General features: G+C 39.5%; 2 protein-coding genes across 5 annotated transcripts; one reads left to right on the top strand and one right to left on the bottom strand.

The window, feature by feature from the left end:
* Positions 1-29,793: 29,793 nt before the first annotated feature.
* On the top strand, positions 29,794-53,531 carry LOC132631621 (acyl-coenzyme A thioesterase 2, chloroplastic). Of its 4 annotated transcripts, none has more exons than XR_009578920.1 (6): positions 29,794-30,349; positions 43,970-44,147; positions 45,043-45,512; positions 52,355-52,412; positions 52,550-52,678; positions 53,125-53,531. XR_009578920.1 is itself a non-coding variant. In XM_060347265.1 (5 exons), the coding sequence occupies exons 1-5, from the start codon at positions 29,972-29,974 to the stop codon at positions 53,164-53,166; spliced, it is 1,197 nt and encodes a 398-aa protein (XP_060203248.1). In that variant the 5' UTR covers positions 29,796-29,971; the 3' UTR covers positions 53,167-53,531. The 4 variants fall into 4 exon arrangements, 2 of the variants coding, with proteins under 2 accessions (XP_060203248.1, XP_060203247.1); XR_009578919.1 differs by having other exon boundaries at positions 29,795-30,349; positions 53,057-53,197; XM_060347265.1 differs by lacking the exon at positions 52,355-52,412 and having other exon boundaries at positions 29,796-30,349.
* A 1,017-nt stretch (positions 53,532-54,548) lies between these two features.
* Positions 54,549-59,295, bottom strand: LOC132631620 (formin-like protein 1). Its single transcript, XM_060347263.1, is given in 5 exon segments — positions 54,549-54,810; positions 54,812-55,603; positions 56,300-56,544; positions 57,154-57,353; positions 57,445-59,295. Coding segments are annotated over 5 exon segments (2,868 nt in total). The 5' UTR covers positions 59,040-59,295; the 3' UTR covers positions 54,549-54,774.
* Positions 59,296-72,089: the final 12,794 nt, after the last annotated feature.

Here is a 72,089-nt window from a genome sequence, read left to right as displayed (position 1 = left end):
TTGAAATGGCATTTTGCTTCCCACCAACTTCTTATGGCTTGTTTGACCTGAACACAAGTCATACTCAATCCAGCCCCCATATTAAAGTACCTCCATACCTTTGTAGCCAAATCTCCACACAGAAACAGATGGTTTATAGTCTCCATCTGAGCATTAAGACAGCAGCAACACTTTGAGACTATTAGAATGCCAATAATTGCCACCACTTTATCAATTGGGACTTTAAACTTCCACAATCTCATCATGAAGAATGAATTTTTAAAAGGCACGCCTTTGATCCACATATTCTGAAATGGCACTGTTACATTAGCTTTTTGTCTCAACAATTGCCATGCACTACTTACTGTAAACCTCCCTATACTTGTCATCATCCACCAAGGTCTATCCCATTCATTTGATGCATATTTAATGTCAATTTCCTGTACTATATGCTGCACAATATCTTCAGGAAACAGCTGCATGAGTTTGCTGATATTCCATCCTCCATTTGACATAAGTTCAGAAACATCTTCAGCATGATCATTTATTTGCCAGGACTGGGGAACCACATAGCTAAGAGCACCTAGCTTAGTCCAATTGTCAAACCAAATGTTTGAACTTCCAATCTTTGGCTCCCACCAGATTTCCTGTTCTATACTTTCCCTTGCTTCCAACATCATCTTCCAGACTTGTGACCCTCCCTTCCATTGAACCACCTCAGGAATTTTCTTTTTACAGTATTTATTCCACATGAAATTAGCCCAAAGAGAACTAGTGGTTCTAAACTTCCACCAGAGTTTAGCACATAAAGCTCTGTACATGTCATAAATAGACCTGAAACCCAAACCTCCTTCATGTTTGGGAATGCACATGTTAAGCCAAGCTACCCAATGTATGCATCTTCCTTCCTCCTTATTATTCCAAAAAAATCTAGCAAAGATCCTTTGTAGTTCCTTTATAACACATTCAGGAGGCCTTATAGCAGATAAAACATGAATTGGGATACTTTGAAGGACACTTGTAATCAACATTGCTTTTCCTTCATAAGACAGTAACTTGCCTTTCCAAGTTTGTAACCTGTCTTTGACTTTCTTCAGTAATTCAGTATAATCCACTTTCCTTTTCCTGGCATGAGTAATTGGTACTCCAACATATGTAAAAGGAAATTGTCCTCTCACAAATCCTGTTACTGTTGCAACCTGCTGACTTAACTCATCTGATACTTTGATGAACATATAAAAGGAACTTTTCCTCTTGTTTATCAGCTGTCCAGATATTTTCTCATATTCCTGAAGAGTATCCATGATCATCTGTAAAGATTAAATATCTGCAGCAGAAAAAATGATTGTATCATCTGCATATGCCAGATGATTCAGCTCAGCACTCCACTTTGGCATCCCATATCCAACAAAACCAGGCTGATCAAACAAAGAATTTAGTGCCCTTGAAAGAACTTCTGCAGCTATAATGAAAAGGGAAGGAGAGAGTGGATCCCCTTGCTTGGCACCCCTTGTAGAATGAAAGAAACCATGTGCCTGGCCATTTAATAGTACAGAATACCAATTATTTGCCAACAACCTCCATATAAAGTCAATGAAAAATGAAGAGAATCCCATCTTTCCCATCACTTTACAGATGTACAACCATGAGACCCTATCATATGTTTTTTCCATATCCAACTTAATCACAACATTTGCTGGTTTTCCTCTCTTCCTTATATCAGTTACAATTTCTTATGTCAACAACACATTCTCAATTATATTCCTGCCCTTAACAAAATCAGATTGATTTGGAGAGATCACCCTTGTGAGTAACTTGTCTAGTTTGTCATGCACTACTCTTGAAATGACCTTATTGATAAAGTTGCTGAGGCTTATAGGTCTCATATCAGAAAATGCCTTAATAACATTCTTCTTTGGCAGCAAAACTAGATTAGTGTGAGTAATTGACTTGGGAAGAGACTGTTCTTCAAAGAATGCTTTAACAACACTAAATACATCAGCCTTGATCACCTCCCAACACTTTTAATAAAATATACCAGAAAATCCATCAGGGCCACAGGCACTGTCCATAGTAGGTTGTTCAGCAAGTAGTATATTATCCTCCTCTCTGATCAGCTCTGGAATATGATTAAAAATTGGAGAATCTTCACTAACCTCCTCATGAGTAAATTGCTTATGGAAAAAGTTAACAACTTCAGCAGCAACACTATCAGCATCCTCTAGCCAATTACTAGTATCATCTTTAATCCTCCTAATCTAGATTCTTTTTCTTCTTCCTTTTACCAGACTATGGAAATATCTTGTATTCTTATCACCTTCAGAAAAACAGTCCATCCTAGCTTTTTGCCTCCAGAATTCCTCCTCATAGTGAAGATACAGCTTAAGTTCTGCTTGTGCCCTTTGCATGACCATTCTATTTTCTTCAGATGGATTCTCCTCAAACAGCTGCTCTTTAATCTTAACTATATCCTCTCTGATTACAAGTTGTTTAAAAATGTCCCCAAAAGTAGTCTTACTCCATGTACTTAAGGCAATTTCAGTTTCTTCATCTTGAGCTTAAATGACATAAATACATCATCAGTTAAGACTGTTTCCCATTGCTGCTTAACAAAATCAAGAAAAGTATCATGTTCCACCCAGAATTTGAGAAATCTGAATGGTTTAATAAACTTTTCCACTTGATCTCCACATGATACAAGTAATGGTGCATGATCAGAACCAGTCCTTGACAAATGTTCCACTTCTAGGTGTCCAAATCAATTCTGAAAAGTATCATTATGTACAATACTGTCCAATCTCTTAAAAATGCAGTCATTAGCAGCCCTACCATTCCACCAGGTGAAAGGACTCCCTTTGAAAGGCATCTCATGCAACTCACAGGAATTCAGATAAAACGCAAAATCTTCATATTCTTGTGGCAAAACTGGTAAACCTCCTATTTTTTCTTCTTCATTCAGTATAACATTGAAATCTCCACCAACCAGCCAAGGAGATGTCATATTACTAGCTAAGAAGTATAAACTATCCCACAACTGCCTTCTCTCCACATCTGAACATTTAGCATACACCATTGTAACCACCATATCTTTATTGAAATCATGAAACTGCAGCTTTACAGTAATAGATTGCTCAGTATCCAAAAGAATCTCAACATTAACATGTTGTTGCACAAAAAATCAGATTTTTCCATTACAGTTGGAATTAGCATAAGGCATTCCAAGTCTCCTTCTATATTTCTGAATTTGTCTGTGATGCTGAAAAGGTTCCATCAGAGCTACCAAAAAGAACTTGTGATGCTTATTTAACATTTGAACTCTATGAAATGCTTGTTGGGACTTCACTGATCTTATGTTCCAGAATAAGGATTTAACAATCATTTAACAGATTTCTTAAAGTTACTCCTTGTTGAATACCTCACTGCTTATGGAACATCAGAATTTTGCTTTCTTCCCTTTCTTGGCCCTTTACTTTGTGATTTTGAAGATACTCCTGCCTCTACACACATCTGCTGAAGTTTCATATCAATAGCACCACCATCAGCATCTTCCTTCTTATTGTTGACCAAAGTGAACTTATCATTTTCCTCCTGTAACTTGTGAGAGACCACATCATGTAAAGCTTTGTTAGGTGATACCCTTACAGCAACACTCAGAGGCTGCATATCTCTAATATCAGGAATAATAGCCAAAGCTAAATTCCTTTGTTCTGCATCAGCAACTTTCTCATGATAACAGCCAACCAACTGCAAGTTACAATTAGAGCTATGTACCTCCTCACTAGCAATATCCTTCAGGGTTAATGCCTGAACAGATTTCTCCTGATCCATGGAACCAGTCATACCTTGCATCTTCTCACAGGAACTATCATGTAAATACAGATCACCTGCTTGAGTACATTCAGACATCTGATTTTCAAAGGGAATTTCAAAGGCCTCATTTCCATCATGAATCCTATTAACATCAAGCCTGTGATGAACATCTTCATCTGCATCCCTACCACCCCTATTTTCAACTCCTAGTTGCTGAGCATCTGTATCTTTATTTTGGACAACTTCATCTTTTCCCCCATATTGATTGAAGTGACCTGATACTACTTCTCCAACATTAAAATCTTCATCAACTCTTCCCTGCACCATTACAAACTCTTGGACATGTTCAGCTAGATTCGCATGTTCTTGACAGTCAGGAGACTTCTTTGAACCATAATCTTCCTTAACCACCAGAGATTCTGCATTGCCCTCCAGCTGTGGATTATCGAACTCTTTTTGAACAGAATCATCATTAGGCTATTGTGTTTTGGCAATTGCTACCACACTTTGAGTATCAGCTTCACTATTGTGCACCTTAGCAATTTCATTCTCATAAACTTCACCCTCTTCTAGAGACTTGGTTCCATTTGTAGCCTGATGTGTGTCCAGAAACAAATTTGCAGCATCCACTCCATCATGCACCTTTTTATGCACCTTGTTACCATCTATACAGTCAGATGCAACCCTTTGTTCTATAGAAACATCCTCTTTAATAACATGTTCCTCATGAATATTACACAACCTACTAACATCAGCATCCTCTACTCCTTGGTTGAATACATCAAATTTGTTTGACACCTTAACTTCTTTGTTTCCATCATCCCTCCCAGTTGGAATCACTTTGTTCTTGTACTGCCCTTTGTTTCCAGGGTAAGTTACCACAGTACCACTGGATAATACTTTTGGTAAATATTGTTGCACTGGTTTTTTCCACCCCCTATTTCCTCTATATCTTCCTTGTTGGATCTGCCCTTGTTTACTAGTTCCATGCTCATCTACTACAGCTACAGCCTTTCCCTTGTTCTGAGACCCTTCTCCATTATCTACCACCTCATTTTCTAACAGTTCTAAATGAAGCACCAAACATTCATCATTGGAATGACTTTGTAAAAAACACTTTGTGCAATAATTTGGTAGGTAGTCATATTGAATATTAACTTTAATCGACCTGGTTTCCTTTGTAACATCATCTTCAATCTCCATCCATACATACTTAGGCAAATCTGCAAGCAAATCTACTTGCACTTTCACTCTTGCACAGTTTGGCCTAGTTTTATTGATAGTAGCAGCATCTAACTGGATTAGCTTGCCCACAGCAGAAGCTAATGTAAACAAAGATTCCTTGACAAAAAAGGTAGGAAGAAGGTTTGGAAACGAAATCCAAGCTGTAGCAATTGAGGTTTCCTTTTCCACATTGAACTTAGAATCATATATTAATGGTATCATTTGATAAGAATGACCATGTTTTACTTCAACCAAAAGAAACTTTTTGATGAGATAGTAATAAAATCTTCCCTTAGATCACATCTTATCAAAACATGCCTATCTCTTAAAAAGCCTACACGACAGTTACCCTTTATTCCATACTGATGAGGTATAATAGTTCGCAACTCTTCTAGCTCTGGCCATCCATATGAAAACTTACCAACAATGGCATTTTGTAGTTTTTCAATCCTTTCCATTCGTAATACTTCAGAAGACGACCATCTTACAACGTGTTTACCATCTATAATCTCAACCTTCTTCATAGGAATGGATTCACACGTTTGCATGGAATTTTTACCAGTTTCATGCATTAGGGTATGACGATAATTCTGTGTTGTGGTCGTAGGGTTTACTGTTTGTGGCTGCTAAACATTGCTGGATGAAGCGAGAGGAGGGAGGAGGGAGATGGGAAGGAAATCTTAAGGAGAGAACGACTTACCAACAACCAGATGCGGCGGCTGGCCAGTGGCCGGAGTGGCCATAGCACTGTTAGGGTTTCAAACTAGGGTTTGCATGGGAGGAGAGAGAAGAAAGCGTTATCAATCTTCCTTTCAAGAGGAGAGAAGTACATTTCTTGTGATGACAGCTTTTTCCCAATTTAGATTAGGTTTTTTGAGTGATACACAATATGTTGAACCATGTTGTATATATAGTGGGAAACATGTGGGATAGATAGCGACCACTCATTCAATATTTGACCTAAAGCATGGGCCAGCTTAATTGTTGTACTTGTGTGCAGTGAGTAACTTCGGCTTTTTAGCTATCTCTGCTTACCGTGCAAGATGCACAGAGAGCATATCACAGACCAGGTCTCTATCTGGTTCTGAGTCAGTTTGACAAACACCAAAACACGAATGCACTTATCATTAATGAACCACGAACTCTGTGATATTTCCTTTTTATCGATCCACTAAGGTCATGATACACCTTTGTTTCCTCTAAATAGATCATCTACCCTTACTATATTTAACATAAAGTCGGTTCTGATATCTTAGGAATCCATCTTGCTGAGATACTCCTTCCTAAATCCTCTTTCGAGCTTTAATTTTACAGATATACCATATCTTGCTATTGCTATCCTCGGCTACACTACACTTCACTAGTTGAAGCTCTATAGTGATCATATACTCATATCATCTCTACGGTATATAATTTCATACCCTTCTGTTACCTTCCAGAATAAACGTATCCATTTCGGTGCTAGATCTATCTTTATTCATCTTAATGCCATAAAGTTGTCTTACACGAACTTACTCCTCATTATCCTCTTCACTACCGCCACTAGCCTTTAGTTCCTCATTAAGGTTCATCCATCTTATTCCATTTACTTACAACGCGACTTTAACTCTTTTAGGTCCTGAATGTTTAACTCTTTTATGTCCTGAATATTCTATGCCTGGAATTCTCGTATCGTCTATAAGCTTTCTCTTCCGGATAATCATACACATATATTCCTTATCATCGTATGTCGTTACCATCAAGTACTCACGCTCCTTCGAATAGTTCATTTTCATTTTAGCCCTCTTCTATTGTTAACTCCGCATCTTTCCCTCAAGAAAGACGTTACTAGATTCTGACTCGAATGCTTTTTCCTTTAAGGCTTTCTTTGTACAATGTTTTCCCAACCATTCTGCGATACTGGAACTTCGTATCCACACGACTAGCTCACGGTGGCTATTTCACTTAACTTCTTATCTTAGTCCATTATTTACTTCGAGTGTCATCATACTCAATCCATCTCTATTTCTTCATTATTGAACTACCTATTACACCCTTATCATGAATCTTCGAGTAATTCCTTCCTTGAAGTGTTACCTCTCAATCTATATTTAGTCATGCATATGACTGACTGGTTATGTTTATCATCAAATCGTCCTTAAACCTTATCGGCCTGCTAGCGTAATATCCCTTTGAGGTAGTTTCCAATTCCTTTGTTATTATCTTTCCATCTTCTAACAAGGCATACTTCTAATCCCATACTTGTCATCTCATCTTCCCCTTAAGGTGTTAACTCCTACTCTATATTTAACATCCCATTTAGCTCTCTTTTTCCTGCAAGTTCATACTTCCAGTAATTTCTGCGACAAATCTTACTCATAACTATTCGTCGTCTGAGTCTATCTGGTCAGTTGCACATACATGTAACGGGTCACATATTCTCATAGATGTACTGATCCTGGATGGGCCTATTCTTTCATCTAAGGGATCTTCAAAATTTTCCATATCGTCCTTCCAGAAATCATCTTTCTCGTATTACTTGCTCGCCCATTTCATCATTGTAATGGTATCTAGCACAAAATTTATTTTCAAATCTGCCCTGATTGTTAGTATTCCTCCTTTTCTTCGTTACATAAACGCTCATTCTTTAGGTAGGTCTCTTTTAAACTACAAGTTCGTCTCATCAATAAAAGGAGTATTTTGTATCAATTTGCGACTTCAAACTCATCCAATGCCCATTAAACAAATAATTTTCCAAAACATCACTCACTTCCTTCATTATCTATTCATCCTTGTATTACTTGCTCAATAATCATGTGGTGATAAAACTTCTGGAGGAAAATTTTTCGCACCTTGGTCCTACCTTTGTCTTATACATTCCTACGGATCAACTCATGTTTCATATATTCTTATACTCGTACCTCTGAATAACATTTTTGCCAATCTACTATATACGATAAGAAGGCCCTCATCAATAGAGCTCATTAAGTAACATACATCATTCTCTTACCTATAGAACCCATCATATCCCTTTTTAACGTTCGAAACAAAACTATCCTCGGATGAATCATGCATTCCATCTGATATCACCTTTAGACATTAACATCGTCATCCTTATAACCTATACTTTTCCTCTTCTCCGTAATTCTTGTTTACCTCTTTCTACTAGTAAATCATTGGCATATTTACTCCCGAGGGTCATATTTAAACATATACGTATCCTTTCCACGTCTTACCTCGAAGGAAGTTACAACTTCCATCTAATCATATCGATGTCTCATTAATAAAACACTTCTAAGGTTGCTAACCACTCACAGTATAACTACAGTCGTTTGCTATCGCCCAACTGAAAATCCCATCAAACTTCTCTCTTTTTTAAGTCCCATCAATAATACTCCAAAATTTATCTTAATAGAATTGCATATAATATATCGATACCACCCTCAAGGGTGTATAAACATTAATACAACATTAATTATACCTGGCGTTGCCACTCATCCCTTTATACTGTACTATCTCTTCTTACTTACAAGTCATTCATGTCTTACGGATTCCTCTTGACACCCATTATTCAAAATTATGTGCACATAACTTCTCCGTCGAACCATGTCTTATATATACATTTTCTGTCTAATCATACCATTGCCATATTACCAGTCACACTCTTAACCTATCGTCTGACCACAGATTCCACTCAAGGTTTCTCTTTAATATTACTCTTTTTCCTTTCCTTAATATAATCATTGCGGTTTTACGACTTACCGTCGTTGCATAATCATAAAGCATTTCAAAATCATACTTTCTTAATTTTAACACTTTATCAAAACGACATATACCTTCTATCATTAGTTGCTCTGGTCCTAAAACTCCGATGAATGTGGGACTTTCCATGGCCCTACTCTAGAACCCTGATCTAGCACGAATCGCTCTAACATGGGCTGGGAAAATTCTTCTTCCTGTTGTCTCTCTATCGGTTGTTCACTGCCACCCAGAACTTCTACAAATGTACCAACTATACTAACCTATCCGGTCTGGCCACCACCTTCATTTGAACCTTGCTCCGAAGATGTCGTCAAGTCTTAGTTAATAGGGTCCTCAGGCTGCAAACTCCTCAGTTTCTCGGAAGGCCCTGTACTCTCCGCTAGTCTACCATAATATGAAGCTTGGGGATCAACTCCCAGCATTGGCCTTCCCCTTCCTTGCCCAACTATGGCCAAAAGTGAAATTGGCAACATCGAAGCTTTTCCTGGCTCCTATACACTTATCAAAGTCGATGATACCTGTAGTGTTGATTCATCCTGAATCTCCGACTGGTCTGTTTCCATAGAAGATATGATCTCAAATGGGTCTGTCTCAATGGAGGGTACATCCTTAATTGGGTCCTCCTCTAAAGAGTAACTTAATACTCCCCATGTCATCATTGCAATCCTCAAATCGCCTGTAGTCCTTTCTGAAGAAGTCGTAGTCAAACTGTAAAACAGCAGAGGTCAGGGTTGAAGATTTTATACCCTATGACTCAGCTTTATAGCACGATCTAGAATACAAAGAAAGGTAACCATCCTAAATGCCCCGTAGCCTTCTGTTTATAAGTGTGGCGTGCAACACACTCATAAATAACACTCTACTAGACACGGCTTGTAGACAACCCTAAGACAGAACTGCTCTAATACCACTTTTGTCACGACTCAAACTGGAAAGCCGTGACGGGCACCTGGCCTTATTTGCCAAGTACCACTAGACATACGTCTGTAACATAATCATAAGCATAGGTGGGACATTAGAGCCCCCATGAGATAACCTGCTGACTCACAAAAATAATAGACTGAAATATGACAAGTCTGAAAGGTCAGAACTACATAAAGAAGTTGGACATACTGGATGAGCCGACAAGCCTATCATACACATGTATGCAATAGTACATAAGCTAACAAGGCCATACGATATTTGATTGTACATAACTGTCTACAAGCCTCTACTGGAATACATGACATAACATGGTCGGGACAGGGCCCCACCATACCCATGCATATGCATATATAAGCATGTTGACTCAGAAGACAACTCCGGAACAAGTGAAATGCAACAACATTGTCTGCTAAGTTAATATCCTACTGGGTGATCTGTCAAAATGTATCTCAAAACCTGTAGGCATGAAACGCAGCATCCCTATGTAAAAAGGGCATCAGTAAGGACAAAGTACTGAGTACGTAAGGCGTGAAAGAAACATATACTGAGTATGTAAGGCATGAAAGAAACATAGTAATGACATAAAAGTAACATCAGATAAGAGAGAGTTAACATGTACATCTGAATGCCTCTTAAGGCAGATGACATGCATGCTTTCCTTTTAAAAAAAAACAATTTCATACACATATATAAGCCACACTATAGGGCTACATCATCATCATAATACCGTACCCGGCCTTAATAGGACTCGATGTCATCGTACCCAACTGCAGTGGTGTGCATAATAGGTGTCGTACTCGGCAGACTATAGCGCGGCTGGGTGTCATAAAATACAGATATATATAAAGCATGCATGAGAGCACAAAAAAGCATTACGACTCTATCGGGGTGACGTAAGGTTGTTATACCTCCGATTATCATTATGGAACTAACATCGTCAACATATCTCACCTTGAGGAATCAATGAACATAAGATGAGATCAACAACCATAAAACAAGATCAATAACCATGAGACAAGATCAATAGTATCATAAGAGGATCAAGAACATAAGCTTCTAAGATTTCTAAGAGTGGAGTCATTAGGGATATCCTTCGTATATGTTCATATCAATATGTTCATGCCAAAGTAAAGAAAGGGACAACCTTATCATACCTCAAGTCATCCAAGCAATCCAAAAATCGAGCTACTTATAACTAGCACGCCAATCCTATAACAAGGAATACATATTCAAGCTTATACGGCACTAGTATATCAACGATAACTTGATTCTAAAATGAAATGAGTAGCATTTCCCCTTACTCTCCAATCACATCAACATATAAAACAACCCACAATAATAATATCAAGCTTACAAAAGTCCTTAAATACTCCTTTCACTATCCGTACAAAGATAATACACCAAATAACCCAAAGTATACCAATATTCAATAACATTATACACTTTCTTTCTTCCCAATCAGGGAGCATAATCTCATCAACACACCAATAATATTAGATACTACTCATATACATGGAAATCAGCTCAACAACACAGCCACAACATGCTCAAAATAGTTCATGAACTCAACATAGTTCCTAACTCATGTTTGGACTTCTCTTCACATTTTCTTCCTCCAATCAAGTTGCATAATCACCAAATAATATCAAGAACGTATAATAGAGGTTAAAGCTTACCTTAATCATGCAAGAACAAGCTCTGGAATAGATTACTTCACTTGGGAAAACCTCCAACTTCAACAACAAGTACTTCTTGCACTCAACAAACACAAATGAGCTTCCTAGCACTTGATCACTTGATTCTCTTGGGCTTTGCTTTAATTTAGTATAAGAACTCAGGGAGAGGGTTTGGGAGTGTATTTGGGTATGTTTTGGAATAAAATGGAACCCCAAGAGTAGAAAAACGAAATATAAAGCAACACTAAAAAATCCACCGACATAAAGTTCTCCCTTAATGTACGGGCCATACATTTTTGTACGTCCCGTACTTTTATCCCGTACCTCTCAGATTTGCGATTTGTAAGTTGCATTGGAAAGAAGACTCGCTGATTTTGAATTTACGTAGGTTATCAATTCCATAAATTCTCATATGCTAGGAGATATACCTCCCTCAATTTGAACCAAAAATCCTGTCCAGAATTCTGCCAAGTTTTTCCAAAGTTTCGACAAACTTAATTCCTTCGATTCGCTTGATCCCAAAACCTTTAGACACTTTCTTAGCACTTGTTAAAAGTCTTCCTTAAACTTATAAGGGTTCCATGACCTCTCCGGGCTTACATTAGTTTACTTACGATAGAAACGACGCGAGAATTTTTGAGGTGTAACATCTTGGCTCTATCATCATGTCCTTAATTACCCTAATGTAAGCTACAGGTATACCTACCCTTGGATATGCCATATTAGTTCATCCATCACCGACGCAAATAATAATTAGCTAAGAGTTAATCCGTGGTGCAATCCCGTTACGACTGGAAAGTGCTCTGAGTCTTCTCCCGTTGTCCTCACTAGGTCTTGGCTCTATCATACATGTTCTTAATCGCCCTAATATAAGCTACAGGTACACCTCCAACCTAGAAACATCTTCATAGAACCCGTTCTTAGTATTTTGTTGTATACTTTTTCTAGGTCAATGAACGTCATATGTCAGTCCCTCTTCCTACTCTTATATCGCTCCACCAATCCTTACGAGATGAATAGATTTTGTAGCTAAACTCCTTGACATGAATCCAAATTGGTTCTTGAAAATAGACACACCCCTCCTCACCCTCAAATCCACTACCCTCTCTCAAACTTTCATAGTGTGGCTTAGCAGCATGATACCGCCATAGTTGTCACAATTCTGAATATCACCCTTGTTCTTGTACAACGGGATCATCGTACCCCATCTCCATTATTTGGGCATTTTTCAAGTCCTAAACATGACGTTAAACAACCCAGTTAGCCACTCCATACTTGCTTTTCCTACTCTCTTCTAAAATTCCACCGGGATCTCGTCTGGCCTTGTTGCCCTCCTCCTTCTCGTCTTACGATAACCTCCATAACCTCCTCAAACTTTTTATACCCCTATAATAACTAAAATCTCTACCCCTTTTAGAGTGCTCTAAATTACCCAGCGTTATATTCCTGTCCTCTATTCATTCAAGAGTTTATAGATGTATGTCTGCCATTTCGTCTAATGTGTGCCTATTTTACCAATACTTTGACTTCCTCTTCTTTGATGCACTGCACTTGGTTAAGGTCTTGGGCCCTCATCTCTCTCACTTTGGAGAGCCCATACATCTTCATATCTCTCCCTTTGTCCTGTGGTTCTTCATACAGTCGCTCAAATGTTGCCGTTTTAGTTGTTGTAACCTCTAACTCGCTACTTTCTTCGTGACCTAATACCCCTCATTAGTTGTCCTTGTTATAGGTTGTGCGTCCACCAAACACAGTATATAAAGGGACCTAGTTGTGTAATAGTTTCCTTATGCAGTGCACTACGACAATCAACACAAGATTTTTACGTGGAAACTCCTTGTTTAAGGGATTAAAAACCACGACCTACCCCAGTACGATTTGAACTCCACTAATCGAGAAACTTCAGACTACAACCTATTGTAAGCTAGGAATTAACTCCCATAACCCCTCACCCTTACAAAAGCCCAATCGTAACCTTCACACTTGACTACCCCTAGACAATAAAACTAATACACCTAGACTAACTCTAGCCTAGTGTACCACTCAAAGGCACCTTTTAAGAATTCAACACCGTGACTAACTCTAGCTACCCACTTACTAATACACACAGACTAACTCTAGCCTATTGTACCACTCAAGAGCTTATGGAAGCAACCTTGAGAATTTAGAACACCTACAACTAGCTTCCATTTAGAGAAGAGTAGGTTTACAGTTTAGCACAATAGAATAAAGACTCAACAACCTAAGGACCTAAAGCATCTTCAGTTCTGGATCTGGTCCTTTGACTTGTTGAGGCTTTGTTCTTGGGGAACACCTTGAGAGGTGGAGACTTGCACTTAGGATGGAGCAATTTGATTTGTACAAGAATACTTCTTCATTTGAGCATGGTGTTATATATGTAGAGGGAAGGAGGTGAGAAGGTGACAGCCCATACTGGTCCTCTGCTGCTGTATTACTGCTACACTGTTGTACTGCTATAGTGTCGGTAGCTTTACAGTTGTAGAGTTGACTTTTCAACGCTCCAAGGACCTGGTCTCTCATCTGGAGGAACCTGGTCCCTCATCTGCTTTTGAACGGGCTACAACAACTCTGCTGCTCTGCTACTGCAATGTCAGTCTCTTTATAGTTGACCAAGCAATAGCTGGGGACCTGATCTCATCTGGTCCCTCTGAATCTATATCTGGTCCTTCACATATAAACATATCCCATTGGGAACCTGATCTCATCTGGTCCCTCTGAAAACATATTTGGTCCTTCATAGATGAACATATCCTACAACTTGTGTAGTGAGACTGATTGCATCTGTTTCTTCAAGGAGCATGTCAAGATAGCTGCACATGAGATATCTGGTTCCTTAGGGTTTGTTAAATCATCAAAACATAAGGTATCATAACTCATCAAGTTCCCCCTTTTTGATGATGATAAAGAAACATACTTTATATACCCCTGAGGACCAGATTTCTCATTTGTTCCTCTTGAAGCTCAGACCGCCTTCTCACTATTTCCCCCTGAAGCTCAGACCGTAAGACGCATAGTTGTTTTCTGGTTTCTTGAGTAAGGTTTGTCCAATCATCAAGACATAATATAGCATAACGCATCAATTTCCCCCTTTTTGATGATGACAAACATATAATTGATATTCTCCTTGAGAACCAGATCCCACTTGTTCCCCCTACGGATCAGACCTTCATTTGCCTAGTTTACAGACCTCTTCCCCCTTCCACCTTTCCCCCTTTCTACATGTCTCTTCCACATATATCAATTTGTTCCTTGAGACTGTGAGATGTACGGAGAGAACACATTGAAGACCGGGCCCCTCTCTGGTTCTGCACAGTTTGACAATTATCAAAATATGGAGTATGTCACAATCATTTTCCCTCTTTTTGATGATAACAAACTCATAGATGATGTTCCCCTGAGAGCCAGACCCCGTTTGTTGGTAGCGACAACCAACTATCAATCTCCCTCTAAATACAGATCTATCTCATAACAACATGTTGGTAGCAGCAACCAACTATCAATCCTATTCGGATCTGTCTCATAATAGCATGTTGGTAGCAGCAACCAACTATCAATCCCCTACCCCGAATGCTTCCCCCTTTTGGCATCATCAAAGACCGGGTCTCTCTCTCGCTGGTTCTTCCAAGTTTGACAATCATCAAAACATATCAATCATTTCCCCCTTTTTTTATGATGACAAACTTAGAGACGTTGTTTGCACATTCTTCCACTCTCTTCCCTTTTTCCCCTTTTGGAATCATCGAAAAGAGAAAAGCATAGCCAATCCTTGAGGGAACTTGTGAAAGGTCAACTAGCTGACACCTCCAAATCCAAGAGATTTCTTTCAAGGCGCCCCCTGCTTAGTGCCTTGGTGAAGATATCTGCTACCTGGTTCTCTGTCTTGCAAAATCAGCTTTCAGCAAATAGAGTGATAGAGGGACCAAGATCTTTCATGTTCGGTCCATCAATGAAATCTTCAGAGGCCTGACGTCCATTTCTTTGTTGCAGCAAAGAAGTGTTTCACTTCTTTGTCCAGCCTCATGGGTGCTTGATACAGCATCAGTTGTTCAGCTTCGAGTGGGCTAATGGAGGGACCAGGTCCCTCTGTGCCTTCTGGTGATTCTGCTGCATAGGGACCGGGTTCCTCTACGCCTTTGGAGATTCTGCTGCATCTTGTTCATTTCTCTGTTTGACCTGAATCTTGGAAGGCCTTGAGTGAGAGGAAATCATCCACTCGTTCAGTTTTATGCTTTGAGCAGTCACTATTAAAAAAATAAAAAATTGACTGCCTCCTCTCACTCCAGCCTTCTTACCTTTCTAGGGACCAGGTCGCTCAATTCTGGGTTTCTTATTAATCTTTAGACCTGCCACTAAGCCAGACTCACAACTCTTCATAAGAACATACGGGACATCACAAATGATGTCCCACGGCTTTAGATCCTCAACCATGATAGAGTTATGCCTCCTTTCCTTCCACCATCCATAATATTCTTCTATTGGATCTTGGCGGTCTTGTGATAGATTTTTTTTTCTCTCGGTTTGATGAACTAACCATAATGAAGATCTTTTCTAGGTGTTAACCTTTTAGAAAGAACCCACTCTGATACCCATTGTTACAGGTTGTGCGTCCACCAAACATAGTATATGAAGGGACCTGGTTGTGTATCAGTTCCTTTATGCAGTGCAGTATGAGAATCAACACAAGATGGAAAACTCTTTGCTTAAGGGATTAAAAACCACGACCTACCCCAGTATGATTTCAACTCCACTAACCGAGCAACTTCATATTACAACCTATTGTAAGTTAGGAATTAACTCCCATAACCCTTCACCCTTACAAAAGCCCAATCGTAACCTTCACACTTGACTACCCCTAGACAATAAAACTAATACACCTAGACTAACTCTAGCCTAGTGTACCACTCAAAGGCACCTTTTAAGATTTCAACACCGTGACTAACTCTAGCTACCCACTTACTAATACACATAGACTAACTCTAGCCTATTGTACCACTCAAGAGCTTATGGAAGCAACCTTGAGAATTTAGAACACCTACAACTAGCTTCCATTTAGAGAAGAGTAGGTTTACAGTTTAGCACAATAGAATAAAGACTCAACAACCTAAGGACCTAAAGCATCTTCAGTTCTGGTTCTGGTCCTTCGACTTGTTGAGGCTTTGTTCTTGGGGAACACTTTGAGAGGTGGAGACTTGCACTTAAGATGGAGCAATTTGATTTGTGCAAGAATACTTCTTCATTTGAGCATGGTGTTGTATGTGTAGAGGGAAGGGGGCGAGAAGGTGACAGCCCATACTGGTCCTCTGCTGCTGTATTGCTGCTGCACTGCTGTACTGCTACAGTGTCGGCAGCTTTACAGTTATAGAGCTGACTTTTCAACGCTTCAGGGACCTGACATCTCATCTGGAGGAACCTGGTCCCTCATTTGCTCTTGAATGGGCTACAACAACTCTGCTGCTCTGCTACTGCAATGTCAGTCTCTTTATAGTTGACCAAGCAATAGCTGGGGACCTGATCTCATCTGGTCCCTCTGAATCTATATCTGGTCCTTCATATATAAACATATCCTGTTGGGAACCTGATCTCATCTGGTCCCTCTGAAAACATATTTGGTCCTTCATAGATGAACATATCCTACAACTTGTGTAGTGAGACTGATTGCATCTGTTTCTTCAAGGAGCATGTCAAGATAGCTGCACATGAGATATCTGGTTCCTTAGGGTTTGTTAAATCATCAAAACATAAGGTATCATAACTCATCAGGTTCCCCCTTTTTGATGATGATAAAGAAACATACTTTATATACCCCTGAGGACCAGATTTCTCATTTGTTCCTCTTGAAGCTCAGACCGCCTTCTCACTATTTCCCCCTGAAGCTTAGACCGTAAGACGCATAGTTGTTTTCTAGTTTCTTGAGTAAGGTTTGTCCAATCATCAAGACATAATATAGCATAACGCATCAATTTCCCCCTTTTTGATGATGACAAACATATAATTGATATTCTCCTTGAGAACCAGATCCCACTTGTTCCCCCTACGGATCAGACCTTCATTTGCCTAGTTTACAGACCTCTTCCCCCTTCCACCTTTCCCCCTTTCTACATGTCTCTTCCACATATATCAATTTGTTCCTTGAGACTGTGAGATGTACGGAGAGAACACATTGAAGACCGGGCCCCTCTCTGGTTCTGCACAGTTTGACAATTATCAAAATATGGAGTATGTCACAATCATTTTCCCTCTTTTTTGATGATAACAAACTCATAGATGATGTTCCCCTGAGAGCCAGACCCCGTTTGTTGGTAGCAACAACCAACTATCAATCTCCCTCTAAATACAGATCTATCTCATAACAACATGTTGGTAGCAGCAACCAACTATCAATCCTATTCGGATCTGTCTCATAATAGCATGTTGGTAGCAGCAACCAACTATCAATCCCCTACCCCGAATGCTTCCCTCTTTTGGCATAATCAAAGACCGGGTCTCTCTCTCGCTGGTTCTTCCAAGTTTGACAATCATCAAAACATATCAATCATTTCCCCCTTTTTTTATGATGACAAACTTAGAGACGTTGTTTGCACATTCTTCCACTCTCTTCCCTTTTTCCCCTTTTGGAATCATCGAAAAGAGAAAAGCATAGCCAATCCTTGAGGGAACTTATGAAAGGTCAACTAGCTGACACCTCCAAATCCAAGAGATTTCTTTCAAGGCGCCCCCTGCTTAGTGCCTTGGTGAAGATATCTGCTACCTGGTTCTCTGTCTTGCAAAATCAGCTTTCAGCAAATAGAGTGATAGAGGGACCAAGATCTTTCATGTTCGGTCCATCAATGAAATCTTCAGAGGCCTGACGTCCATTTCTTTGTTGCAGCAAAGAAGTGTTTCACTTCTTTGTCCAGCCTCATGGGTGCTTGATACAGCATCAGTTGTTCAGCTTCGAGTGGGCTAATGGAGGGACCAGGTCCCTCTGTGCCTTCTGGTGATTCTGCAGCATAGGGACCGGGTTCCTCTGCGCCTTTGGAGATTCTGCTGCATCTTGTTCATTTCTCTGTTTGACCTGAATCTTGGAAGGCCTTGAGTGAGAAGAAATCATCCACTCGTTCAGTTTTATGCTTTGAGCAGTCACTATTAAAAAAATAAAAAATTGACTGCCTCCTCTCACTCCAACCTTCTTACCTTTCTAGGGACCAGGTCGCTCAATTCTGGGTTTCTTATTAATCTTTAGACCTGCCACTAAGCCAGACTCACAACTCTTCATAAGAACATATGGGACATCACAAATGATGTCCCACGGCTTTAGATCCTCAACCATGATAGAGTTATGCCTCCTTTCCTTCCACCATCCATAATATTCTTCTATTGGATCTTGGCGGTCTTGTGATAGATTTCTTTTTCTCTAGGTTTGATGAACTAACCATAATGAAGATCTTTTCTAGGTGTTAAACTTTTAGAAAGAACCCACTCTGATACCCATTGTTTCAGGTTGTGCGTCCACCAAACATAGTATATGAAGGGACCTGGTTGTGTATCAGTTCCTTTATGCAGTGCAGTATGAGAATCAACACAAGATGGAAAACTCTTTGCTTAAGGGATTAAAAACCACGACCTACCCCAGTATGATTTCAACTCCACTAACCGAGCAACTTCATATTACAACCTATTGTAAGTTAGGAATTAACTCCCATAACCCTTCACCCTTACAAAAGCCCAATCGTAACCTTCACACTTGACTACCCCTAGACAATAAAACTAATACACCTAGACTAACTCTAGCCTAGTGTACCACTCAAAGGCACCTTTTAAGAATTCAACACCGTGACTAACTCTAGCTACCCACTTACTAATACACATAGACTAACTCTAGCCTATTGTACCACTCAAGAGCTTATGGAAGCAACCTTGAGAATTTAGAACACCTACAACTAGCTTCCATTTAGAGAAGAGTAGGTTTACAGTTTAGCACAATAGAATAAAGACTCAACAACCTAAGGACCTAAAGCATCTTCAGTTCTGGTTCTGGTCCTTCGACTTGTTGAGGCTTTGTTCTTGGGGAACACTTTGAGAGGTGGAGACTTGCACTTAAGATGGAGCAATTTGATTTGTGCAAGAATAATTCTTCATTTGAGCATGGTGTTGTATGTGTAGAGGGAAGGGGGCGAGAAGGTGACAGCCCATACTGGTCCTCTGCTGCTGTATTGCTGCTGCACTGCTGTACTGCTACAGTGTCGGCAGCTTTACAGTTATAGAGCTGACTTTTCAACGCTTCAGGGACCTGACATCTCATCTGGAGGAACCTGGTCCCTCATCTGCTTTTGAACGGGCTACAACAACTCTACTGCTCTGCTACTGCAATGTCAGTCTCTTTATAGTTGACCAAGCAATAGCTGGGGACCTGATCTCATCTGGTCCCTCTGAATCTATATCTGGTCCTTCATATATAAACATATCCTGTTGGGAACCTGATCTCATCTGGTCCCTCTGAAAACATATTTGGTCCTTCATAGATGAACATATCCTACAACTTGTGTAGTGAGACTGATTGCATCTGTTTCTTCAAGGAGCATGTCAAGATAGCTGCACATGAGATATCTGGTTCCTTAGGGTTTGTTAAATCATCAAAACATAAGGTATCATAACTCATCAGGTTCCCCCTATTTTAGATGACAAAGAAACATACTTTATAAACCCCTGAGGACCAGATTTCTCATTTGTTCCTCTTGAAGCTCAGAACGCCTTCTCACTATTTCCCCCTGAAGCTCAGACCGTAAGACGCATAGTTGTTTTCTGGTTTCTTGAGTAAGGTTTGTCCAATCATCAAGACATAATATAGCATAACGCATCAATTTCCCCCTTTTTGATGATGACAAACATATAATTGATATTCTCCTTGAGAACCAGATCCCACTTGTTCCCCCTGCGGATCAGACCTTCATTTGCCTAGTTTACAGACCTCTTCCCCCTTCCACCTTTCCCCCTTTCTACATGTCTCTTCCACATATATCAATTAGTTCCTTGAGACTGTGAGATGTACGGAGAGAACACATTGAAGACCGGGCCCCTCTCTGGTTCTGCACAGTTTGACAATTATCAAAATATGGAGTATGTCACAATCATTTTCCCTCTTTTTGATGATAACAAACTCATAGATGATGTTCCCCTGAGAGCCAGACCCCGTTTGTTGGTAGCAACAACCAACTATCAATCTCCATCTAAATACTGATCTATCTCATAACAACATGTTGGTAGCAGCAACCAACTATCAATCCTATTCGGATCTGTCTCATAATAGCATGTTGGTAGCAGCAACCAACTATCAATCCCCTACCCCGAATGCTTCCCTCTTTTGGCATCATCAAAGACCGGGTCTCTCTCTCGCTGGTTCTTCCAAGTTTGACAATCATCAAAACATATCAATCATTTCCCCCTTTTTTTATGATGACAAACTTAGAGACGTTGTTTGCACATTCTTCCACTCTCTTCCCTTTTTCCCCTTTTGGAATCATCGAAAAGAGAAAAGCATAGCCAATCCTTGAGGGAACTGGTGAAAGGTCAACTAGCTGACACCTCCAAATCCAAGAGATTTCTTTCAAGGCGCCCCCTGCTTAGTGCCTTGGTGAAGATATCTGCTACCTGGTTCTCTGTCTTGCAAAATCAGCTTTCAGCAAATAGAGTGATAGAGGGACCAAGATCTTTCATGTTCGGTCCATCAATGAAATCTTCAGAGGCCTGACGTCCATTTCTTTGTTGCAGCAAAGAAGTGTTTCACTTCTTTGTCCAGACTCATGGGTGCTTGATACAACATCAGTTGTTCAGCTTCGAGTGGGCTAATGGAGGGACCAGGTCCCTCTGTGCCTTCTGGTGATTCTGCTGCATAGGGACCGGGTTCCTCTGCGCCTTTGGAGATTCTGCTGCATCTTGTTCATTTCTCTGTTTGACCTGAATCTTGGAAGGCCTTGAGTGAGAGGAAATCATCCACTCGTTCAGTTTTATGCTTTGAGCAGTCACTATTAAAAAAATAAAAAATTGACTGCCTCCTCTCACTCCAGCCTTCTTACCTTTCTAGGGACCAGGTCGCTCAATTCTGGGTTTCTTATTAATCTTTAGACCTGCCACTAAGCCAGACTCACAACTCTTCATAAGAACATACGGGACATCACAAATGATGTCCCACGGCTTTAGATCCTCAACCATGATAGAGTTATGCCTCCTTTCCTTCCACCATCCATAATATTCTTCTATTGGATCTTGGCGGTCTTGTGATAGATTTTTTTTTCTCTCGGTTTGATGAACTAACCATAATGAAGATCTTTTCTAGGTGTTAACCTTTTAGAAAGAACCCACTCTGATACCCATTGTTACAGGTTGTGCGTTCACCAAACATAGTATATGAAGGGACCTGGTTGTGTATCAGTTCCTTTATGCAGTGCAGTATGAGAATCAACACAAGATGGAAAACTCTTTGCTTAAGGGATTAAAAACCACGACCTACCCCAGTATGATTTCAACTCCACTAACCGAGCAACTTCATATTACAACCTATTGTAAGTTAGGAATTAACTCCCATAACCCTTCACCCTTACAAAATCCCAATCGTAACCTTCACACTTGACTACCCCTAGACAATAAAACTAATACACCTAGACTAACTCTAGCCTAGTGTACCACTCAAAGGCACCTTTTAAGAATTCAACACCGTGACTAACTCTAGCTACCCACTTACTAATACACATAGACTAACTCTAGCCTATTGTACCACTCAAGAGCTTATGGAAGCAACCTTGAGAATTTAGAACACCTACAACTAGCTTCCATTTAGAGAAGAGTAGGTTTACAGTTTAGCACAATAGAATAAAGACTCAACAACCTAAGGACCTAAAGCATCTTCAGTTCTGGATCTGGTCCTTTGACTTGTTGAGGCTTTGTTCTTGGGGAACACCTTGAGAGGTGGAGACTTGCACTTAGGATGGAGCAATTTGATTTGTACAAGAATACTTCTTCATTTGAGCATGGTGTTATATATGTAGAGGGAAGGAGGTGAGAAGGTGACAGCCCATACTGGTCCTCTGCTGCTGTATTACTGCTACACTGTTGTACTGCTATAGTGTCGGTAGCTTTACAGTTGTAGAGTTGACTTTCCAACGCTCCAAGGACCTGGTCTCTCATCTGGAGGAACCTGGTCCCTCATCTGCTTTTGAACGGGCTACAACAACTCTACTGCTCTGCTACTGCAATGTCAGTCTCTTTATAGTTGACCAAGCAATAGCTAGGGACCTGATCTCATCTGGTCCCTCTGAATCTATATCTGGTCCTTCATATATAAACATATCCTGTTTGGAACCTGATCTCATCTGGTCCCTCTGAAAACATATTTGGTCCTTCATAGATGAACATATCCTACAACTTGTGTAGTGAGACTGATTGCATCTGTTTCTTCAAGGAGCATGTCAAGATAGCTGCACATGAGATATCTGGTTCCTTAGGGTTTGTTAAATCATCAAAACATAATGTATCATAACTCATCAAGTTCCCCCTTTTTGATGATGATAAAGAAACATACTTTATATACCCCTGAGGACCAGATTTCTCACTTGTTCCTCTTGAAGCTCAGACCGCCTTCTCACTATTTCCCCCTGAAGCTCAGACCGTAAGACTCATAGTTGTTTTCTGGTTTCTTGAGTAAAGTTTGTCCAATCATCAAGACATAATATAGCATAACGCATCAATTTCCCCCTTTTTGATGATGACAAACATATAATTGATATTCTCCTTGAGAACCAGATCCCACTTGTTCCCCCTGCGGATCAGACCTTCATTTGCCTAGTTTACAGACCTCTTCCCCCTTCCACCTTTCCCCCTTTCTACATGTCTCTTCCATATATATCAATTTGTTCCTTGAGACTGTGAGATATACGGAGAGAACACATTGAAGACCGGGCCCCTCTCTGGTTCTGCACAGTTTGACAATTATCAAAAAATGGAGTATGTCACAATCATTTTCCCTCTTTTTGATGATAACAAACTCATAGATGATGTTCCCCTGAGAGCCTGACCCCGTTTGTTGGTAGCAACAACCAACTATCAATCTCCCTCTAAATACAGATCTATCTCATAACAACATGTTGGTAGCAGCAACCAACTATCAATCCTATTCGGATCTGTCTCATAATAGCATGTTGGTAGCAGCAACCAACTATCAATCCCCTACCCCGAATGCTTCCCTCTTTTGGCATCATCAAAGACCGGGTCTCTCTCTCGCTGGTTCTTCCAAGTTTGACAATCATCAAAACATATCAATCATTTCCCCCTTTTTTTATGATGACAAACTTAGAGACGTTGTTTGCACATTCTTCCACTCTCTTCCCTTTTTCCCCTTTTAGAATCATCGAAAAGAGAAAAGCATAGCCAATCTTTGAGGGAACTTGTGGAAGGTCAACTAGCTGACACCTCCAAATCCAAGAGATTTCTTTCAAGGCGCTCCCTGCTTAGTGCCTTGGTGAAGATATCTGCTACCTGGTTCTCTGTCTTGCAAAATCAGCTTTCAGCAAATAGAGTGATAGAGGGACCAAGATCTTTCATGTTCGGTCCATCAATGAAATCTTCAGAGGCCTGACGTCCATTTCTTTGTTGCAGCAAAGAAGTGTTTCACTTCTTTGTCCAGCCTCATGGGTGCTTGATACAGCATCAGTTGTTCAGCTTCGAGTGGGCTAATGGAGGGACCAGGTCCCTCTGTGCCTTCTCGTGATTCTGCTGCATAGGGACCGGGTTCCTCTGCGCCTTTGGAGATTCTGCTGCATCTTGTTCATTTCTCTGTTTGACCTGAATCTTGGAAGGCCTTGAGTGAGAGGAAATCATCCACTCGTTCAGTTTTATGCTTTGAGTAGTCACTATTAAAAAAATAAAAAATTGACTGCCTCCTCTCACTCCAGCCTTCTTACCTTTCTAGGGACCAGGTCACTCAATTCTGGGTTTCTTATTAATCGTTAGACCTGCCACTAAGCCAGACTCACAACTCTTCATAAGAACATACGGGACATCACAAATGATGTCCCACGGCTTTAGATCCTCAACCATGATAGAGTTATGCCTCCTTTCCTTCCACCATCCATAATATTCTTCTATTGGATCTTGGCGGTCTTGTGATAGATTTTTGTTTCTCTCGGTTTGATGAACTAACCATAATGAAGATCTTTTCTAGGTGTTAACCTTTTAGAAAGAACCCACTCTGATACCCATTGTTACAGGTTGTGCGTCCACCAAACATAGTATATGAAGGGACCTGGTTGTGTATCAGTTCCTTTATGCAGTGCAGTATGAGAATCAACACAAGATGGAAATCTCTTTACTTAAGGGATTAAAAACCACGACCTACCCCAGTATGATTTCAACTCCACTAACCGAGCAACTTCATATTACAACCTATTGTAAGTTAGGAATTAACTCCCATAACCCTTCACCCTTACAAAAGCCCAATCGTAACCTTCACACTTGACTACCCCTAGACAATAAAACTAATACACCTAGACTAACTCTAGCCTAGTGTACCACTCAAAGGCACCTTTTAAGAATTCAACACCGTGACTAACTCTAGCTACCCACTTACTAATACACATAGACTAACTCTAGCCTATTGTACCACTCAAGAGCTTATGGAAGCAACCTTGAGAATTTAGAACACCTACAACTAGCTTCCATTTAGAGAAGAGTAGGTTTACAGTTTAGCACAATAGAATAAAGACTCAACAACCTAAGGACCTAAAGCATCTTCAGTTCTGGTTCTGGTCCTTCGACTTGTTGAGGCTTTGTTCTTGGGGAACACTTTGAGAGGTGGAGACTTGCACTTAAGATGGAGCAATTTGATTTGTGCAAGAATACTTCTTCATTTGAGCATGGTGTTGTATGTGTAGAGGGAAGGGGGCGAGAAGGTGACAGCCCATACTGGTCCTCTGCTGCTGTATTGCTGCTGCACTGCTGTACTGCTACAGTGTCGGCAGCTTTACAGTTATAGAGCTGACTTTTCAACGCTTCAGGGACCTGACATCTCATCTGGAGGAACCTGGTCCCTCATTTGCTCTTGAATGGGCTACAACAACTCTGCTGCTCTGCTGCTGCAATGTCAGTCTCTTTATAGTTGACCAAGCAATAGTTGGGGACCTGATCTCATCTGGTCCCTCTGAATCTATATCTGGTCCTTCATATATGAACATATCCTGTTGGGAACCTGATCTCATCTGGTCCCTCTGAAAACATATTTGGTCCTTCATATATGAACATATCCTGCAGCTTGTGTAGTGAGACTGATTGCATCTGTTTCTTCAAGGAGCATGTCAAGATAGCTGCACATGAGATATCTGGTTCCTTAGGGTTTGTTAAATCATCAAAACATAAGGTATCATAACTCATCAGTCCTGTTTTCTTACTCGTCCTTGCTCTCTGCCAAATCCATATAAGCAACTTTTTTTGGCTTCCACTTTTTCTTGGACCGCTTCATTCCACCAGTAATTCGCTTGATATCCGCTGGTGTTACCCCTCGATACCCCCAACACCTCTCTAGCTACTTCCTAATGCAATTAGATTTCCTCCTCTCTAGCTACTTCCTAATGCAATTAGATTTCCTATCTCACATATTGTTTGCATCCCCACCACTCCCCCAAACCCTCATCGTCATCAACTTCTCCCTTATCTCCTGAGCTCTGGTAGTAGTCAAGCTATCCTTGGTAGGTCATACAAAACCCTTTCTTTCTCTTCCTCTTAATATATAAATTCATTACCAAAAGCTTATGTTGAGTTGTAAGATAATCCCTCGGGATAATCTTGCAAACCTGACATAGACTTCTATCGCACTTTCTAAAGAGTAAGCAATCTATCTGACTCTTAGCCACCATACTACAGTGTGCGGGATACCCCTCCTATAAATAAACAAGATTATTTATGAAGTTGTCTTTTTATATTTAATATAGCGCATGAATCATGAAATAAAAGAAAAAGTTAATTAGAAAAAAATGATCTTTGACATTTCCAGTGAGGGAGAAAGACAAACTAGCTTGATTATTTTAAGGATTTTTTTTGTTTTTTTGGAAAAATTAAATAAAAGAAGGTAAAGAAATAAAAACACAAGTAGGCTTCTTTTCCAAAAAAAAAAGAAAAAAAAAAGAACAACAGACACACAAAACCAATTAAAGGGAAGCTGAAAATAATGTTAGGATGAATATAAAGAAATATATTATTATATAAGGAAAACCAGAGGAGATAATCAAGAAAAATTAACAAAAAGGATAAAAGGAGATTTCAAAAATGTCAAGAAGGCAACGAGAATATGATCAAATAAGAAACTTCTTGTTTCGTTTTTTTACTTTTTCTTAATTATATTCCAAAAATTGTTTAAATAAATTTTAGTTTTTTTTTTTTTTTATTAGAAATCTTAAGAAAATAATTAAGATGGGAGGATTAAAATTGCACACATTTGCCACATCAGTGACATATGATTCTTGTGGTATATGAGATGGGAGAGTCAAATTAAGGTTCGATATTGAATTTGTTGAATTGAATTTTCTTTCCTTACCTGTTATTAACCTTGAAAATATAATTAGAACAACAGTAGAGTTGTAGTTGAAGAATAGAGAAACTTACAAAATTATAATAAACATTGTAAGTTGTGCCAAGAAATTTGGAACATCAAAAATTCTTTGTGAAGGAATTTTTTTTTTTTAACAATGTCCACTAGGCATTTTTGGTGCCTAGGGCTATATTATAAAATTTCTCAAAAACAAGCAAATAAAGAGTCTTTACAACTGTAGCCAAATGGCTAACAAAAAAAAAAATGTAAGAATTAAACTAATGACCAACTTAAGCCTTATGTGATGACTTAAATTAGTACTACAAATTGCTAAACTATGAAAATGGTAAAAAACTAAAATTTGAAAAATTAAATTACTGATATCATCTATCCTGTACTTCTTGTTGTTCTTCTAGCCAATCAAATTGTGTCCTAAGTTTGGTCCCTTAATGCCCAAAATGATCAACAATCCATGTACGTCAGCAAGATATTTGTGTATATTATTCTCTGCAAGTCTGCAAATCTCATGAATGCATCTGTGTAAGTTGCTGCATGTTTTTGAATCTTGACTTGTATAATTTGTATCAACAGTGCAATTCCAGCTATCAAATTCCTTGTCAAACCACAGCCACTACACTCTCCATCTACTAGTACTTCCTCAGTAGGAATGAGTACATAGTATTGATACCACCTACTGAACAAGACTAATAAACAATTCTATCCTTAACAGTTCTTGATAAAAAACCAGACCAGGCAGCTTCCTCTATTGAGTAAATGATCTTGTTCTTGTGATCTCCTGTAACCATGTTGTATATATTCTCTTCTGAGCAGCTAAACAGAACTAGCAGTAAAATTTCTGCAGTTCTACATTTGCTGATATCAGTCCCAAACTTGCTCCAGTTGCAATGCTAAAACAACCCACTAGAGTGCCCTTACAGTTCCAATAAGTTGTCAATCCCTCAGGAGATTGAGCACATTGTGCTAATACCACTTCCTGAGACAAGGTCAACCAATAGGTCCTGTCTATTCTTCTATCATTTTCAGCCAAACTGCATATTTTTGAAACCCTCTCTGTTTCCATCATCCTTGAAGGGACTGAGATAGCCATATCATTTCCTATAGTAGGATCAAAAGCAATTTCCAAGTTAAAATAATCCTTCACCAAGTTATTGGTACAGTCATATTTCAACTCTAGTGGATTTCTGTAGAATTTGTGTTGCCATGTAAACTTTAAACCTGCAAAAACGAAACTAGTGTCAGTGCAAAAAAGTACCACCATACTCTTCTCCCATAGGACTTGAGTATGATGATAAGAAATCCTTTCCATCCTACTACCAACAACTAGATCCTATATCACCATCATGCTAATGTGTTATGCTATACCAAACCACCAGAACACCAGGCAATGCACCACAACATCAAAACTGCCACCTTGCAACCAAGCCACCAACACATCAGCCCTTGTGCTTGTGGTGGCATTTAGCTTCAAGCCATCAGTATTTTTAACTGATTCTACATCATTTCCTGTGAAAGGATTAGTGAACCAAGTGATAGAGTCATGTATGCACCTCCAAGACAACACTTTAACAAAACTGGTGCTTCTACCATCAGTAATACTTGCCAACCTGGTGTTTCTATCATCACTTGTCATCCACCAAAGAAGCACCAGATCATTTCCAAAATGAAGCATTAGCCAACTAAGCCAAATCAGTCCTGAGTAACTGAATTTCCATGTCATTTGTTCCCATGCAATATTTCCTGAAAACCAGAAATTTCAATTGCTACAAGAACTCCTGTTGTCAATAACCAACAACCCCATTTTCACCAGGTCTCCCATGAGCATAGGATCATCAGTACACTAATCAACCAACATCCTTTTAAGCCCTACACCAGCAACCAAGCACACTAGGTCCTCACTGCAGCAGTTATGCACAAATTTTGCATTATTCCATGCTCCATAAATTAAGTTCCTGATGGTTGTAGAAATCCAAGCAGTTCTGTACCAACTCTCATACCACCAAACCAACCAGATCAGCCCATTATTACCAATCACCAGGTTCTCCACCCAAAACAGTTGCAAATGATTGTTTCCATCAATATGCATCTTCCTACCAATATGCATCAATGATTGTGAAGGAAATTAAAAGATGAAGTTGGAGACTTTTTGTATTCCATTTTTCTACATGTTGCACCTTATATTACTTCAGCCAATTTCCATTATCAATCATGCCATTATTTTGGTATTTTTATTTATAATAGTCAAATAAGATTTAAATACCAAATATTATTAGTATAAGTATATAATATTCCCTCCGTTTCAATTTATGTGATATAGTTTGATTAGGCACGGAGTTTAAGAAAAAAAGGAAGACTTTCGAACCTTATGGTCTAAAACAAGCCATATACTTCCTCCGTTCCATAATAAATGGTATTTTTAACTTGAGCACACCCCTTAAAAAAACTACTCACTCCTTAAAAGTTTACTAACTTACCCTTAATCAAATGCTTTGAGAAAAAAGTAGATCTTTGATGGCTTTTTGGTTATATAAAACTCCGACTATTTAATTAAGGATAAAACTGGAAGAAAATAATTAATGCCTTTTTGGTTTGGTGAAATACTACTTATTTTGAAACACAATGAAAAAGTAAAAACACCACTTATTATGAGACAGAGAAGTATATTTGTGGCTCTAAATTATTTCATTAAGAATAAAAAGAGAAGTTTTAAATTAAATTACTTTTAAATATAATAATATATTATTATTTTTAGACAGATTAAAAAGAAAAATGTATAAGGTAAATTGAGATGGAGGATGTAAAACTCAATGGTATAGCGATAGCCGATAAAATGAAAATTGAGAAACCATTAAGGAGATTTGATGACTTGTCTAATCTTGGGGACTGAACTGCTGTTTCTTGTCCTTTTCCAACAGTTTCTTGGAATTCCCAACAGTTTCTTAGCAAATTCAGTAGAAACGTTAATTCATCAAAGGCTCTTCCATATCCATTTTTTCCCCAACTTCCCCACATACCCATATCAAGAACCATGGACTTCAACTCTTGTTCTCCAAATACCATTCCAGTTGTCTCCACTTTTGCTTCACCATTTGAGGCTTCTCCTGACCAAAATGGTTCTACCAGAAAACCCCTTAGTTTGTGGCCTGGAATGTATCACTCTCCTGTGACTAATGCTCTTTGGGAAACAAGGTCTAAAATATTTGAAAGACTTCTTGATCCACCACTTGATGCTCCTCCACAAAGTGAATTGCTTACTAAAACCCCATCAGAGAGCAGGACTTCAATTATTTATAATTTCTCAACTGATTATATATTGAGAGAACAGTATAGGGATCCATGGAATGAGGTCAGAATTGGCAAGTTGCTTGAAGATCTCGATGCCCTTGCTGGCACCATTTCTGTCAAGGTACATACTTTTTTATTAAGAAAGATAGTTTATTATCCGTAAAAGTTTCATATTTGATTCATTTTGTATGTGTTTATTTGCATTGCTGCATAACATTTGAACTTTTCATGGGTTGAATTTACAAGTCTATGGGTTGGTTGTGCTGTTTCTGTTGTATGTAGATGCTTATCTTCCTTCACTTTTTCTTGCGTTTCCATATATTTCAAATGCCTGATTCTATTGGCAAAACTGTTTATGGATATGGGTTCCACTAAATGATACTTTTATTTTGTCAATAAGTTCCGTTAAATGATACTTTCTCAGTCCTTTTTTGCATATCATGTTATGCAGATAACCTGTTGGGTATCAATACTGTGTTTGATGATACCCGTTATTACCAAGTTGCTTATCTTGTTATGCTTGGGGCCACTGAAAAGGGGATAGTGCTAAGTATGTGCTCACTACCAAGTTGCATTTCTTGTTATGTTGCCACCATCGAATAGGGAATAATGGCAAATATGCAATACCCATTATAGTGGTATTATGGTATATGTATGCTCTAGAGTGAACAGAATACTTTTTTTGACAGAGATTTTTCTGAAGTCCTTTTTGCTAAAACCAAGATATAAACTGCAGAATGTTTAGGTCATGTAAGTCAATTTTCAGTTTATTGTTTTTCTTCAGCATATGACTCGACTTCCTAAAATTGGATTTTATGGAATAGTATCAGCAAGTTATCAAATGAAACATCCAACACTTATCTTTTCATTGTTGGTACTGGTGAACATATTAATTTTTGGAAGGACAAGTGGTTCGGCAATGGTGCTGATGCACGTTAGTTAACGTATGCCGGTTAGTCATCCATGGCGAGAGGACGGGCAAAAGGTCAGGCGAAAGAACAACAACCAGTTAAGGGACAAGGGTGTGGCAGGGGAAGGCCTCGCAAGGTACCCTTAGCGACACTTGTGAACTCTGTAGGTAAGTGTGATGAACCCAACCAGATTTCTACTGTAGAGTCGGAATCTCCAAAATAGAATGCACCACTCGCTCCGGCTGCTGCTGGCCCTTCAGTGAGTCACACTGAGGTGGCTAAGAAGCTGATTCTCCGTCCTAAAACCCTGGAGGAGCAAGAATGACACCAGTGGCGAAAGAAGTGTCAGGCAATGGATCCATGGTATCTAAGAACAAGGAGAAAATGCCAGAGTATACTAACCCTAACCCAGCTTAGGCAGGCTGACAATTGGGTCAACCTATTCAAGGATAACAGGGTTGCAGCTAATGGTATGGCTCTAACCTATATTCCTCCTGTAATTATTGATGGCGTTGTTGTAGCTAAACTTGAAGAGGAAGATGTGAAAGTTGAATTAGATAAATGGAAATGCGCCCTAATTGCGTATTTCTTTGGGGAATGCCCTGGGTACAATGCTATGTCGTGATATATTTCTCAGAATTGGGCTAATGTGGCTACCCTAATTTGTATCTGCACAATGATGGGCACTTCATCATCAAATTCTTATCTGTGGATATGCATGAAATTCTCTGTGTTGGGCCATATACCATTAATAATAGGCCGATGGTATTGAAACCTTGGAAGAAGCATTTTGATCTTAGCACTGAGTTTGTTGCAGAGATTCCACTGTAGGTACAATTTCCCAAATTGCCTTTGGACTGTTGGAGCTTGGGGTCTTTGAGCAGGATTGCAAGCACTATTGGGACCCCAATCTTTGCAGATGAATGCACCACAAAACAAACTAGACTATCATATGCCAGGATGCTAATTGAGGTGAATGTGACAAAACCATTACCAGATGAGGTAATGGTCATGGACCCTAGTGGTCAACAGCTTAGTCAAGATGTTACCTATGAATGGAAACCTGATTTTCTGCCCTAAATGCCAAAGGATAGGGCATATTTGCAAGGAACAGTCTGTAGTGCAGAAACCAGCTCCACCAAGGAAGAGGAGGCATGGTAAACAAGTTGCTCAAGAATGGAAGTCTACAGGAATCATCCTCCCTGACCCTGCTGAGACTAGCCAAGAGCCTTTACCTCAAGAAGCAGTGGTGGTTGGGGAAATACACGTGCAGACAATTCCAGTACAACAAGGGGTGCGTAAGACTCCTACAGCTGCTATTCAAGAGTTGCTAGTAACAAGCACACCAGCACAAGCTTCTTCAAGTTGCATACCTGGAACCAGTGTTATCAAAAGCGAAAAGCGCAAAAAAGCTCTAAGGTCAACTGGGGCTTTAAGCGCAAAGCGCAAATAAAGCGTGGGCTTTAATGAAAAAAAGCGCAATGGTGCAAAAATACAAATATATTGTTACGCGGCGCCTTCCTGAGACTTCTTGGAAGGGCGACGTAAGGCTAAGCAACCGATGATTCCAAGGTTACTGTCCGCCAACCGGGGTCCCCTCCGCACGCTAGACGAGACTGTCAGTGCCGTGCGGGAAAACCAATGTCAAGAGCAATTGAGAGAACAGGAAAGTGAATTGAGAAAAGAGTTGTTTGCATTAATGAAAGCTATTACAAAGAAAGCAAGCGGTGTCGAGGGGGAGAGACACCAGTACAGAGAATTGATTGCTTGCTTGAAAGTTTTGATTGCTTGATCCCCCCTAATAATGCTTTAAAAATAAAAACCCAAGTCATAGAACCAGACATAGACTTGCTAGAGAATCACAACCAAAAATACATAAAGTAAACTACTCTATAATTACAACAAAAGAGACCTAACTAGAGCAGGTCCATGTGCACCCTTGGTCGGGGCACTGCCGTGCGCGCAGGGCATGGTGCGCGCGCGCACTGGGGCGCAGGCACTAGGCGCTGAGCGCTGGCACTGTAGCAGAGCTGCATTGTCACTGGGCACGCGTTGAGGCACGGCCAGCGCAGGGGCGCGAGCGAGGGACATTGATGGGGTGACATTGGCAAAAGCAACCTTGTCACTTGGGGCGTCCGAGACCACGGGGCCGTCCATGGCGCTAGGCGCTGAGAGGCTTGCCATGGCGCCATGGGGCGCGCCCAAGGGGTCATGGGGCATGGCTGGAAAGCCGCCCATGACATTCTCCCCCACCTGAGTTGGCGACGTCCTCGGCGCCTTGCTTGCAAGATAGTCATCGATCAGGTGCTTGTAGGCTTTGAGGCTGGTGCCCCTCTCCCACGCATTCTCTTCAGCATCACATCCCAGCCATTTCACCAGGAACTCTTGGTGATCTTTCCTTGAGGCATGTATGACTCGATCGTTGAGGATAGCTTCTACTACCCTTTTTCCCAGTTGCTTGTGGGCCTCGAATACTGGGTATTGTGAGCTGGCTGCGTGAAGGGTCTTCTGTGTCTTCTCGAAAAGGCTTTAAAAGACTGACATGGAACACAGGATGAATCTTCCACCAAGCTGGGGTATCCACCCGGTATGCTACCTTCCCGATGCGCCTCTCAATGGACAGAGGGCCAATGTATTTTTGCAACAGGCGAGGGTCGTGGACCCCTGCAAATAGGTATCTCTTGGGGATCTTCACCATCACCTTGTCCCCAACCTGATATTCCACAAAGCGACGATTCTGATCAGCATGTCTCTTCATCCGCTTTTGTGCTTTTACCAGATAGCTCCGCACTATCTCTAGATTCTGCTTCCATTCTTTTGAGAAACTAGCTGCTCGTGGAGATTTGGCCATGTTCGGGGCATTCACAGTGTGTGGGAGTAGCGGTTGCTGCCTGGTAACAATTTCAAAAGCGCTCCTATTTGTGCTAGAGCTCTTTTGTGAGTTGAAACACAGTTGGGCCGCATCCAATAGCTTCACCCAATTCTTCTGCGAGCCGGTAACAAAGTGCCGCAAGTATTCCTCCAACATGCCATTGAACCGCTCCGTCTGACCATCGGATTGCGGGTGAAAACTCGAGCTGTGGCTCAATTTAGACCCCAAGCACTTAAAGAGCTGGGTCCAAAAGTTGCTGGTGAAGCGAGAGTCGCGGTCACTAACAATATCCTTGGGCAGACCCCAATATTTGACAACATGGGTGAAGAAGAGTCGAGCTGTCTCCTCTGCTGATATATACTTGGGTGCTGCAATGAAAGTAGCATACTTAGAAAACCGATCAACCACGACTAAGATAGTCGTGAGATCTCCAACCTTGGGCAAGCCGGTGATGAAATCCAGTGAGACGCTTTCCCAAGGCCTCTTTGGGACAGGTAAGGGCTCCAACAGGCCCGCTTGTGTCAAACGGTCAGACTTGTCTTTCTGGCATACTAAGCAAGTCTTCACATACTGAGCGACATCATCTGCCATCTGGGGCCAATAATATGCACGGCGTAGCAATGCCATGGTACGTTCTTCTCCAGGGTGGCCTGCCCATAGAGTATCGTGACATTCCATCAGGAGAGTTCTCCGCAAATATCCTTCTTTAGGAACGTAAAGGCGGTTCCCTTTTGCTTTTAGGAACCCATCTTCCATGTAGAACTGGCGAGTTTTTCCTTGACCGGCTAGGTCAACCAAATACTGTGCCGAAGGGTCCTTGGTGAGAAGGCCCTGGTTTTGATCTTTTATGGTGGTAGCCACCTCGCTCCCCCTAAGGGTGGCAAGCAGGCATACCGATGCTAGATCGGCCCTTCGACTCAGTGCATCCGCAACATGATTGGTCTTCCCACTTCGATATTCCAGATTGAAGTGAAATTCCGCTAGAAGTTCCTGCCATCTAGCCTGGCGGCCATTTAGGTTTGGATGGGTCATAAAGTGACTGACAGCCGTGTTGTCCGTCTTCACCACGAAAGGGGAGCCCAGAAGATAGTGCCTCCAAAGGCGCAAGCAATGGACGACAGCCAATAATTCTTTCTCATGAGCCGCATAGCGCCGTTCCGCATCTTTCAATTTTCGACTTTCGTAGGCCACCGGGTGCCCCTCTTGTAGCAAGACTCCGCCCAAGGCGTAATCAGAGGCATCCGTCTCTACTTCGAAGGGTCTGGTCAAGTCGGGCAAGGCCAAAACAGGGCTACTAGACATAGCCACCTTTAGTGAGTTGAAAGCGTCTGCTCTCTTTGGCGACCAGTCCCAAGGTGTGATCTTCTTGAGGAGCTCTGTCAGTGGTAATGCAATGAGGGAGTAGTTCTTGACGAACCGTCGATAAAAGTTGCATAGGCCAAGGAACGCCCTCAAGGCATGGATATCCTTGGGTGGTGGCCAATCTGTGACAGCCTTGATCTTTTGTTGGTCCATCTTGATGCGACCTTCTTCAACAACATGCCCAAGGAAGTCAATCTGTCTCTGAGCAAAGGAGCATTTGGATAGCTTTACGTACAATTCATGCTCCCGCAACCGAGTTAGGACTTTCCTTAGGTGCTCCAGGTGTTCGCCTAACGTTTTGCTGTACACCACAATGTCGTCCAGGTATACCACCACAAATTCATCAATGTATTCTCGAAAGACCTGGTTCATTAGAGTGCAAAACGTGGCTGGAGCATTGGTCAGACCGAACGGCATGACCAGGAAGTCGAACGAGCCATATCTTGTTACACATGTCGTCTTAGACTCGTCTCCTTCCGCAATGCGGACTTGCCAATAACCTGTCTTCAGGTCTATTTTGGTGAACACTGTGGCACCGCCCAGTCTGTCAAACAAGTCCGCCATTAGTGGTATGGGGTACTTGTTCTTCACGGTGATCTTGTTGAGGGCCCTATAGTCAACACAAAGTCTTAGGGTGCCATCGTGTTTCTTTTGGAATAGTACGGGTGACCCGTAAGGTGACTTGGAGGGCACGATGATCCCCGTGTCCAGCATCTCCGTCAACTGTCTCCGAAGCTCGGTGAGTTCGGGTTGTGACATTCTGTAGGGTGCCCGGGAAAGTGGCTTCGCACCCGGCACTAATTCAATTTCATAATCGACCGTCCGCCTAGGCGGGAGTCGTTTCGGCATGTCTTGCGGCATGACATCCTCAAATTCCTTTATGAGCTCCTTCACGGGCATTGGAATGGGACCCGAAAAACGCTCAATCTCTTCAATGCAAAGGGTAGCTAGGAACGTGGGTTCTTGTCGCTGGACCCCCTTCTTCAGCTGCAATGCAGAGATATTACCTGAAGCCATCTTTATGGTTGTGCATGGGACAATGCAGGGTTTGGCCGCGTTTTCTCCCATCATCAGAAGCACATCCGCGTAGGGTATGGGAATGATGTTAGTTTGTCTCATGAATTCCAACCCCACTATCAAGTCGAAGTCATCAATGATCACTACCCGCAAGTCGAACTTGCCCTCATAAGGACCCATCTTTACCGGCACTCCTTTGGCTATCCCACCCACCAATTGGGGCGGTGAGTTGATAGCTTTGACACGACCTTTACCCTTTCCAACAACTAGGCCAAGGCGTTCTACTTCTGTGGTGGCCAGATAGTTGTGCGTAGCACCTGTGTCTATCATGGCCTTAATAGGTTTGCCATTTACTCTCAAGTCGACAAACATCAGGGTCTTCTCCTTGCTGGGAGGAGGCCCGTTGCCTGCCTTTGTCTTTCCCCTCTTGGCAGTCGAGCTTGGGTCTTTCTTTTTGCATAGGCCGGCACTGGTGCCCTCTACAGCATTGGAAATGGAACAAACAAGTGCATTGAAGGCACCTATTGGTTCTGTCTGATCCGCATCATCCTCATCATCGTCCGTCCCATCATCCAGAATTTGATGGGCGTTCATCTGTGCCTGTGGGCATTCATTGTTCCAATGTGGTCCGCCGCAATGACGACATCCTGAGGGGGGCTTCCGCCCCCGATCATTATTATGAGATGCAACACTATTGCTGCCTGAGGAGGAACCTTTAGATTTGGTCACACTGCGATCTCCCCCACTTCGGCTGGGGCCAGCATTGTAGGATTGGCCCCCTTTGAATCCCCCACGGGCCGGTGGTTGAGGTCTATCCTTTCGAGCATCCACTTGGTAGTCACTGAGGCATTCCGCAGCTTGAATAGCTTTGGGCAAGGAATCCACCCTTTGTCTTTGTATTTCCATGCGGGCATAGGGTTTCAAACCTTCCATGAACGTGAAAAGCTTGTCCTTGTCGCCCATGTCCCTTATGTTCAGCATGAGTGCAGAGAACTCGCGGACATAATCTCGGACTGACTTCGTTTGCCTGAGTTCCCGAAGTTTCCTCCGTGCATTATACTCGACGTTCTCGGGGAAGAACTGTAAACGAATGGCTGCTTTTAGTTCTTCCCATGTCTCAAGAGCATCCTCACCTGCCTTGATAGCTTCATATTTCACACGCCACCAGAGTTTGGCGTCGCCTTGTAAATACATGGCAGCAGTTGCTACCTTCTTGGGCTCCTCCAGTTCTCCCACAGCGTCGAAGTACTGCTCGATGTCAAAGATGAAATTTTTCACTTCTTTGGCGTTTCGAGCACCCTGGTGGGGCTTTGGTTCAGGAATCTTGAGTTTCTGGGGTGCCGCGGCAATGTTTGCCGCGCCCCCAATAGGATTGCCCCCTCCTCGGAGTAGGCCCTGCAAGGCAGCGTTGACAACATTGAGCTGATTAGTCAAGTTGTCGATGGTTACTTGCATGGCAGTCATTCTATCTGCCTCCTGAGTCCTGTGGGCCAGGTCCTCATCTGTTTGTGCGGCAGCCGTCTGTGTGGCTGCATCAGTGTCAGTAGCAATATTTACAATGTCTTGTTCGGCCTGCCGCATCCTGCGGTCCAGGTCCTCCACCTTTTCGGTCACGGGTCGAAATCTATTGACCGCAGTTTCCAAAATCAAGAGGCGGTCTCCATGGTTCACCATGGTCAGAAAATGATAACAATAGCAACGTGTTCCCTCGTCCGATGTCGAGCCTAAGCTCTGATACCAACTGTTACGCGGCGCCTTCCTGAGACTTCTTGGAAGGGCGACGTAAGGCTAAGCAACCGATGATTCCAAGGTTACTGTCCGCCAACCGGAGTCCCCTCCGCACGCTAGACGAGACTGTCAGTGCCGTGCGGGAAAACCAATGTCAATAGCAATTGAGAGAACAGGAAAGTGAATTGAGAAAAGAGTTGTTTGCATTAATGAAAGCTATTACAAAGAAAGCAAGCGGTGTCGAGGGGGAGAGACACCAGTACAGAGAATTGATTGCTTGCTTGAAAGTTTTGATTGCTTGATCCCCCCTAATAATGCTTTAAAAATAAAAACCCAAGTCATAGAACTAGACATAGACTTGCTAGAGAATCACAACCAAAAATACATAAAGTAAACTACTCTATAATTACAACAAAAGAGACCTAACTAGAGCAGGTCCATGTGCACCCTTGGTCGGGGCACTGCCGTGCGCGCAGGGCATGGTGCGCGCGCGCACTGGGGCGCAGGCACTAGGCGCTGAGCGCTGGCACTGTAGCAGAGCTGCATTGTCACTGGGCACGCGTTGAGGCACGGCCAGCGCAAGGGCGCGAGCGAGGGACATTGATGGGGTGACATTGGCAGAAGCAACCTTGTCACTTGGGGCGTCCGAGACCACGGGGCCGTCCATGGCGCTAGGCGCTGAGAGGCTTGCCATGGCGCCATGGGGCGCGCCCAAGGGGTCATGGGGCATGGCTGGAAAGCCGCCCATGACAATATATATGTTTAGTCCAAGATTGAAAATAATAAGCATGAACAACAAATATATGGACAAAGAAATTGTAAAAGTATTACGATAAAGTGAAATATCAATCATCCAATGTCACCTCTCCAAGAGAGGCTCATTGGCAAGGAAAAGTATGTCTTAGAGCCTTGATGATGACACTGAAGCGCACATAAAGCGAGGCGAAGCGCTCAACATGTTTTGAGCCTCGCTTCAGGGCTTAAGCGCGCTTAAAGCGCGCCTTTGATAACACTGCCTGGAACTACCCTTGAGTTCAACCTGGCTAATTTCCCAGTTCTTGCTGCTGTTCCAACCAGGAATGGATATTAATCCCTGAGCAAAGGAAAGTGTAACACTTCTGCTTTACCTGTGGATAGAGGTGAGGCAGCACTCACTGTTTAATATGACTTGGTTGTTTTGGAACATTAGAGGAAGAAATAAAAGGTATAAGTAGGAGGAGTGGAGTTAAAGAACACAGCATGACCAGGAGGCTGAATAACATAGTCCCAGGATGGAAAGTACTTGCTAACAACCAACATGCTGTCAATGGAAGGATTTGGTTCTTGTGGGGTCCAAATTGGTTTGAAGTCAGTCCCATACAGACACCATCATTACTGATTCATTGCAAGGTTAGCGATAGATCATCAGATGACCAATGTATTATCACTGTCATTTATTCTTTCAACACTGTTGAACTGAGGAAAATCCGTGGCAAGAGTTGAAGGTATTAGCTCAGGGTGTCACTCAGCCATGGCTCATAAGTGGTGACTTTGATGTTGTACTGCACCTTAATGACAGATTGTTTGGCAATCCTGTGACCCTACATGAAGTTCAGGATTTCTCTGAGTGTATCCAAAATATTGATGTTCATGAACTTCCTTGGCATGGTGCGTATTACACATGGTCCAACAGGCAGCAGGGCTCAGAGAGGATAACTAACAGAATTGACAGATCCTTTGGTAACTTTGAATGGATGCTCAAATGGGGACAAGTCTCAACACTTTATGATCTTCCATTAATTTCTGATCGTGCCCCCATGTTGATTAAACTGCAGCAACAACAAAGACCTAGATATATTCCATTCAAATTTTTCAATGTCGGGCAGACCATGAGAATTTTCTCCAACTTGTGAGTGATAAATGGCAGGTGCAAAAAGCTTCTAGCAAAATGCAGAATGTGTGGCTCAAGTTGAAATCTTTACAGCTAACTCTGAGATTGCTTAACACCCAAGAGTTTAAATTCATCAGACTTAAAATTGACAAAACCAAAGAGGACCTAGTAGTATTGCAAGAACAACAGGCTAAACAAGCTGATGATTCTCTGATACAATAAGAAAAGCAAGCTCTGATTAATTTGGAGAAATGGTCATTGATTGAGGAAAGTGCACTCAAGCAGAAGTCTAGGGTAAAATGGGTCAAGCTGGGAGACTCAAATAATAAATAATTCTCTGATGCTACTAGTATAGAGAGGAACCACAGGAGCCAAGTTCTTGAACTCACATCTCTGGCTGGTATTAAGTTGCATGATTCTGAGAAGATCAAGGAGGAATTTGTTATGTTCTACAAGGGGTTGATGGGGGCCTCAGCGGCTACTCTCCCAGTTGTATGCAAAAACACTCTGAGGAAAGGGCCTATACTCACTCATCAACAAAGACTGGATCTGTGTGCTGAGGTGACTGAGGATGACATCTATACTGCTTTGAAGGCTATAGGGGATGATAAAGCTCCACATATAAATGAATTTAATGCTTTATTCTTTAAAAAGTCATGGCATATTATAAAGGACGATATCATAGCAACAGTTAAGGAATTTTTTGTTACTGGTTCTCTATATGCTCCTGGTAATTGCACTATTGTATCTCTAGTTCCTAAGTTCCTAAGACTAAGTGTCCTGCAAATGTTAAAGAGTTTAGGCCAATAGCCTGCTGTTCAGTTCTCTATAAGATCATCTCCAAGATTCTAGCTAATGGGCTTCATGCTGTCGTTGACTCTCTGATCTGTGATGCCCAAGCTGGATTTATTCCAAGTAGAAATATCTCTGACAACATTATTTTGGCTCATGAGTTAGTTAAAGGATACAGTAGGAAGAACATCTTTGCTAGATGTATGATCAAAATAGATCTACAAAAAGCTTATAATTAAGTTGAATGGGTGTATTTAGAATAGGTGATGCCAGAATTAGGCTTTACTCATATGTTCACTACTTGGGTTTTGGCTTGTGTCAAAACTGTGAGTTACTCCATTATTGTTAATGGAGAACACACTCCAGCATCTCCAGCAGCTAGGGGGCTCAGGCAGGGTGACCCCATGTCGCCATACCTTAACGTGCTAAACTGGGAGTCACATATTATGCTTTGCAGATGATCTTTTGTTGTTCTCTAAGGGTGACCTGAACTCTGTATTGGCAATGCAACAATGTTTGTTGAAGTTCTCAACAAAAGCTCTTAGGTCAGCTGGGGCTTTAAGCGCAAAGCGCAAATAAAGCGTGGGCTTTAATGAAAAAAGGTGCAATGGTGCAAAAATACAAACATATATATATGTTTAGCCCAAGACTAATAATTATAAGCACGAATAACAAATATATGGCAAAGAAATTGTAAAACCATTACAATAAAGTGAAATATCAATTATCTAGTGTCACCTCTTCAATAGAGGCTCATTGGTAAGGAAAAATATGTCTTAGAGCCTTGATGATGAGACTGAAGCGCACATAAAGCGAGGCGAAGCGCTCAACATGTTTTGAGCCTCACTTTAGGGCTTAAGCGCGCCTTTGACAACAATGCCTCTGGCCTCCAAGCTAATATAGGTAAGAGTTCAATATATTTTGGGGGTGTTCCTCAAGATATTAAATCTCAAATCCTTCAACAGTTGGGATTCTCTCTTGGTGATCTTCCTTTCAAAAACCTTGGTATTCCCATGTCCGCTAAAAAGTTGTCTGTTCTGCAATGGTACCCCCTTATAGAAAGAATCACTGCCAAAATATCAACCTGAACAGCTAAAAAACTGTCATATATTGGTAGTGTTCAGTTGGTGCAGTCTGTCCCCTTTGGGGTGCAAGCTTATTGGGCTCAATTGTTTCTAATCCCCTCCAAGGTGCTGAAACGGATTGATGGATACTGTAGGAGCTACATATGGTCAGGGGAAGGTGTAATTACTAAAAAAACATTAGTAGCTTGGCAGAGCATGTGTAGTCCTAAATCTGCAGGAGGATTGAACTTGATTCACTTACAGAAATGGAACCAAGCTGCTGTGGCAAAGCTGCATTGGGACCTTGCTCATAAAGAAGATAAGCTATGGGTCAAATGTAAGTCAAATGTATTCATACTTACTACATTAGGGGTCAACAGTTGAGTGTGTGTCCAATACCTCAAACTGCTAGTTGGATGAGAAGGAAAATCGTGGCTGCTAGAAGTATCATGTTGCAACTGGGTGCATCTCCTTCTCCTGGCCAGGGCTTGATCAGGAAATATTATCTTCAATTGCTAGGAGATCTGCCAAGGATATCATGGAAATGTGTAATGTTTGCCAATCATGCAAGGCCAAAAGCTTGCTTCACTATGTGGCTTTGTATGCACCAGAGATTGTTAACAGCGGATAGGTTGATAAAATGGGGTCTTGAGGCTACTAAAACTTCATGAGCATCTATTTGTTCACTGTCCTGTTGCAAGGGCTTTGTGGACAAGAGTACTAATCAATAGAAGGGGGTTTTATGCTACTACTTGGTCTGACTTCTTGCATTGGTGCATCAGTAATGGCAAAGGCAGGACTCAGCAAGCTCGGCTATTCAAAATGATTGTTGCTGAGGTGACCTATAACCTGTGGATGGAGAGGAATCAATGACTGTTTGAGCAAAGGAGTACTGTAGTGGAAAAACTGGCCAAGGATCTGGCATATGTGTGTATTGTCCGTGCCCCTCCTGGGGTTCAAGCTTTAGTTCATGGTTTATCATTTTAGTAGCTATACTGATCCCATTTAGGTGTAGTTTATGTTAATTTTAGACCTGAGTGGGCTGAGCTAAAACTGTAATGTTTGCACTGGTAACACATAAAAGTCCATTAGTTACCAAAAAATAAAGTGGTTCGGCAATGCTGCCCTGGATAAATGTCTATGCTGCCATCTATCAGCTGAATTGTCACAATAACTCAAGCATAGCCCGAAACAGGACGGGAATAGCTGGAACTTAACTCTCAGGAGGAACATAAATGATTGGGAACTTGAGGAGCTTCAGAACTTTTTAGCAAGACTGTAGGATTGTCTTGTTAATGAATACACAAGACAGACTCAAAAATGGGGTGATGCAAATGATGGGACATTCACTGTAAATAGATTCAGGGTTCGGGGTTCAGGGTTTCAGGGTTTAGGATTTAGGGTTTGGGCTTGTTAGACAGTTGGGCCTGGAATAAAAATTGGAAGACTAAACTTCCTATGAAAGTTATCTGTTTCAATTGGATAGCCCTCCAAGGTGCATGTTTGACACAGGACAACATCAACAGAAGGAACTTCCAGATGGCAAACAGATGCTACATGTGCCACCAAGCTGGATAGGTATCTTTTTTTTTTTTTTTTTTTTTTTTTTTTTCTGCAATGTACAGCTACAAATGATATTTGGACTCAGTTGGGTCATGCCCAAGTAATCTGAGGGAGGCAGTAGAAAGCTGGAGCAGATGGAAAGTTGGTAAAGCCATCAGAAAAGTCTGGAACATGGTACCAGCAAGCATTTTTTGGGTTGTATGGACAGAAAGTATCACAGATGTTTTGTTGGAATTTTCAACTCCTAATCATTCCCTTGAAGCAAAATTTCTTTTACTTATAATTAGTTTGTTCAAGCTTTTCACTGTAAATTCTTCAGTTCAATTCTTAGATTTGTTTAGCTCCATGAGAATAGGCTAGCTGGTATGCATAGGGTCTATTTGCACCTTTTTGTAATCCTTATGGATCTGTTAGCATCTTCTTGATGCCATTAATAAAATCACTTCATATCAAAAAAGTATTTGGAACTTTTTATTTAGAAAGTGACATTCTTGGGTGCTAGCTTAAGCACTTCACCATGTTATTAGAATGTGCCTGCTAAACTTGCTGTTGGTTGAATCAGCATTGCTCGGACATTGATAGCATGACAAGACCACTCTATTTGGTGACTGCTTCCGTTGATAAAATGGTGCTGAAGAAGCCAATCAATGTCGACACAGATCTGAAAATGGTTGGTGCAGTTATTTGGGTGGGCTTTTCTTCCATTGAAATTCAACTTGACGTTATACAGCCAGCAGATGGTATTTTCTCAAACTGAATTCATTTACTGGCATTGTGCAACATTTTTCAAGGTCATTAGCTGCTCCTCTCAAGTGTATCAACTAATATCTTTTAGTAAACCACTTTCATACTTACAAAAAAAAGTATCTTTTAGTTACCCACAAAGACTGACTTAAAGAGGACTTTACCATATTCATATTGTATCTAGTATGTGAATTGGTTAGGTTCAAAAACAATGATGACCAAGCCTAAACCTGGTTTTGAGACCTAATCTATCTTTTTCTCATTTTAAGTCCATTTCAGCTTGTTAAATATCATGTTAATGATCCTATTTAAACGTTTCATCTTTGACTTAATCCTTATGACAGGGTAATTAATAGTTTCAGTATGCTGCACGCTGTCATCCCCCATTTACTTGATACCCAATTCGTGAATGTAGATATTTTCTCCTTATAGGAACTACTACTTCTTTCTTCAACCCTGGCCACATAATCTACTGCTTTTTGTACTGTTATGACAAATGGGAACCTTGGGAATGTTCTTTCCTTCTATATGCTGCTATTCTCACATCTCTCTTCCTTTCTCACTCAGAGCGCTTATCTCTACCATCAACACCACCGAGACTCCCATTTTTGGTACAATTTTCCTTTTTATTAAACCTACAAAAAGAGCTTATGCTTTATAACTAAGTCTTCAATAAATATAGTGGTGAACTAAAAGCGATTTTAGTCTCTCGGTCATTGCCTATTGCTTGCTTGACTCTCTTATTCTCTGTCTCGTCAAATCTTTTATTCCTTTGATAACTAAATTCCACAAAATAACTTTACATTTTATGTGTTCATCTTTGTCAACTCTAGGCTCGTTCTTCTTTCAACATTTGAAAATTCTAGTTTAACTTGGAATATTTTCTTACAGGGAGTAGTGACCCCTCAGAAGCAGTTGCTCTGACAGCAAACTTCATTTTTGTTGCTCGTGACTACAAGACAGGGAAAGCTGCTCAGGTGAATCGATTGTGTCCCGAGACAGAAGCAGAAAAGCTGCTCTATGAAGCAGCAGAAGCTAGAAATAACCTTAGAAAAAGAAAGAGAGGTGGAGATAAAAAGGAGATTGAAAATGGGGGAGTTAACAGACTTGAAGAACTATTAGCTGAAGGTAGAATATTCTGTGACATGCCAGCATTGGCAGATAGGGACACCATTCTTCTCAGAGATACGCGCCTTGAAAATTCTTTGATTTGTCAGCCCCAGCAAAGAAATATTCATGGTCGGATCTTTGGGGGATTCCTGATGCTCAGAGCATTCGAACTTGCATTTTCAACAGCTTATGCTTTTGCTGGCCTGATGCCATCCTTCCTAGAGGTTGATCATGTTAATTTCCTTAGGCCTGTGAGTGCACCATCTTTAACATCTCCTTTTCACTTATCACTGTTAAGTTGATTCATAGTAGAGCTATTTCATTTTTTTTTCTTTAGAGGGGGTAGGACGTGTCTCGCACCAACTCCAGAATACCTTACCAACAACACCAGCATAGCTAATACCTGTTACCCATGAACAAAACTAGTACGAGGATGGTTATTCTTTCCTCCATCACTAGAATACCTGTTAGCTACATACAAATTGAAAATGCAAGGAACTGTTCTTCGTTCCTCCAGCGCTAAGTACTTTTCACTACTGATCAGTTGAATCATATTCAATCACATTAGCGGGTAGAAAGGGTCCGGTTTTTGTATGTGAACATGGAAAAGATGAAATAATACTACCACGTCCGTTCAGCTTATGTGACGACATTTCCTCTTTATTTCATTCCAAAAAGAATGGCAGCTTTCTAAATTTGGGAATAATTTGAGTTAAACTTCCCGCTTTAACCTATTAAACTTCAATGGTGGGAGTATATGTTAAAGGAAATTGTCACTCAATCACTAGCGTCCTTTGAGGGGCAAAAAGAGTGGAGTGTATCTGTTGAAGGTTGTGCGCTCACCAAATAATGTATGAGGGACCTGGTTATGCACCAGTTCCCTTATGCCATTATGTAAAGGACACAGGATGTTACCGTGGAAAATTCCTTGTTCAAGGGATTAAAAATCACGACCTACTCCAGTAGGATTTCAACTCCACTGCACCGAGCAACTTTAGGTTACAACTCTATCGTAAGCTAGGAATTAACTCCCATAATCCCTCACCCTTACCATAGTGCTTATGCAACCTAGGAATTAACCCCCGTAGTCCTTCCACACTTACAATACTTCGATTGCAAGCACCTCCACTTGACTAACTCTAGCCAAGGACCACTAATACACCTAGACTAACTCTAGCCTAGTGTACCACTCAAAAGCTTGAGGAAACACACTTCCAACAAGCAAACTTTGAGAATTTAAGATACCTACAAGCAGTTTCTAAACAAGAAAAGTAGGTTTTCAGTTTAAGCACAAATGAACAAAAATTTACAACAACCTAAAGAACAGAGACTAAACTCATATCAGGATCTGGTTCTTCAGCTTGAAAATAATTTTGTTCTTGAGAGATCCTGAGAACTTGTGACGGCAACTTTGCATGATTTAGATTAGGTTTTCAAGACTGTCTCAATATGTTGCCAACATGTTGTATATATAGTGGGAGCATGTGGGATGGATAGAGACCACTCATTCACTTTGACCTAAAGCATGGGCCAACTGACAGCTATACTTATGTGCAGCAAGTGGCTCGGCTTTACAGTTGTTCCCTACTGACGGTGCAAGGTGCACAGAGAGCAGGTTGCAGACCAGGTCTCTATCTGGTTTTGAAAATAGTTTGACAATCATCAAAACACGAGTGCACTTGGAACTATCAATTTCCCCCTTTTTGATGATGACAAACTCATAGACTGATGTTCTCCTGAGAACCAGCTTCCCATTTGTTCCCCCTGCGAAGCAGACCATCATTATCAAGGCACCTGCAACATGTTAGCAACATAATACCAATTTCAACTGGAAGACAAAAATTGTCACAATATCATCACATATCAATCTTCCAGTTCTTCCTCCTTGCTCAGCACATCTTCCCCCTTAATCACCGCATGTTCAGTTCAGTTCACTTTTAGCTCACAATTATATCTTCCCCTTTTTGGCATCATCAAAAAGATTAAAGCACAGCAACAAGAAGTTTAGATATATTAACTCAGAGCCAGGAACACAACAATATGCCACTAGAAAGATCAGCATAAGTGCAGATAGTAATCAATTCAGTATAAAATGATAGTTAAACTGCAAATCTGCCAAAATTCAGGAAAAGGTGGCTTCAATTTTATGCAAAAGGGATGGGGGCTAGGAAGGATTTTCAGGTCAGTGTAGAGACTTGAAGGGGCTGAGTAATTATAGGTCAATTTCTATGGGCTTGACGATCCTTTATCATCTCATCTCTGAGTGTGTCCACTTGAATTCTCAACTGATCCCTCTCTGCCCGTAGCTTCTCAAGTTCTTCTTCTGCTTCTCACCCAAAACCTAGTGCTTTCAATCGTTCAGCTAGTTAGGCTTTTAGAAGGGCATTTTCCTCCTTGAGTTATTTGATCTCTGCATTTGCCGCTTCTTGAGCTTTAAGTAGAATTGAGAGGGTGGATGGACTTTCAGCACTTGGTCCCTGTGGCACAAACTCACACTTCTTCAGGGTGGCTAGAGAGAACACATGGTCTTTAGTTCCAAGGAGGTTCTACCAGTTCTTACATTAAAGTGCACAAGGACTTTCGTTAAGAAAAATTCATATGGGAGATCAGGTCCTCCTTGCACAATTCGCGTCGCCTTACTCATTCTCTCTATCATGATGGCAGGCAAATTGATTGGTTCAAAAGATGTAAGAGCTTCTATTAGAGCCAGGTCTGCTATCGTGACGGTAGATCGTCCCTCCATCCTTGGCAAAAGCACTTTGCTGACAAGCTCGAAGACTAGTTGATGCTCAAGCTTAAGCTCATTCTTACAGAGACTAGCTTCTGCTGCTGACCTTGCAACTTTGACGATGACCTTTTTGAAATTTGGAGATCTCTCGTCTGCTGCAGCTCTCAGTCCAACTATCTTTACTCCCAAGATTTCCCCAAGTATCGACTCAGTGAGCACAAACTTTATCAGATTCGCTGTTAGGGCCAGAGCATGATCATTTATACAGAGCAAATTCTCATAGAATTCAACCACTTCGGCTTCATATACACGTGGTGGTGGTTGAGTAAAGAGATGGCTCCACTCCTGAACTCCACCATTTCCATCAAGTCTTTCATGCCAGGCTCCTCTTTCAGATTGACATCAAAGACTCTTCCAAAGAGAACATTTTGTTTTTGTAGGTTCTCGTTATTCTTTCTTCCTTCCACTTCACCGTTTTTCCTCTTGGAGGAACCTGGTCTCTCACTTGTACTCATCTTTCTTTTCTTGAGTAATGATAGGGCACTTGGTTCCTCTCCTCTCTTCTCTTCTCGGCTTTGAAGACGCATGTTTTCACTCAAATCACCTTCCAACTTTGGGTCAGGCAAATGCTTATTTTCACTTAGCATTTCTTTCTTTGAATTTTTCCGTATCAAAGGTGTCTCCTCTTTATCTTCAAAGTCCTCACCACTTGGCATTTATGTGGTACAACGAGAACTTGAGTCATCAGATTTTCCATTCTTGCCACCTATGTGATCATATGTTCCCTTTTGACCAAAGATCGCCGACAGGGATGCAATGTTCCTAGTCGTTCTACGCTTGCTGGGTTTTGAAGGAACGGGTATAGGGAAGGCTGAAGTTGCTTCATTTATGTCATGATCAGAGAAAGTTGAGTGCGTTGAGGGTGATGATTTGGACTCCATTTGCTCAGGCTTGACAAGGATTGGTGATATTTGATAAGCACTTGGTGACAAGACAGAAAAGTGAAGAGTTTAGGCGAGTATTGTACAAGAGATATGTTCAAATGAAGTCCTGAAGTTCGAAGATTTTGGAAAAGTAAAGACAGAGCAGGATGAGAAGAAGTGTCCTTTAAATAGTTAGAGGTGGCACTTTAGGATAGGTGCAAGAGGGAACAACTGATTTGTTCAAGAAGGAAGTGACGATTTGATACGGACATTCTTTTGAATTTTCTTAGAAGAGGAAAGGACACATGAAGTATCTGGCAATTTTCGCAGTTCGAATACATTTATGAGTACTGAAAGAATTACTGACCTGAGATACAGAGACCACGTCTCTGATTAGAATTTTTAAAGTATCAGGCCATCACTGTGAACTGTGTAGAATTTCTTATGCTTGAATTCTCCTGATCTTTCCATGCATGTATACCTGTAATGGTAAGTGAGTTAGACATAACCAAAAAACACTTGTCAACAGTGTACCGCTGTACTTATTGTAGCTATTTTGAGTGATGCCTTTTTGCAGCATTGTTTATAAGAGATCCTTCCTTTTATCATCACACCACACACATCCTGCTCCGAGGGCTTTGAGGGAAGATTTTTTAACCATAGTTGCACCTCGGAGCTATCACAGTTCATCAGTTTATACTGATTGCTTCTTCTTTCTCCCACCCTGTTAAGCGATGCTAGTGATTGGATTTGGGAACCCAAACCAGCTTAGGTCCTTTGTAGTTATAGAAGGGGTGAATCAGTAGTTATAGAAGGGGTGAATCAGACTACTTTTAGCCCATACTGGCAGCACATTCCTTCTCTTCTTCAAATGTCCTTTCTTTTGAGGACCTGCTCCTTTCACTCTAGTTCCCTTCTTGACAACACTCCTATTCTTTTGAACAACATCAACCTTTATCTTGTATGGCTCTTGGTGACGACTTGTTTGCCCGCGAGGAAGAGATGGCTGCTCTTTAGTTGTGGGAACATATTTGCTGTGGAGATCATAGGGCATCTTCTCCTTCTCAAAGCCAAGTCCTCTTCTGCCATTTCCATTTTTAGACCAGGTCCACTTGAGAGTTTTGTCAAGGTCGATCTTAGCCCTTTCCAGATCTTTTCTTAGCAGTTCGTTTTTCTCAATTTCAGTAGTAAGACTTGACTTTACTTTCTTTAGTTCAGCTTCAAGCTTTAAGGAAGTCTCACTTGCTGCTCCTCTTCTTTAAAGGAGGTTTCCATCTCTTTTCTTACTTGACATTGCAACAAGATATTTTGTTGGTTTGTCTCAAACACCTGTTTCTCCATTTCGTTTGTTATCATGCACAGGTCCTGCTTATCCAGTTTTATTTCATCAAGAGCAAGATTCAGCTTCTTGCTCTCAGCAACCAGAGCATGATAAGCGTCAATTAACACACTTGACAGTTATATGAGTTTTTTCTTAGAGCAATCTCTCAGGTTTTTCTTTAGATCGAAGAAATTTACCTCTTTGTTCTCATCATCAACATCACTTGTGTCAAATTCAGCCATGAGTGCAAGGTCTGACTTACGCTCAGTTGCTCCATCGTCAAATGCCATCATGGACAAGTCCCCTTTGTCATTTTCTTCCTCAGACTCACTTAAGGAGTCTCCCCGGGCTGCAAGTGCTTGCTTCACAATCTCATCAGTGGCCTCTTTTCTTCTAAAACACCTGTCGGGGACCTGGTTCCTCTTGGCAGTTCTGTCATAATTGTCCTGCTTGGTTTGAGGACAATCCTTTATGAAATGAACAAGTTTCCCACACTTGTGACAGGAGTAGTCGTTTCTGTTGGGGTTTCCTGTTTTGGAGAACATGCCCTTTTTTCTTTATCATCTTGTGAAACCTCTGTGTGAGATAAGCCATTTCGAAGTCATCATCACTGGACTCTCCCTTTGCAGCTTGGAGAACCAGGCTCTTCTCCTTCTTCACCTCATTCTTTTCTGCCTTCTTTATGGTTATCTTCATCTCATAGTCTTGAGGTTTCCAATAAGCTCATCCACGGTCAACGTGTCTAGATCTTTGGCTTCAGAGATAGCATTTACCTTGCTATCCCAAGAGTCAAGATACACCAAGCATCTTCCTTACCAGCTTGGTAGTTGTGATGACTTCGAGAGAGAGTGGAGCTCATTGATTATGGAGGTGAATCTGGTGTGCATCTCATGAATAGATTCATTCGCTTTCATTTTGAACATCTCATATTCAGTGGTGAGCATGTCGATCTTGGAGTTTTTTACCTGAGTTGTTCCTTCATGAGCAGTTTGGAGAGCTTCCCAGATCTCTTTTGCTGATGAACAAGCTGAGACACGATCATACTCATCTAGTCCTATTCCACACACAAAAATCTTCTTGGCTTTATAGTTCTTCTCTACTTTCTTCCTATCAGCTTCATTGTATTCTTTTCTTGTTTTGACAGTGGTCTTTTTACCATCTTCACTTGTGTGAACTGGATATAGGGACCATCACAGATGATATCCCAAAGCTCTGAAGCTTCGGCGATGATGAAGTTGTGTATTCTTGTCTTCCACCACCCATAATATTTTTCGTTAAATCTGGGTGGCCTGGTGAAAGACTGTCCTTCTTCCATATTTGGTGGGGCTGCCGTTTTACAACTAGGTGTTAACCTTTTAGAAAGCACCAGCTCTGATACCAATTGTTTAAGGTTGTGGGCTCACCAAATAATGTATAAGGGACCTAGTTGTGTACCAGTTCCCTTATGCAATGCAGTATGTAAAGGACACAGGATATTACCGTGAAAAATTCCTTGTTCAAGGGATTAAAAATCACGACCTACCCCAGTAGGATTTCAACTCCACTACACCGAGCAACTTTACGTTACAACTCTTATCATAAGTTAGGAATTAACTCCCATAATCCCTCACTCTTACAATAACGCTTATACAACCTAGGAACTAATCCCTGTAGTCCCTCCATACTTGCAATACTCCGATTACAAGTACCTCCACTTGATTAACTCTAGCCAAGGACCACTAATACACCTAGACTAACTCTAGCCTAGTTACCACTCAAAAGCTTGAGGAAACACACTTCCAACAAGCACACTTTGAGAATTTAAGATACCTACAAGCAGCTTCTAAACAAGAAGAGTAGGTTTTCAGTTTAAGAACAAATGAACAAAGATTTACAACAACCTAAAGAACAGAGACTAAACTCATATCAGGATCTGGTTCTTCAGCTTGAAAGTAACTTTGTTCTTGAGAGATCTTGAGAACTTGTGACGGCAGTTTTGCACGATTTAGATTAGGTTTTCAAATCTGTCTCAATATGTTCCCAACATGTTGTATATATAGTGGGAGTATGTGGGATGGATAGAGACCACTCATTCACTTTGACCTAAAGCATGGGCCAACTCACAACTATACTTGTGTGCAGCAAGTGGCTCAGCTTTACAGCTATTCCCTACTGACGATGCAAGGTGCACAGAGAGCAGGTTGTAGACCAAGTCTCTATGTGGTTCTGAAAATAGTTTGACAATCATCAAAACACTAGTGCACTTGGAACTATCAGTATCATTTTAACATTATACTTTCCAGGTTTATTCCACTGGTGCATTTTTTCCTGTTGCAGGTAGATGTTGGAGACTTTTTACGTTTCAAATCATGTGTACTTTACACTGAACATGAGGATACTGATCAACCTCTGATCAATGTAGAAGTTGTTGCTCATGTTACTAGGCCAGAGCAGAGGTCTAGTGAGGTATATTGTGAACTTCTATGAAACAGACTACTCTCGCTGTCCATTTTATATGACACTTATTATTTTTTAGTCTGTTCAATGGAGAAAGACACCTTTAAATTTTTAACTTTCAACTTTCAACTTTCCATTTTATACATAATGGTATGCTCTTATAGCCATAGAAATGTCATTGCATGTTTAAAACCACAGCATCTAAGGGTAATTTTTGTTTGTGTTGACAGTATATCCTTCTTTTTTAAACTCCGAGTTTAGTCAGACGCCGGTTTATAAAATAAAACCGAGGGACTAGTTAATGCTTTAGCAGAAATATTAGGCGCTTGCTAATGTAGCAATCTACAAAATCCTGGAACTGCTCTTATTCTCTAAACCCAAATGCAGGTATCTAATAGGTTCTACTTCACATTTACTGTGCGTCCAGAGGCTAAGGCCACAAATATTCATTTCAGGATCCGGAAGGTTGTCCCGGCTACAGAAGAAGAAGCTCGTAGGGTTCTGGAACGCATGGATGCTGATCATCTGCAGTCAATTAAGTATACACCAACAAATGAACATGTCTTAGAAAACTAGAAGATGCCAGTTGGGTTTTAACCTGTAAGTGAGAAAGTCCATAGAAATTCATACTGAAAGACCAAAGACCTGACTTAACTACCAGATTATTTGTATGATGAATCACAGTTCTAAACTTGAAAAGAGCCTTTATGCTCAAGTTCCATTGCAGCGATCAGGAGTTGTATATCCAGCTTAGGCTGGTATTGCCAATTATAGTCATTTCTTGACTTGATTTTGAGTGATTTGTGGTGGAACTCAGTTCTAAAATATTATTCTGTTGATAATGTTTTATGGCTTTCCAAAATACCAGTAGCTCTTTGAAAACTTCGTTAAAGTGGAATGGGGAATCAACTATTGAATTCATGGGTTTGCAAATGCCAAAAGAAATTACTGAATGCATTTCTAGGACCAGAAAAAACTGTCCAGCCGGTGTTTACACTAACTCAACAAGTACATAACATGTTTCTTAAATGCACTGTTATCACTAAATCAGATTTAGTTAATATACATCTCACTTCAACTTATCACTTAATAAATTAATATGGTGTGGTGTAAATATTGACACTCTGGTTGGATGGTTGTTACATATTGTTCAGTATGTATTGTATTATATTGTACTTATTGTTGTATTGTATTATTTTGATGAATACAACATATGGATAGATTGTAACGTTTTCAAACATAATGTCACTCATCAAAAATTTAAAGGATAAACCTACAAAATTATTAAATAAATTATTAAATAATAAGTAAAAACAAAATGAGGAAGAAAAAAAAAAGGTAATGACTATCACACCAAACCAATCGTTACACGCCATGAAACGTTTTGTACATTTCATGACTTCAACAATATGATACAATAAAATTTGAGTATCAATCAAAACAAACATTGTATACCATACCAAGGAACTATTCCTCTTTACGCAAAACACAAATGCATCTTTAGGATGCAGGGCATCTGGCTTTTCTCTCCCTAAAATGAGTTGCGAGCTTTACTTTCTCCTCTAATCATGTTTTCCTGTTTCTCATAATTAAAATAAGTTACTGTAACTTCTTTCAGAACCAACGGTCAAATAAAGTTGAAGAGATCAATCAACTACACAGCTGGCTCACAATGTTAATTCTAAAAAGTTCCTTTCGTTTTTTCATGCAGGTATCCTATTTCAGCATCAACCCTAATCATATTACTGAAATGTTTCTCTTTACAAATAACACTGAACAATTCCCGTGCACCCTTTTCTTGATTTGGAGGCTCTGATCTTTGAGATATAAAACACAAAATGTTTACGGCAACATGCCTTTGTTATTTTCTAAAGAGATGATCTATATATATATATATATATCTATATCTATGCATATGGATAAATTTCCAGTTCTTTTACAATGAACTATATAAATACAAAATTAAAAAAAGAAAAAAGATGACATGTACCTCAAAAGGCAGGCACGGTCTCAGACAAACTCCTAGATGGCCTTTATAGTAGATTACATTGGTTTTGGCCAAAAACAAAAACTAGGTTTCTGCCTGCAGCTATAAGCTAATGCTGCTACTTAGCAGATGAACTGTCGTCGTCCGATGAACTATGCTGAACTGTCGTCGTCCGATGAACTATGCTGCCATCTTGCAGTCAACCCGCTAACAGCAGGCTGTAGATTTGGATTTACTGGAACTGGAAACTTGTGGGCAGAACTAACTATTGTACGTTCATTTATCGTTCCAACTTCTTTGCAAACGCGATCAAGAACCATTAGGAAGTCTCTTACCACCATAAAGATCCTAAAAGGGTGAGCCTCTTCTCTGGCCGAATTTCCATGGAAATATTCAGTTATTTCTTTCACCAAGGACATGGCCACACTTTCTAGAGCTTGGAGCCTTATGATCTCCTCCTCTGACTTTTTCATAAACCTTCTCATGGATTCGGAAAATCTTTCTATGTTGTGGTCCTTCAATCCAACTGCTTCAATTGATCGGACAACTTCAGCAATGTTTCCAATCCCTTTAGAAAGCTTTAAGACCTCACTACGAAGTACTTCTGAATCCATGGCAGCAGCTTTCTTAACATTTATAAGCTCTGAACTAAGGTTGGAAACAACTTGGAGGCCAAGCTTCTGGCACTTGGCATCATCCTGTTGTTGATCTTGATCTCCACCAGAAAGACGAGCACCTTCACTTCTAATGATCTCCTGTACCACAAAATGCAAGAGGGTTGTTTTCCCATCAGCTCCCTTCACATCTACAAGCTTTAGGAGGGTATCTAGTTTGAACGCATGTGCATCACCCCTATTTGTCCCAACATTCATGCGGTTACCAGTCTTCAGCACTGCTTCCAGAAGTTTTAAGAACATTCTATTACTTCTCAGTTCTTCACAAGCAGCCTGTCAAGTAGCAAAGCTTTATAAGGATTAAAACTCCCGAGAAGTCTTCTCCAAAAAACTTAAGAAAGACTTTTCAGCTATTGGTTTATGTGAGCAAGATAAGAAACAAAGTACGAATACTTGAACAGGTCCAGTTAGCACGCAGTTCCATAGTTCAAGATGAAAGACATGATTATACTCTAGTCTAACGATTAGATGTCCTATAATACTGATGCAACGGCACTTCCTTCCAAAATCACATAATGCTATTTTTGAGTTTCATCAGTAGTAGGTACCAGCATATGTACTTGTTTAGCATGTTAAACACCAAGACCTTACACAAGCTTTCTTCTGTCAAATCAAAATCAGAACCGTATTATGATTAATAAGGTCGTTTGGACATGAGGTTTTTTTTCCTTTTTTCAGAAAATATTTTCAAAACATTTTTTGGTTATGTATTAGAATGATTTTTTGGTTAGTTTTGTAGATGAGTTTGGTTTTGGCCAATTTTTAAAGTGAATTTTTTTCCACTCGCAAATTTTCAACTTTCTTTTTCAAGTGAAATGTATCTCCAAACACAACTTCAACTTCCAAATACCATTTTTCAACTTCAACTTCAAATACTACATTTTTCAAATGTCACTCAATTCATGTCCAAATGCCTAGTTAGAGAACTTAATATACAACAAGAAGCTGGAGATGACCTGAAGCAATTACCTCCAGAGTTTCGAATGACTTTTTTAGGTAGTCAACCTCAGAATCAAAATTTGATATGTACAGCATAGCATCTACCCTTTTGAATGCAAAAGGTATATCAAGCACTGCTTTGAGAAACTTCTCTGCTGGCCCAAGCTTAAATGGAGAATCATCTGTATATTCTTTCAGCTTGCGTTCTTCTTCTTTGGATGGAGCCATCTTCAATAAACTCTCAAGGAGCTCAGTCCCTAGTGCATCAGCGCTACCTGAAAAAAGAAATTTACTTAATTTCTACATCCACAGACAATTATAAATTCTAGATACACATACACACTAAAAAGAACAATAGAGAAAGAATCATCTTATTGAAGGTAAAAAGTAGCAAACAGCAGAAAATCCAAAAGGTAAAGCTGTCGACATGGTTGGTGAACGATATACACCAATATGTTTTTCCACAACTAAACTAAGTGAGATGCTATATCCTAATTATTAGTACACTGGAATTCAGGAGCAAAAGCCACATAACCCTATGAACACCTCTAAAATGTTCAGCTATCAATCACCTGCTAAAATCAATACTAGGAAGATCAATGCATATGATGAACAATGTATGCTGTCTAAGAATAAGTTATCAGAAAAAACCCCATCCTATGTCAGTTAATTTATTTCATATTTTGGTGCAAGCTCTTGTAAGCATATTTCAAGATCAATTCTTCTATAACAACAGCACATGTGAACTGAATAATTAAGTACCCTGCAGAAGATCTTTCTGTCGCACGAGAGCAATCAGGCAAACAATAAAGTGACATTACCATCATCCCAGTCATATTTCAGTTTTAATTTTCAAGTCTAAGAATAATAGAGTAAAAGAGTACCTTCTAGAAGGGCTTCGCATACTTCCTCAACAGTTACATTTAGTGCCCTTAGCAAAATAGCAATGTTCTGTGACTTCTTTGGATCAAGTACCCTATTCTCTTGGCTCTGCGAGGGAAGAACAGTGCGTCTAGTCATTTCTTTTGGATTTGGAGTTGAAGTCTTCACAATAAACAAGGTTTCTATCATCTCTTCATCCAATCTGCAAATAAGTCAGCTCAATTTTTAATTGCCCCAACAAATAAAGAGGAGTATTTAATATCTGTAAATAACAAGAGTTTAGATTATCCTACTTAAATGAACTTGATTTCAGTTGATCCCACACCATTTCTCGATCTGAACTTGCTCTTACTTTATCCCAATGCAAAGTCTTCAACTTTGGTTTTGGAGTTTCCTCACTTGATAACCCTTCTATACTCTGCTCATTCTTATCATTGGTTTGTGAATTACTCGAAGGCAACTCCATTGGGGAAATCAAGACTGGACTCTCAAGTTCTATTGGTCTTAAAGGAGTTACAAGTACTGGAGGCTTAGATGCTTGCTTTGAAATTGTTGATGTTGGAGTCTTTGGACTATCCCAATTTTTACTTGGCGGAGGTGGCGGTGGCGGTACACTAGCTGGAATACTAATCAAAACAGGTGGCATTGGCGGCGGCGGCGGTGGTGGTGGCGGCGGCGCATTCTGCTGAATTCTCATCGGAGATTCAAGATTCTGCTGTATTCTCATCGGAGATTCAAGATTCTGCTGTATTCTCATCGGAGATTCAAGATTCTGGTCCCAATTATTGGAATTTCGGGGTGATGAGTCAATGCTTCTGTTTGAATATCTCTCAGGAGACGATGAACTAGGTGGAGATGGTGAAGCAGATTCACCATCGATGACTAATATCGGCACAAAATCTGCTAGTGGTGGAGATGTAGGATGATGATGATACTGAGGTTGTTGAGCAGCAGTATGAACAGCAGCAAGTGACTTTTTTGGACTCAAACTCACAGGTGGAGAAATGCTCAGCGATACAGAATTAACTGGTGAGCCTGAAGCAGAACTGGAAGATGAATATGAAGAAGATGAGCTAAAATTCTTCCCTTCAACAGCAGCAAAAGCCGATCCAGTTTCGATCGAACTTTCTCTACCATCTAATGATTCTCTTGGAGAGTAAAACTCATCAGTATCTTCAGTTCTACGAGATATAACATCTGGTAAGTTTCCATTATTTTGCCTTAAATTAACTCCATTTAGTGGTGGCAATGGATGGATCTCAGGTGAATCCATTTTTCTTGAAGTTGCAGCGCTGCTAACATTGCCGCTACGACGAGTATCAATCCCAGTACTATGTGCACTGACCATCGTACCCAAGTATAGAAATTCCGAACTTGTTTGAGATGGTCTTTGTAGTTTAGGAATATTACTACTTGGGTTTCCATTACTGTTACTGTTGGAGTAATTGAACCGGGTGCTGCTATTAGATCTGTGTGTTTTGGTATCACTAGAATTAGCTGAAGCTTGATTATTATTTCTTCGCTTGCGGATATGCAAGAAGACAGCAATAGAGAGAAGAATGAGAGCAGCAACAACGCAGGTAACGGCAGTGGCGATGAGTTTGGAGTTAAGGGGTTTGGATTTGGAGGAATGAGGAAGGATGAGAGAAGAGATATTAGCAGGAAAAGAAGCAAAAGCAGAAGGGGAAGGTGGGGGTGGAGGAGAAGGAAAAGAAGGGAAAAAGGGAGTATTATTGTTGTTGTTGTTGGTATTAGGAGGAGTAGAAGGAGGTGAAGTAGAAGGTGGATGTGAATCTTGTGGGTAAAAGGGTTGGTGAAGAACACGGCGGTTGTTGCCGGAGACTGTGACTGAGAATAGGAGGAAAATCAAGAAGAAAGAAGGAAGCATGGTGTTAGATAGGGAGGAGTAAATGTCGGTAGCCTAAGCTAAGCTAACAAGAATACACTGTGAGGAGAGAGAAAAGAGAAGAAATGTGCATCAGTCAGCAGCATCTGTGCATGGATTTGTTTGGAGTAGAGAGCAGTAATTGAGAGTGTGAAAAGGTAGAAACAGGGAGTGATATGATTAGAGACTAATCAGATAAAGAGATGATGAGTAGAGTGGACCAATACGTGCTGCATCCAGCTAAGATTCTGCTCCTCATTTTCTCAATCAACAACCAAGGTGGACTAAACCCCAACTGTGGAGGAATACTATTTTACTATTCCACAATTCATCATGTTTTAGAGATTTTGACGTATTTATTGGAAAACATTTAATTCTTGTAATATTAATCATAAACTGTGTTTGCCTAAATTATGTTCATGTCCTCCTTAAATGAAAATAATAATAGTTACTCACTCCGTTTCATTTTATTTGGTCCTATCATAAAAGTAAAATATATTTTTACTTGTCCATTTTAGCAAATTAAGAGAATTTTAGTATTACGTTTTCTCTATACTACTCTTAGTATTAAATAACTACATAGAGTACTAGAAGTCCAATTTAGAATTTCAAAGTATCATTAATAAAGTTAGTTTAGTAAAATGTAGGCTTAATAAAATAAATCTTAAAGGATGTGCTAAGTAAAATAAAATGGATGGAGTATATGCATTCTTTTAATGTAAAATTCGAAAAGGAATAACGGAAATGGACTAAAATGCTCCTAAGTCCTAACGTATTGAAAATGGTATAATTTTGTCTTTAATGTTATTTTTTGAGTTAAAAATGTCCCTATGTCTGCCTATTGAATCCTAATTGCTCTGAGCGTCAATTTTGGGTTAAAAGTGTAACTTCGTTTAACGAATTTATGAGAAGACACATATTAGACTTTAATTAAATAGGTGGGTGTGATATATTGGTCTATGTGGCACCAACCATAAATAATCCAACCGATCTGAATTAACCAAAAAATATTAGAAACCATTTTTCTGTACTAGGTTCCTTCAATGCTCCATGTTTTGCACTTGCGTGGATTCAAAAAATAATAATGTCTTCTTCATTTGATGCTGCGATTTCAAAATCGATGCAAACAAGCTCAAATTTGTTTCATATCTATGTTCAACTGAGCTTTTCATCCTATAAAAATAGTGAACTCTTTAGAAATCCAGCCCTAATAATTCCAAATAAATAAATTTGGATGGTTGTGTTTAAAATCCATTAAATCTAATAAATCAATACCACCTTTAATTAAAGCTTCACATATGTCATTCCCATAATTCCAACAAAAAAAGAGTTTTTTTAACGGTAAAAGAAATTAGGGTCTAGTAGGTGGAAGGAGGATTATTTTAATCCAGAAATTAATGTTAAGGCAGATAAGGTTCAATAGATAAAGTTGGGAAAATTAAACTATTTCCAAACTGTTTTTTTTTTTTTTGGTAATTAATATTGCATTATATTAAAATACTAAAAGTATACAGGGAGCTGATGCTCTATGGCATCTACATCATGAACGGAAATATTACAAAGCGATCCTTCACTAGCTACTGTGGGAGTTACAGACTCCCGTTGATGTCCTAGAGGATTGCTAACAAAAGGCGATTGTTGCGCCATTAAAGCTGTGGAGATTGTTCATGTTGTACAAAAGATCTGCTGTGTTTGATCTCCAGATGTGCGGTGCTTATTCACATGGAGAATGTGTATGCTTCTAGCATAATCATCGGAAAGAACTTGGTTAACAAAAGGGGGAGGCTGGCCAAAAAAAGTTATCCGGCTTCTCGTCAAGGCTGAACCAAAATGTGCAAGTTTATCTGCTATGTAGTTCTGCTCCCTATATACGTGTCTCACTGGTGGATCATGGAGCTGGTAGAGAATGATACAATAACGGATACGCGGAAGCAATAAAATGACAAGGAAAGTAAATGATAGATAGATTGACACAAGAAAATGGAATTAAAAGCAACCTAAAGGTGTATCAAACCTAAAGACCTCAATTAATTAGCATAAACAAGCACCAACCTCTTAGGATGACCTCAAGGGAATTGAATTCCCAAGCAACCAATCCTCTCACAATCAAAGGTTCAACAAGAGCCATCCATGACCTCTCTACAAGTTTCTCTCTCTAGAGACAACTCTCTCAAAAATCACTCATCTTTTCTTCCAAATGTCAAAAGTCCCTAAATGAAATGAAAGACTAACTATTTATACTAACTAAATAATAGAAGACCCTATTATTACATAAATGTCATTAATGAGGTAAGGGCCTTGTTTGGCTTGTCTTGTGGAGATGGAAATCTTGAATTTCCGAATGTGGCCTCTCGTAAACATAGCCTTCCCTGCTCGGTGGCCACTTAATGCTCTTCCATCTCCCATCCGTCCTCTCCATGCTATTATCCAAACTTTGACTCCACGGGACGGTCCTCGAAATGTCTTTGAGGCAACTCGGCTTGTATCACAATTCTTTTGTGTTTTGCTTCGCTTTTGCTTCGTTGTTAATTTCTTGGCTCAAGTGCGTTTGTTTTTAATTGAGTCGTCCTCGTTCTTCTTGAGTCTACAAGAATCCATTCCGATCTCGAGTAACAATTGAGCACCTTGCAAGCGACCGAATCCGAATCCAATCGAGAATCAACATCGACCAATCCATTTGAGTGGTAAAAGGCAAGAGTGTGTGAGTTCATTTGAGTGGTGCTAGCCGAGCACAAACGAGTGTAAACACGAGTGTGGTGAGGTTTCTTTACTACTAACGGTGTTTGTTAAGTGTTCTTTGCAGGTACTTCTCCATGGATTCCGATTCATGTGGTGGCAATTATGATTGTTATGACGATGATGGTTGTAGTTATGAAGGGGAGGACTATGCGAGCTATCAAGAGTGTGGCGATGAGGAATATGAGGGCTATATGGGAAATGGTGATTATGAGGAAGTTCGAGGAGAGAATTACCATTTTGAAGGAGAATATGAAGAGAGTGGTACTCATGTGTCTCATGAAGAAGATGGGGATAAAGAAGAAACTTGTTATGCTTCACATGATGAAGGTGAAGGTTCTTGTGCTATACATCACGATGATGAAGACGACTCGAGGTATAACTCTCCTTCACACGTATCTTATGGGTCTTATGGGGAAAATCCTTATACAAATAAGAATTGTGGAGGGTATGTCTATGAAGGTAGTGGAAGTGCTAATGTTGATTACGGAAGGACTTCTAGTGGGCATGCGTATGCTTTTTCTTGTAGTACTTCCTATCCGAAGCAAAGAGGCATGAGTGGGAATGTGAGTACTAGTTGGAGTCGTCCTATGCAACAGAAGGTGGTTCCAAAGAGGAGATTCATGGAGACCAAGGTGAACCTTTGTGGTAGAGAGGGAATCCTTGTGCTTGATGATGATTGTTACACCAATTTCATCACCCCTCGTGCGGTTGAAGAGTTAAGGCTACCTTGTGTGAATAGGCGAAATCCTTATTATGACGAGGGAGGGTATTGGGTTGATAAGAGAGTGATGGTATCCATTTCACTTGGCGAGTACCAAGAGGAGGTTTGGTGTGATGTTCTTCCAATGGATAATTGTCATGTATGTTTAGGAGTCCCTTGGTTCCAAAAGTATGGAATCCCACATGAACAAGATTGGCATCGATTTGTAGTGGACAAGAAAGGGAAATTTCTCTTTCCATGCATACTTTCTAGGAAGAGTCCAAGTTCGAAAGTGCGAGATACCCATGTGAAATGGCCTACCTTGGCTAAGGAAGCTAGTGGAGAAGAATATGAGAAATGGGAGTCCATAATAGATGAAATCTTCGCTAGCTACAACTACTCACAAGAAATGCAGATGGACTTAGCCGTTCAAACTTTTGACTCAAAGCTTGTCAAATATTGGGAGTATGTGAAATGTTGTGGGAGACAAGTGGGGAGTCCCATCAAGACTTGGGAGGACATTAAAAGGATATTGAGAAGCCAATATCCCAAGTCACATGTGAGAAGAAATGAATCTTTGAGGGGTACCTCTTTCAAGAGAACCCCATTCTTGAAGGCAAGGACGGCGGCCACAACCATTCTTTCCATTGGTCAAAGGAGCTTGCATGAACACCAAGGTAAGATCACTTATCCTTATACTCCTACATCTTTGTGTGATTTTAATGTCAAGACCAGCATGAAAGTTAGTTTACCTTACGTTAAGCCTAATGCTTCTTTGCCTTGTATTAATAATGCCATTGTTGAAAGTGTCCCCACACTAGTTGATCCTATTGATGACCGAATTGTTCCTTCTTGTAAGGTCGATTTGTGTCCACCTAGTTTTGACACTGGTGCTTTGAATGATAGTGCATTATCGAATGAAGGTGCTCAAACACTAGTTGATCCTTTAGATGACAAAATTGATTCTTCTTGCAAGATCGATTTGTGTCCACCTAGTGTTGACACTTGTGAATTGATTGGTAGTACAATGTCATGTGGTCATCATGTTAGTAATCCTTGCGAGTTTGACATACTACCAACTAGTGTTGATCAACTTGCTTCTAATGATAATTCACTACTTGAGGATCCTTGTGATGTGTTCAATGTACCTCTAGTTAGTGATAATGTTGATATAGTTGGTCAATTGAAAGAATGTGACATCTCACCCTTATTTGTTTCATGTCAAAATGGGTCTCTTGATCGTACTCTAGTGTCATGTGATAAGACTCCAAGTTGTAGTGGTGATGTGTGTCATGTAGATAGTCATGTGAGCAAAAATACATTGAAAGATAACATTGGTCCTTTTGAGAGTGAAATGACATGCTTTGACTCCTCATTGTTCATTGATTACTCTCTTGTAAAGGATAATGTTTTATTTGAGGATGACATGACTAGTGAGAGTGATGAAGCTAGTGGGGTGTTTGGTAATGCTGAACGTTTAGTTTCCTTTGGAGGCTATAATGTGATATGTAACCCACTATGGGATGAAGACACGCTTTCCTATGATGGAGATCTTCCTTTGAGGAATTGTGATCCATTTGTGGAGAAGGAGAGTGTTACAAAGGAAGGTAATTCTTGTCTAGAAATTGCAAATTCTTCCTTTCATGTTCAACTTCATAGTAACCCCTTGGATAATCTTGTCCTTGAACCGTATGGTGAGGTTACATTGGGGAGTGATATTGATGAGGAAGTCATTTTACGTGATACCTTTCTTTATTACTTGTTTGCATATGATGACATTCTTGAGCAAATAGGGTGTGCATCTTATGTGGGAGAAGGCTCTTATGATCTAGTCGATTGTGTTCTTGACCACACTAGATGGATGTTCGTTCCCTTTGATCCGGGCGACACCTTGTGTGATTTGAGAGCACTATCTTGGGGGAGTCTTTGTTTGAAAAAGGAAGGTGATTCTTGTTGCCTTTCCCGTGATATGTGGGTATCTTTTCCTTTTGACCCCGGTGAAATCTTCACTTTGTGTGAATGGTATCTTTTTACAATTGAGGATTATTTGTGTTTTATGCCAACTTGGTTTCTTGAAATCATTGGTTCTCTGAGAATATCCTCATTTCCTGATCTTTGGGATAGCCAAGTTCTTAGTACTCTGCTTAAGAGCTTATTTTGCTTGAAAATGGTTGATACTTGGCTATATCAAAAATTTGTGCTTACTTGGCATGGTGGTAGGTTGGTCCACCTTAACACTAACCCTCATCCTTTGAGGACTTGGTTTTTGTTTGTCTCCTTTATGGTTTTGCAAGGTATAGATTCGAGGACGAATCCTTTTCAAGAAGGGGAGAATGATACAAGCCGAGCTGCCTCAAAGACATTTCGAGGACCGTCCCGTGGAGTCAAAGTTTGGATAATAGCATGGAGAGGACGGATGGGAGATGGAAGAGCATTAAGTGGCCACCGAGCAGGGAAGGCTATGTTTACGAGAGGCCACATTCGGAAATTCAAGATTTCCATCTCCACAAGACAAGCCAAACAAGGCCCTTGCCTCATTAATGGCATTTATGTAATAATAGGGTCTTCTATTATTTAGTTAGTATAAATAGTTAGTCTTTCATTTCATTTAGGGACTTTTGACATTTGGAAGAAAAGATGAGTGATTTTTTAGAGAGTTGTCTCTAGAGAGAGAAACTTGTAGAGAGGTCATGGATGACTCTTGTTGAACCTTTGATTGTGAGAGGATTGGTTGCTTGGGAATTCAATTCCCTTGAGGTCATCCTAAGAGGTTGGTGCTTGTTTATGCTAATTAATTGAGGTCTTTAGGTTTGATACACCTTTAGGTTGCTTTTAATTCCATTTTCTTGTGTCAATCTATCTATCCTTTACTTTCCTTGTTATTTTATTGCTTCCGCGTATCCGTTATTGTATCAAATTGGCACGAAAGAAATGCGGACACAAGAACTAGCAAACACAAGTAGGAACAACTACTAAATGGCTACTAGTTAAGAGACACAAGAAAATGAAATGCAAAAATCGGGAAAATAACTACAATTTCGGACCCGGGTAGGTGATAACTTGAAAACACGACCGGGAGCCCCCAATTGATCTAAGGTATCAATTTGAAATAACGGAAATTTTTAAATTTCTATACTCTTTTTTTTTTTTTTTTTTTTTTTTTTTGTTTTTTTTTTTTTTTTTTTTTTTTTTTCCTACCAAAGGATTAGGGACACAATACCATCAACTAAGGATCAAGAAATTTTTGTTTTTGAGAAATGGAATCAAAGAGAATTAAAGTTGAAAAAACCTGAAATGTGCAACCCGCGACGCCTGTGCAGCACCTGCGACTCGCGGTTCAATCTGCGATAGTGATCCGCGGCTCGCGGATGATGCAGCCAAAATGCCAATTCTCTGTCACAAGGTGCGACACCACCTGCGATTCGCAGGTGCAACCCGCGATGGTGTTCCGCGGCTCGCAGATGAGGCACCCCAAAACGTTCAACTCTCTGTCACCAGGCGCGACTTCACCTGCGACTCGCAGGTGATACATGCGACTCGCAGATGTCGCATATGGCGTCGCATTTGGGCCAACGTTGGGACTTAAATTTTTTTTTTTTTTTTTTTTTTTTTTGCAAAAATCAGAAATTTAGACTAAGTATTTCTGATTTGTTTGTGTTGTTGGACTCACAAACACGTTTTCACAACTTTATTTGATAACTTTTGGATCAAATGGCCCTTTGGAGAGTCTTCTTTCTTATGAAGATTTGAAGGTGTTCAAGAACACAAGAACACTTCAAAATTTCAACTACCCTCAAATCAACTCCAAATTGACTCAAATTTCGGATTTACGTTCTCTTCAATGTAGAGAACAAAGCCCAATAGGTTTCAACCTTCAACTTCACCCTCTTCAACAAGACCCACTTTCAAGTTCTTGAAGCTTTGAAGCTCAACAATGGTGGAACACAAACCCTAACTCCCAATGGATTCGAAATTGAAGATTTAGACTCTAGAAACACTAAGAAACTCTAATCTAACACCAGATTCAACAAAATCAACAAGAAAATTCGAATTTTTTTTTTTAATTTCGGTTTTTTTTTTTTTTTTTTTTTTTTTGTTGAATCAAAACCCAAGATTAGATTTGGTAGAACAAACCTAAACTAAGCTTTGATACCAATTGATACAATAACGGATACGCGGAAGCAATAAAATGACAAGGAAAGTAAATGATAGATAGATTGACACAAGAAAATGGAATTAAAAGCAACCTAAAGGTGTATCAAACCTAAAGACCTCAATTAATTAGCATAAACAAGCACCAACCTCTTAGGATGACCTCAAGGAATTGAATTCCCAAGCAACCAATTCTCTCACAATCAAAGGTTCAACAAGAGCCATCCATGGCCTCTCTACAAGTTTCTCTCTCTAGAGACAACTCTCTCAAAAATCACTCATCTTTTCTTCCAAATGTCAAAAGTCCCTAAATGAAATGAAAGACTAACTATTTATACTAACTAAATAATAGAAGACCCTATTATTACATAAATGCCATTAATGAGGCAAGGGCCTTGTTTGGCTTGTCTTGTGGAGATGGAAATCTTGAATTTCCAAATGTGGCCTCTCGTAAACATAGCCTTCCCTGCTCGGTGGCCACTTAATGCTCTTCCATCTCCCATCCGTCCTCTCCATGCTATTATCCAAACTTTGACTCCACGGGACGGTCCTCGAAATGTCTTTGAGGCAACTCGGCTTGTATCAGAGAAGGTACCTGCAATCATTAACAAGAGGTGAAGGAAGATCTAAGTTGGAATTTAACATTGTGACGACCTTTTGAGAATCAATATTAATTTCTAGTCTGAAAAAACCATGGTGAAGAGCAATTTGTAGGCCTCTAAGGAGAGCAAGTAGTTCTAAGTTTAGGGGGTTCGTATCATACTCAGTTCCGGCAAAACCTATTCTCCATTTTCCCATGGAGTCTCTAATGACTCCTCCAATTCCCGCTTTACGTAAGGATGAATTGAGGGATCCGTCAGTGTTAAGCTTAAATGTTCCTAGTTGAGGGGGTGATAGGATTCGAACCTGCAATCTTCAGGTCATGAGCCTGATGAATTGACCAATTCAGGGTGATGACACCAGTAGTTGTGGAGCACAGATGACCATTTCTATTACTATTGAATTCCAACTTAGAATCGGCTTAAAACAGAGAAAAAATAGCGGCGAATCGGATGCTCAAAAGCGGAAAATAGATTGCCCCCTCTTTTGTTTTTGTTTTTCCAAAAGCGATTTTTATTTCCCTTTTACTCTCCGTTATTTGGGGGCATTGTTTTACCCTTTTTCAAAAAAAAAAAAAAAAAAAAAAAAAAAAAGGATGTGGTCTCAATTTTCTGTGGTGATTAATACTTGATAGCTTGGATCAAATTTTGTACCTAACGAGCTGAAAAGAATTGGAAGGAGTTTTTTTTTTTTTTTTGCTTAAACATAATTATTGATATTAGAGGTTGTTTGATTCACATATTAATTATGCAAGGATTATAATATACTATAAATTGTTTATGCGGTAAACATGTAACAATAATAATGAAATAGTTATCCGATTAATAATAATGTTAGAGTTTTTATGCAGTAAATACTAATACATTTTATGTAGGAGATCACCTATTTTAAGGTTATCTTTGTTCTTAATTTTTTTTTATATTGCTAATATATGTATTATGACTCAACGCCAAAAGTAGGGTCCTTTATATTTGGGGTAAGTTCAAACTTCAAAATACTCCTAAATATATTTTCGGGCTTTCGGTCTTCCAAATTTACTAAAGTGAGCATTCTCGGTATTTGTCAAACACTTTAACAAATTTTATCTATTAGATTAAGGGAATTGTAAACAAAAAGATTTAACCAGGAAAGTTTTAAAAGTCTCGTTAAATTCTAGAAATTAAAAAAAAAAAAGCCTCGTTATTTAAAAACCTGGACAATTTTTTTTTTAAATATCAAAATAGCAGAACTACAAAAGTTAAACCTCCAATGTGAGTTCGCACTAAAACCTTTCTTTTTCACAATTTTTCACATCTAACAAATATAGTTTTCACTATTAGACGGAGAATCAGAGACCAAAAAATAATTACCTTAACAAATTTAAATCATTAAAATAGCTCATAAATGTACTTATCCACTATTTTGAATTTATCACAAATATAAAGAACTTTTTTTATTATTTTCTCTCAATTGTTGTGTTCAGTTTGCCAATGAAAATATGTTTGCTGTCCAATTCAAGAATAAAGTAATGAGATCTACTTACTCACGACTAAGGGTGGCAAATGGGCCTTTTGGGCTAAAGTTGGGCTAACTAAGATGGGCTGAATAGATAAATGGGCTAATGGTCAACCGTGCCCAAAGTGTATTCGGGCCAGAATGGGCTGAGTCAAGATGGACTAAATAATGGGCCGTAACCCAACCCGCCCAAGTTAACTCAATTCTTTACAATATTCATAACTTTTAAACAAATTAAAAATCAATATTTTTAAAAACAAATTATAAATTTATTTTTCAAGCTATACTCAAATTTTGACACAATGCATCCTCAATTTTTCATACACAAAATTTTGACTGATCTTTTTAAGCATTGAGCAAAACAATTTTAAAAAATAAATATTTTTTTTAAAAAAATAATATATATTTAAAAAAAAAATGAAAAATGAAGATTCTTATATTTTGTAGTGTTATGTTTTGTAAATAAAAAAAAGTATCGTTATGTTTTGTAATAAAGAGTGTTATGTAGGTAGTTTATGTCATTTACACAATAATGAATGGGTCAATTTGGGCTAAAGTAATGAGCTGCTTTGGGCTACCTTGAACAAATGAGTTAAGTTGGGCTAGCCCAAACTTAGCCCATCATATTTGTATGTCATGCCCAAACCCATGAAAATCTGGGCGGGTTGAGCGGGTCAATTGGGCCTGAGCCAAAATTGCCACCCCTACTCACGATTCACGAGTCAACTCTTGGATGTCTAAAATTTGTCTTGTATTCGGTTTATCATCAAGCGTCTCAATAGAGCACCAAAGAGAAAAAACAAAACAAAAAATAAATAAGCAAATCAATAGAGAACCAAAAAGGAAAAAAAAAATAGCAAAAAAGTTCTTGGGATCAAATTGTTACAGAGATTAAATTCTGGACAAGAATTACAAACGAGCCTACTCTTTTTTCTTACTCCTCAAGTTAAACGAGCCTGGATTTATAGGGTTCTAAATTTTGAGAAATTCGCCGAAACATTGAGTCCGGAACCTAAATGACCCAATAAAAACCCAAACGAACCAAAATACCTCTAGAAAAAAAGTTGCTACCAAACTATCCTTAAAACACGTTTTTCTGCGTTATAGTTAACCTTCCCCGTTAACATTCGTTAGCCGAGATTTTAAAAAGAAAAAAAAATTAAAAATATTTTTCCATAACGCAACATTTTTCTGCGTTATGCAACTTTGCAACTTCACCCACCATATATGCAACTCCAAGGGAAGTCATTAAAATATAACATTTTATTTATTTCCAAGGATTATTTAATATTTTATTTAATTAGCCTTTTTCTCATATTTTGTTTGTATCCACTTTTTAATTACATATATAAAGTAGTAATTATGTAATTTAATTACATATAAATTAGTTCTCAAGATGTTATTTATCTATTAACTTATAATAGTTAAATTCACCGTTTTACTGTCATAAAATTATAAAAATCCCGCACTTAAACTCTCCATGGGATATCCGCAACTAAAAGAATTATAAATAACGCAAATTACTTAATAAAATATGCCAACTATTATTATTAGCTTTCTTGCATATTAAGCAAGCACATTACTTTAGTTTTATTTAATTATAAAATTTTACTAGACAAAAATTTCCCATTTTTAGTTTGTTTATTTATTTTTTTCTTTAAAATTATTCTCAATTTACTTATTTCGATAAGATGTTATTTGTGTAGGATTTTTTAAGAAGTCATTTAATTATAATGATAAATTCTTATAATTAACTGACTTCTTAAGAAAACCTTATTAAATATTATAACGAGAAATTCTTATTTGATGCAATATTATTTAATTAAATGACTTATTAACAAATCCTACACAAATTACATTTTATTATAATAAGTAAATTGAAAATAATTTTAAAGCAGAAGAATAAATAAGAAAATTAAAAATGAGAAAATTTTGTATAATAAAATCTTATAATTAAATAAAACTAAAACAACGTGCTTGCTTAATGTGCAAGAAAGCTAATAATAATAGTTGGCATATTTTATTAAGTAATTTTCGTTATTAATAATTTTTTATAATTATTTAACTATTAACTTATAATATTTAAATTCACCTTTTTGCTGTCATAAATATTATAAAAATCCTGCACTTATACTCTCTATGGGGGATATCTGTAACTAAAAAAATTATAAATAACAAAAACTACTTAATAAAATATGCCAACTATTATTATTAGCTTTCTTGTACATTAAGCAAGCACATTATTTTAGTTTTATTTAATTATAAAAAAAATTCTCATTTTTAATTTGCTTATTTATTCTTCTGCTTTAAAATTATTTTCAATTTACTTATTCTAATAAAATGTCATTTGTGTAGGATTTATTAATAAGTCATTTAATTAAATAATATTTTATCAAATAAGAATTTCTCGTTATAATATTTAATAAGGTTTTCTTAAGAAGTCATTTAATTATAAGAGTTTCTCATTATAATTAAATGACTTCTTAAAAAATCCTACACAAATAACATCTTATCGAAATAAGTAAATTGAAAATAATTTTAAAGAAGAAGAATAAATAAACAAACTAAAAATGAGAAATTTTTGTATAGTAAAATTTAATAATTAAATAAAACTAAAATAACGTGCTTGCTTAATATGCAAGAAAGCTAATAATAATAGTTGGCATATTTTATTAATTAATTTGTGTTATTTATGATTTTAATTTATTTTTTAATAATTATATTTTAATATGTTTAGTTGCGGATATCTCCTAAAGAGTATAAGTTCGGGATTTTTATAATATTTATGACAGTAAAACGGTGAATTTAAATATTATAAGTTAATAGTTAAATAACATCTTGAGAACTCCTTTATATGTAATTAAATTACATAATTACTACTTTATATATGTAATTAAAAAGTGGATACAAACTAAAAATGAGAAAAAGGCTAATTAAATAAAATATTAAATAACCCTTGGAAATAAATAAAATAGTTGCATATATGGTGGGTGAAGTTTGCATAACGTAGAAAAATGTTGCGTTATGGAAAAATATTTTTTAAATTTTTTTTAAAGCTCGGTTAACGAATGTTAACGGGGAACGTTAACTCACTTTTATGTAACACAGAGAAACATTGCGTTAAGGGTAGTTTGATAGCAACTTTTTCCTCGAGGTATTTTGCTTCATTTGAATTTTTATTGGGTCATTTAGGTTCGGACTCCGAAACATTTCACTACTCTCTCGGGTTGGTGCCCCCCTTACCATTTAGGCCATTCTTTCACCTTACAATCCTCATCCTATTCTGCCTAATCATCATATCCCATTTATTTGTATTGAAATTAACACATGTGAATACAAATTGACTGATTAAGATGTTTTTTTTAAAA

Source organism: Lycium barbarum, chromosome 3 (genome assembly GCF_019175385.1).
Source record: "Lycium barbarum isolate Lr01 chromosome 3, ASM1917538v2, whole genome shotgun sequence".
In the NCBI taxonomy this organism is placed as follows: domain Eukaryota; kingdom Viridiplantae; phylum Streptophyta; class Magnoliopsida; order Solanales; family Solanaceae; genus Lycium; species Lycium barbarum.
Note: the sequence above shows the minus strand (reverse complement) of the source record. Positions and strands in the feature narration are given on the sequence as shown.

Coding starts and splice junctions, on each gene's coding strand:
- LOC132631621 (XM_060347264.1), top strand. CDS start 29,972: ATGGACTTCAACTCTTGTTCTCCAAATACCATTCCAGTTGTCTCCACT. Junction 45,513..52,549: donor ATGTTAATTTCCTTAGGCCT/GTGAGTGCACCA, acceptor TTCCTGTTGCAG/GTAGATGTTGGAGACTTTTT. Junction 52,679..53,056: donor CAGAGCAGAGGTCTAGTGAG/GTATATTGTGAA, acceptor ACCCAAATGCAG/GTATCTAATAGGTTCTACTT.